Source organism: Lactuca sativa, chromosome 4 (genome assembly GCF_002870075.4).
Source record: "Lactuca sativa cultivar Salinas chromosome 4, Lsat_Salinas_v11, whole genome shotgun sequence".
Classification (NCBI taxonomy): domain Eukaryota; kingdom Viridiplantae; phylum Streptophyta; class Magnoliopsida; order Asterales; family Asteraceae; genus Lactuca; species Lactuca sativa.
In genome coordinates, this window is record NC_056626.2 from 147,470,419 (window position 1) to 147,542,507 (window position 72,089).

A 72,089-nucleotide genomic window follows, 5' to 3' on the forward strand; every position below is an offset into this window, starting at 1 on the left:
ATTAAGTTCTTTAATTATATATTTCACATCAAATAATTTACTCGATTAACCATTCCCATTATTCTCTCATATTAATCCTAAAATACTGATCTCAAGGGACTTATCCTAAGAATCATCATCATCAATAGGCAGACAATACTTCTTGGGGGATTCCTTTAGCCATATATGTCAATAAGGCAACCATAGGGGATATAATACATCAAAAGAATAGATATTTCATTGACACCTACAGGTTGCGAACTTACCAACGTTCCACTAGACTGTCTAGAATAGTCTGTTGTCACCATCTATACTCTACTAGATGACTGGTTCATCAAATGTCAAGGCCTCTCAACATCATCTCATCATTTCATCTTTCATCACCCATCACTACCCAATATATTATATATATGAAAAATACATATATGATTAAAGCAATTAATCATATTATCTATCACATATATCAAGTAATTCATATAATAGACACACATAGCATTTAATCTTCTAGATACTTTATATTTATGTGTAAGCTGAAAGTAACTATGCACTCATTTGTTAAAGTAGATGATTGGAAAGTCGGGCAACGCTTCACTTCAACACTTAGTTTTTCCTTTGACGTAACCTAGGTTCAATTATCAAAAACATGTAAAGCAGAAGATCTTAACACTTTAATTCACATGCAACCTATAAAGGATCTATGTTTTCTTTAATTGATAACAACATACTATGAACTTCAAGAACCCTAAAGGAACTCTATGAAAATCGAAATTCATGAATTAGGGTTTACATACCTTTAGATTTATTATAGCAAATAAATTTTTGATCCTTTACTTTGTATCTTTAGAAAGCAAGCATCAAAAATATGATGCCTATAATGACTCACACCTAAAACCCTAGAAACCCTAGAATGAAGAGGAACGAGAAGATATGGATAGAAATTTCGTTCCTAAGCTTAGAGGTAAAGGTATGAACGAAATTTGTTGGTGTTAGGGTCCTATTTATAGTTTAAGTAACTTGTAGGTAAATCCATATTTGAATTAATTAATTAATAGATTTAGTTCCAATTCAAATCATTTCCTTATCTACCATGGATGATAAGGAGGCTTCCGGAAACCCTAGGAATCAAGCCAAAACCGTCAATACCATGGATGGTTCTAGAATTTCTTCTTTTGTTCAATTATTGAAAAATTACAATTCACCTCTTGCACATTTAATTAATTCCAATAAACCCCAAATTAATTTCAGATTCATTCTGATTAACAATTGATTAATTCTTATTGATTTCTCATTAATTTATCAATTAATAAATCAATTATTTAATTATTGATCTCATTTTATTTATTAATCACATAACAAATTAACAGATCAGATATCTATTTCCAATGATATATTAATCACATAATATATCAACAAATCATTTCTCTCTCTCCTAATATCATTTCTAGCTATTTTTGGTTATGAGGGCAACCCCAAAAGGACTTTGCTTCAATTTGTAGGTTTATATCAATTTAGTTATAAACTTAGACACCTTAATCCAAGAGCTAATTGGGTTAGAGCTGACTGAGTTAGAAGTTCTAATTGAGTCCATATCTGACGGAAACCATGATGTTTGATTGTATTTCTAACCGAGTCCATATCTGACGGTCCATATTTATGTGGTACACTACACTTTTCACATTCCAAAAATATAATAATCGCGTCGTTTTGGCAAACCTACGAAAATGATGGCTATTTTAGACATCCTTTAGATTTTGACAATTTTTTGAAAAAACAATAGGAAAAATTAGCTATTATAATCATTTTATTTTCGTGTAATTATTGTTTGATAATTACATTCTCCATTTTCAGTATTACAACCAAATGGTAATTATTCCGATCATTTCATTTCGTTATTACCAACTTTAATACCTTTTGACCGTCTTGTCACAGATTGACTCTTTTGACTAGTCAATATCATGAGTCACTTGGTTTATTTTCGGCTAAGTCATATCAACATTCTCTAGACGGTCTTGGAGACATACATAAGCTACAACTATTTTTCTAAAAAAAGACTCGACAAAATTTTATCATAAGCTAAATTTACAATGTAGAAGCTAAAAGGAACTAGTACACATGATACCGATTAAAAGATGTTCCAATATATTACCATTATTTACTAATTTCATATTATCTATATATTAAAAACCAAATTCTAAAAACCAAATTCTAAAAACCAAATTCGATCCCACTGGCTGTGGTTTGGAATTTTAAGGTTCTATTGATATCACTTTTATTTTGTGAAATAATATTTTTCTGTCCTTTACTTTTTAAAATATCATTTTAACCCAATCGATTTTAAACTTTGTAAAAATTCATTTTCGTCCCTCAAATTTTTAAACTTTGTTTATTCCCATAGTGTATATAATCTAATTTTTCTATAGTTACTACCTCTCAACTTTTATAATGTCACTTTTACCCCCTTGGATTTGAACTTTGTAAAATATCATTTTGACCCCCTTGACTTTCTAAACTGTCATGTTTACTTCCTGTAATATATATAATCTTATTTTCCTTAATAACTTTTGTTTGTTAACTTAAAATAACTAATTTCTTATGTGATTATTTCTATGTATGTTTCGTTATAAATTCGAGGTGGTCAACTTCAACATAAGTTTAGAGCTTTCATTCGGCAATTAAAAAAAATGTCTTTTAATGTACGTGTTGGTATAAATTCGAGTTTTTTTACGTTTCGATGTAATTTTCATTACGTTTTTGTTTTTATTTTTATACATGCTTTCTAAATATGAGTCGGGTCACATATAATACGTTTTTGATTATTTGAACTTCCATTTATTAACATAACCAAATGAGTAAATTATACAAATCATCCATCGTGTAAGTGCCGCACGTTCGGTCCCTATTTTCAATAATTAACTCGTAATATCCGTCATCTGGGTAAAGTTGCACGCCTCATCCCTTGTTTGTTTAAATTTGCACGTTCTATTTCTTGCGAGACAAAAAATGACTATTCTACCATTTTCTTCTTCTTTTTTGATTTATTTAATTTTCATGAAATTATTTATAAAATAAAAAACCCGCACCCTGCCTTACCCACCCACTCTCCCTAAAATTTTAACATAACATACCTATATGCCTATTTTTCTCTAAGATCTACTCCCGAAACTATCATTATTGCCACGACTGCCAGACCACCATCATTGGACCTCCATTATTGGACCACCACTACCGAAACAACCCTTCTCTTGTATTTTGTTACAGATTCAGGAAAGAAGCCTACCACACCCTACCTTCTTCCCTTATTTTGAGATTGACCATGGTTGTTTCCAGATCTGCAACTCTCTCGTCAGAAAAACTAGAGACTAAAAGGGTTGCTATTGGATTATAGATCTATGAAAGAAAAAGAGCGAAGTTGACGAACAAAAATGAGATAGGAGATGATGAGAGGTATTTCCCTGTTACCCTCTCGTTGGAGTGTATATCTGCAACCCGCTTTGCAGCTCCGATATCGAAATCTTTGTGTCTATCTCGGCCTCTCTTTCGGTATCCCACCTACATACACATAAGGTAGGTGTGTTTGTGTGTGTATGTTTTGGGTTTCTCTACTCTGATGAGGTTACTGAGTCTGGTGACCAATAGGAGGTTTGAAAGAGGTGCTCCATGCTTTACTGGAAACAATTGGAGAACATTTGTAAACAACATTCTTGCATTTGTATCTCTAGGAGTCAAGATCTGCACATAATTTCTTACATCGAACTCTAGATTCAAGAAACAGACCAAAGTTGTAGGTTTCAACATCAAGGAGTCCTTTTATGCTGATTTTATTTGGTAAGAGTTTTGGTGGCTTTGAAGATGTTTCCAACGACAAAACTTAAAGAGAGATGGAGATGTGGAGCAATGGTGGTCGACGGTTTCCAACAGAGAGAAGAGAGAAGGGTTTTGTTGAAATATTGTATAAATTTAATTAAAAAAAAAAGATAAATATTTAAGAGAAAATTATAAAAATAGCTTAATCTCTTAATTACTTTGTGGAAACTAGCAAAAACAAACCCAAATTACAAAAATAGCCATCAAAATCGCAGATTGACTCAATCCATCTGCGATTTTACTTGTCCATCTGCGATTTTACTTGTCCATCTGCGAACGTACAAGTCGCTAAAGCACATATGTGCTTTAGCGACTTGTACGTTCGTAGATGGACTCTGTCCATCTGTGATTTCCCCTTTTTCAGGGGTATAAAAATGTATTTTTTTTCTTTTTTCATTTTTCAAACTTTGTTTTAGAGAACTCTCTATGGAGGCATTATAGATGATTTCATTTTTCAAAGTTTTTGTTGGAGAATTCATTTTATTAGAGATGTTTTAAACAATTATTCCAAAGAAATAAGAACTAAATTGATAATTTTTTGCAAAACTTTATATATAATAAGATAGTTTGTAGTTAAAGCATATCAATTTTATAGTCCAAATTAAAAAATAAAATAAAATAACGCAAAATCACAGGTGGGATGAGAAGAAATCGCAAATAGTTCATCTGCGATTTTAGTCAGACATGAGTGTATTTATATGGAAAAAAAAACACCTGCGAACATACAAGTCGCTAAGCACGACTTTGCTTTAGCGACTTGTACGTTCGCAGATGAAATAGTAAAATCGCAGATGGGCTTAATTCATCTGCAATTTTCATGGCTATATTTGTTTTTTTTTTTGTTGCTATTTTCCACTAAGTAATTAAAGAATTTGTCTATATTTGCAATTTTCTCAATATTTAATAAACAATTTCTTTTAATGGATTAATAATTAACGATTAATAAATAAATAAAAAGATAAATGTATAAGGGCAAAACCTTCTTTATGTCCTTAAAGGTGAAGTGTACAAGTTTTAATTAAACGAAGGATGGTCCGACGTGATTTTTGAAAATAGAAACTAAACATTTTTTTGATACATGCATGATAGACGATTTGTGTAACTACTTAAGAAAAAAAAAACATCTTACTTGTTTACTTATATGCACATGTAAGTATAAATTCAAGTTTCTTTACGTTTCGACGTAAATTTGTGTATGTTTTCATATTTATTTTTATATCATTCATTCAACGGTATAAATTGGAGTTACTCGCTAATACCGACAAGGTATATATCAAAAGAAAAGAACAATCAAATACCTTACCATGCAAATCATTTGAAAAGAACAATCAAATACCTTTATGTTGAATATCAAATGCTTTATATCAAAATTAAAACAAAGTATTATATGGGCCAAATGACCTTACCAAAGCCCACTAATTTCTTCTCTCTTATTGGACCTTCTCTTTTAGTGTATCAAACTGCCTGACTAGTCCTTGACTTAGCCAAACCAAAATATTCTTAACTGGACTTAAAAGAGTGTGATCCTAAAACCTAATAACTAAGAGCTTCCAAAAGAGCTTATTATAAGCCTTGCATAGACTTTCAAGGTGACTCGGCATCTTTAATCTCAATATCACATGTAATAGTTATAATCATAGACGGATCTAGGTGGTTTTTAGGGTAGCCTTTGTTGCCCCTCAAAAAATTTTGGTAGTATAATATTTTTCGATTTCTTTTTTCTGTAGTGTAATTTTTTCCGTAAAAATTTTGAGGATACCCATTTACTTAGATCATGGCTCCACCATTGATTATAATTATTTTTTTGGAATTGATGTGTATATCAAAAACTAACTAAAAGTTAGCCAAAGGGAACAAAAACAATTAGTTTATGAGTGAGTTTTGCATATAATTAAACGTTTTTCTAACTTTACGATTCCTACTACAAAACCAATTAACGAGAGGAAACAATAGACTAAAAAATCATCTCGTAATTTGCTTTTCTAAAACAAACAAGTTTCTGATATGTCCAAAGAACTCAAATTTGCAATAGTTTCAGATTTGCAATAGGTACAAATTTGGTTGCAAGACACTTAGTCTTGCACTCGTGTGAGAAATATCTGCAAAAATTAATGTGACATAATTGAAAAAGAAATGTATCATTACTATTTAGATTGTCTAATAGCCCACGTGACAGATTAATCTTTTAGAGCTAATTCTGTAAAAGACAATCTTTTGGAATTTTTCCATTTAAAATTAAATTAATTTTTATTTTGTCTTTTTTTTTTTCTTATGGCAATAGAGAATTTATTTTCGAAGAACCCTCACTCTTTTTTTCATTTTAAAAAAACCCTACTTGCAAACTTTTTCATTTGAATCAATTTATTTGTTTTTATTCATAATTTCTATGTTGTACTTTGTTGCTATTTGTAGTGTTCTGGAGAAAGATAGTTGTTTCATTTTAAAAAAAACCCTATTTGCAAACTTTTTCATTTGAATCAATTTATTTGTTTTTATTCATAATTTCTATGTTGTACTTTGTTGCTATTTGTAGTGTTCTGGAGAAAGATAGTTGTTTGATTATATACATGCATGTTATTTTAAAGGTGCTAAAGGTTTTGTGTCTTCTTTAAATTTTAATGTTAAAAAATATCAATAAAACACTCATAAGTAACAACATCAACAAGAATCTAATAAGCAATATCAACAAAAACATAGATTACGGCCTCGTTTGTTTTCTACAAAAATATTTTTTGAGCACTTTTTCCTTCTGGCGGGTAGACGTTTTGCAAGTGCACGTCTTCTTCCGCAAACTTGGAAAAAGACAAAAGACATTTAACCACTTCCAAAACAAACAACACCTACGTATCAAATCGAGAAAGTTTTTTAAATATGAGAGATTGTTGAAGAGCAAACGCCTTTTAGGATAAAATTACCTATTGTCAGAAGATTATCGGTAAACATGCTTAAACTTAAATCTTAAAGTAAAAACAAACATTTAGAAAAATATAAGGGCTTTTTAAGGGATAAACCGAAAAAAATCTATAACTAACATTTTTTTATAAGACATTTAACAAAAATAAAAATGGGAAAATGACAAAAATGCGCTACAAAGTTTTTAGGGTTTCGTTTCAATCCCTAAAGTTTTTGTCGGGCTTTATGGGTCCCTAAATTAGGATATGACCTGCTCTTTTAGTCCCTGTCAACCTGTAATAACGGTAGCGGTTCAATGACCATTTAGAAAAAAAAAAACTCACTTTATACCCCTACAAAGCCAAAAAAATAAGTTCGGGTATTATCTTACCAAAAAAAACTCACATTCAACTCCTTAATCCTAATTTTGTTGAGTTTAAACAACCCATCGACTTATCCACTTATTGGTCTTCGTTTTTCTCTCATGGGTGATAGCAACAATGTCAATTTCCCACCTGGTTTTGGATTCTGTCCCACACACGAAGAACTCGTCGTCCACTTCCTTCTACGCAATACCTTACCACCCTGGCATAATCCCTGATCTTGATCTCTACCCTTATGACCCTTGGGACTTGGATGGCACTTACTTTCAATTTCTCAGTTTCTTTAATATTTCCATCGAAATAAACAATGTTTTTCTAACATGCACTATTTTTGGAAATAATAATAGAGAAAGTATATGCATGGTTATGGTTGGCTTGTAGGTAAAGCCATGGTGGAAGGGAAAAAGTGGTATTATTACATCATGCAAGAGGACACAAAATCGAATAACCACCAACGGGTATTGCAAAGCATGGGACTGTGATGAACAAATTATCAGTTCAAGTAGTAGCAAACGAGTTGGTGTGAAGAAATATTATGTGTTTCATATTGGTGAAGCTCCTGATGGTGTCAAAACTAATTGGATAATGCAGGAATTTAGGCTTTCTGATGGTTCTAATTCATCTATAGCAATAGTAGCAGTAGCAGTGGTAAATCAAAAAGAAAAGGCCACTCCAAAGTAGTATGCAATCAATATTGTTTTTTTATTTGTTTTGGATAATCAGCGAACACTCAAAACATTGAGTTTTTTTAAAACTCTTTACATGTTTATATGAACATTTAAATTAACAATTTTAGGGTTTTTGATTAGTAGCTAATCAATGAATATATTCAAAAAACACATAATTTCGAATAGTGTTTGAAGATAGTTGTTCTTTTTAATTTTTGTAAGTTTTTAGGCTTTTTAATTATCATTTTTAAGGACTACTAAGTGGCTAACGAAATAAATTTGATAAAAGCATATTTTGAAAATCTATTTAACTGTGGATACTTAAAGATACTTGTATACATGTTTGCCTTTTCATTTATTTATAATGCTTTAATTTCCTACAAAACATCTTACTTTAATAAATGAAGGTTTTTTTTGCCACTTGTCATACTCTCATTCAATTTGCCATTGCCACATGTAATTTTATGATAATTTTAAATTAATTTTTATTCCACTTGTCATTTTATGGTTTTTCTATTTTATTAAATGTCAAATATTATTTAATCTAATAATAAATGCATATCAATTTCATTAATGGATTTTCCTTTTAATTTCAAAATTACTAAATTAAAGTTTCATTAATTTTCTTTATTTATTTATTTAAATTATTTGTTTAAATTTAAAAAAGAAAAAATAAACACTTTAGTTTTTATAATTTAATTCTCACTTTTCTTATAAATTCAAACTTCTCAAATATTTTGAATTTTATATTATTTTTTTTAAAATAAACCCATGTGATACATGAGTCTCACACCTAGCTATAAATAAACTGCAATTGGCGAGAGCTGATATTGCCACTATAAATTTTGATATTTCCACTGAAAAAAATATAAAATGCCAACTATGCCCCTATTTACTAAAGAGAGAGAAATATCAATCTTTGTTTAGAAAACCCATGATCTTCGCTTGGTAGTTTCCATAACACATAAATATGATGTGGGTGATCCATCATCTGTATATGAAGAAATTCGCTGACCTCAATAAATACAGAAATTCCATATGGGTATTACTCTTTAGTGTCTACCTTTTTTAAGCCTCTTGAAGGCACACAAGATAGCGCAAAAAACATAGATGAATCAGAACCTCAAAAAAGGTTGAAACTTTCTACGATGAATTGGTTATCCATCATAATCAAAGTTTAAGCTCATGAAAACAACGACGTTGCCAGCATCATTGAGAATGTTGATGGTGCTAAATAATCACACATGGCAACAAAATGAACAATGAATGCTACATGGGTGTTGGGGTTTGAAGTTCTATATCAACATGAATCATGATGTTAATTAGTTTATTTTAAAATATTAAATCTTATGGTAAATACTAAAATCAGTCAAATGTGAGCATGCTTCTGTCGCCATGGTTGTGAGCCTATGAGTGATGTACACTTACTTGTTCTTCTTTGTTTAGAGTGATATAAGATAGCCTTCAAGATGGGATGTGTATTTGAAAATGGAAGTTGAAAAGGTTCATTTAATTTGTTTCCAATTCTTAATTCGTATGATACGCGTGGAAACTCGAAACGACTATGCTTCTTCCTCTTTACCTCTTTCAGCCGATTCTTCTGCAGCTAACACCATAGGTACATATAGTAGTCGGCAGTTGACAGTGGGCATGGCTTGTAGCTGATTCATTTAAATATTTAAACAACTCCATTACCCTTATTAGAAGCTTTAGTTAACGGAGCCAATAGTGGGTGATGGTTCTTTTTTTTAGCGCAACCTGCAGCTTTGAAGACAACAACACCAGAAGGACGATGATAGTTGTGAATACAAAGATGCTTTCAAAGTAACTATAATTTATTTCATTAAAAAAATCTTTATAATAACAATTATTTCCTGATGTGCGTTTCGTTAAACAAAAATAGGATTGCTTTCTTTTAATTGAGGGCATAGTTGTCAATTCACCTTTTATTTCAGTGGAAGCATTAAAAGTTGCAGTGGCAATATCACCTCCCATTATAGTTATTAATTAAGAAAAACTGCACTGGCTTCAATATGGTATTTGTTGATGTAATTGGCAAGATGATTTCCAAACTTATTTTTTTTGTTTTATAGGAGCATATTGTGAGTTTTTTTTGGTCTAAATAGTCATTGGACTGGGTATTGCAGGTTGACGGAGACTAAAAGAGCAGATCGTATCTTAGTTTAGGGACTCATAAAGCCCAACAAAAACTTTAAAAACTAAATCAACCAACCCTAGAAATATTGTAGGACATTTTTTGTCATTTTCCCAAATAAAAATTGTTAACAGAAACCAAGCTTTTCTAAGAGGACTTGTAACTAGAGATGAGTTAAATAACAACACAGTCGAACCGGAACAAAAAGCATTTAGGAACCGAATATATAAATCGGTTTGGTTCTTGGTTCCTTAAATTTTTATTTTTTGGTTTTGGTTTTCCGGTTCCCAATTAGTTCAGTCAGGTTCAGAACTGATCTCATTTAAATACAAAATAAATTCAACATAGAAGTGAACCGAAACTATACACTGATTATGTAAATCGGGTCAATTTTTTGGTTTCTTGAATTTTCATTTTTCTATTGTGAATTTTAAACATAGAATTTTCATTTTTCTATTCAAGTTTCCGAAACGAACTCATCCCTATCTGTAACCGGCCATGGTTTAAAAAAAAGTCATGCTTTCTTTCAACCTGAAGTGGGCTTAACCATATGAATATACTATGATAATACAATCGTACACATAAAAAAAAAAAAAAAAAAAAAAAAAAAAAAAAAAAAAAAAAACAAGTACCGAAACCTTTATTTGTTAGATTCACAACATTCAATGATTCAAGCACTCTTTTTTTCACAAAATAGATTAAATAAGCCTTTCATCATCTCGTGTCCACCATTGATACCCGTTTGCATCATTACAAGAATTCAAAAACAGAATTCCTTTTCATTTTCATGCCCTACATTTCGATCTCCATAAACAAAACCCTTCACAATAAACTTATCATATCATAGAGTTGCTTTTATGTGCCTTTAAAACATATAACACCATTCTTACATCGACATACAAGTAATATAAACCGATAAGCTGACAAAAAAACATTTTCAGCCTCCATTCACATACATCAATGTATATGGGAAAGGTTTAATAAACTTAAAAAAAAAAAAAAACATATAATAACCATAGCCATAACTCAGCCATTTTATATATCATAAAGAAACTTACTAAAAACCTTCATGTGTTCAGCTTGTAATGAAATCGCAATCGACAAGCTCCCATCGTTAATCGGACTCGGTAACACAAAACTCAGACCCTCATATGCAATTCCGCCGGGACCCATGAAAATCGGCCTCCCCCACCCAAAATCAGCGTCGTGAATCGGAAGTCTAGCCCAACTCGTTATCCCCAAATTAGGGCATCTAAACGAATGAGCACCACGAACAAGAGCCTTCAAATCAGGCTGTAATTCCAAGTAATCAAGCGCTGATTTCAGATAATCATTGTCCATCTTCACTAATCCGTCGTGAATTTTCCCGGCGGCGTACCATGTAGGCTGCGACATTAACTCACCTGCAACCGCTACTGGAGTAGTCGTGAATATGACGTTTCCGAAGTACCCAGGCGGAAGCGACGGCCGGAGACGCGCGCGGCCGTCGGTGGCGATGTATAGCTTTGTGAGTTGGTCGTCGGGGAGGTTACGAGCTTTACAGACGCACCTCCAGACATGGCCGGAGAGCATTTCGTAAGAGCTGTAGTTGATTGTATTGCCGTTTTCTTTTGATTTGGCTTTTAGGGCGTTGAGTTGGTCTCGTGTTAGTTTGAAAATGGCGACGGCGGTTTCCGGAGGTGGTTGTTCGAGTTCGCCGGTGGCTGTGGCGGTGGTGGTGGTGGTGGTTTTCATTTGGGGAGCTGGTTGGTATTCGACGTGGGTGAAGGTTGGGTTGGGTGGGTCCCGGGCTCGTAGGAGGGTTCGGTCAATGAAAGGTGGGATGGTGAGGTCGAGCCCACGAGCCATGTCGGACCAGGTGTTGATGAAGTGTAGCCCAGACGCGCCATCTGCCGCGTGGTGTTGCATCCCAACTCCGAGTGAAACTCCACCACATTTGAAGTAGGTCACCTACAGTGGAACATACCCATTAATCCCACTACAATATTTTACGATTATTATTACATGAAAGAGTTAATGGTCTATATCTTATTATTTAAATAAGTATGTTGTACATGAAAAAACGTAAATTAAAATATAAAAAAATATATAATAAAATTTGTAAAACATTTGAAAAAATGTACAAACAATTAATTTCGCATCGATTTTGAAAAGAATTTATGAAATTGTAATTTTTAATACGTTGTACATGATAATGGGAAAGACAATTAGGAGAATACTTTGTCCAAAATAGTGTAATTTGTATGGATTTAAGTATTGAAACGTCATTCCTTGATTGGTGTACAATTATACCAACGACTGACGAACACCTGATACAGAATTTAAGTTTGCTGTCGTATAATTTGAGAATATATTATCCGATTATTTAATTCCATCCTGGGAAAGTTGCAGGTCTTTCTATATGATCTTTGCACGTCTTCGATAAAAAGTGTTGTAAATAATACCTGTAAAACCAGCAGAGGATACGATTCAATTCCTTGAGAATAATCAACCGCCGGAATTAGTTTCCGGAGCTCCAACGTCGGTGCAAAATCTCCGAAATCATCCACCATTCCGTCGGACTCCGCCTCCACGAACAACACACCTTGTCCTTGACAATCGATCTCTATCCTTCCATCTTCGTCTCTCTTCAATCGTCCTCCCATCGGATAAAACGGAACCAAAGCTTTACTCAACGCATCCTTCATCACCTTCGGATCAAAGAAATTGGAAGCGCCGTTTGGCCGGTAGAAATACACACTCGGTGTGTGGAAATTCGGGACAACGAGATCGACATTTGAGTTCCATAGATTGATCCTCGGCGTCTCCTCCGCCGGCCTCACCATCGTCGATTCTCTCACCTCGATCTTCATCTCCTTTTTGTTTTGCTGAACGAACTGCGTACAAGGAAATATAAACCAAATTTCAGTAACATCAACAAAACGACTTAATGCAGATGAAAATCGTTCCAAAAATAGAAAATCGGTGATATTATGTTCATTAAATCAATCAAAGAACGAGAAAAGCGACATCAATAAGATCAGTTAGTGTTCATTAAACTCGATTTCTTCGTCAAATTGTTGCTGAAATGATTAAATCAGTCTATAAGTCTATTGTACCTTTTGAAGAAATGAAAACGATCTATGTAAGGTAGGTGTTCGATGAAATATGAGAGAAATTTAGAGAATGTGGTATGTTGTTTGGTGTTGATTTGGTAGGAAGCTAATGTGTGTTGCAGGCTTGAAAATTGAAAGCTTGTAATGATCGCTTTATATAATACTACTCGTTCTCGACTCATCTCACCTACCGCCCGCCTAATGGGGATGAAAGCTTGCAATGATCACTTTATTCCAACTCAAAGTTAAAATTTTGACTTTGGACAATTGGTCAATAATATTAGAATATGAAATTAAAATTTGCAAATAGATATTATAATAATGAATAAAAAAAATCAATTATTAGGTCAAATATTGCGATTACTAACTCTATTTCTTTAAATATTGTATTTAAAAACAATTTTTTTAGTAGTTAAGGTTTGGGAAATCTAATAAAGTTTTAATATTTGACACAGTTTACGGTTTAATTCGAATTTTTATTTTGTGAAAGAAAAAGTTTCGAGTATTTTATATTTTGCTCAAATTGTAAGGTCCTAAAACGAATCTTTACCAATGATCAAACAATCAAACAATCAATAGAAACAAGAATATGAATTGAAGAAGAGAAATCAAGCTTGCACACGTTTATGACTATAAAATGTCTGGTACAACTTGATATATTAGGCCGTGAACTCTGTGGCATCAACAACCAATAATGACCTAAACAACCTCTATTTATAGTGGATTGGGGCCGGAAACTGGGTTTACGGCCGTAAACTCACTACTGAGTCGTAAACATACTAACAACCTACCAAAACACAATAAAGACTCAAAAGAACTTGTTACAATGAAATCCTAAACCAAACCACTAACGAGACCCTTTAATCCCCCCTTTGGTTTGGTGTTAGCTTGAGCTCAGTCTTTGTCGACCAACATCACATCTGACCTCCCCATTGCTCCATTCCACATCCGCTTGTTAATGATATCAAAAACCATAGCCGTATATTCTTTGGCAGCTGGCTCAAAGATGTCTTCTGCAACTTTGATATGATGATGACTCAGCTGATGTATATCCCATTTCCCAAACTGAAAGATGTCTTCTGCAACTTTGATTTGATGATGACTCAGCTGATGTATATCCCATTTCCCAAGCTGAAGCAGGTCTCTTTTGTCATATAAGCGAATGCATCTTTTTTTAAGCTTTATGACAACAGAAGCTGTAGTTTCATTAAACACCCAGTACACCATGGACCGTAGAGATCCATCTGGATGATTTTGAAGAAAAGGAATCTGCTTCACTTGATTGGTAGCAGACCACATCACAGATCGAAGAGGTTGATTGGTTTTGGGATCAATTACACTTGGGTATACTTTAATAATCGACTCTGCAGTCTTCATTGAAGGAAAACCCTTAAGCACTTGATCTTCCAAGAAATGCTTGAACTGTGTAGCCTTGGAATTTTGAGAGGGATTTGCAAAAGGAGCCTTTGACAACTCTGAAAGATCAACCATGGTCCAGGAGTTGAAGTCATGAGCATCTTTATATAGTTTAGTGTTGCCACTCTTCCGTCTCACGATCCACATGTTCAAAGTGTCGTGAAATCCCCATGAGATGGTCCCTGACCTATCACCATATACATTTTAAAGTGATTCTCTCCAAGATCTGTAAAGTGGTGGTGGGTTGATTCACAGGAGCATTCTGATCTGAGCTCCTTTTGAACAAAAATTGACCCTTCTCAGCAGATTCGACCAGTTTGGCACGTCTTAAGGCCACAACACTCAGAGCTTGAGCTGGCTCCTCTTCAAATCGATCTACAACACGAGATGTTTGAGCAGATGTCATAATGGGGTGAGCTTGGATGTGCAGATTGATCCTTGACTCATCAGCGGATGTCTTGAACTTGTCACCAAGTTCCTCTTCTAGTTTTTTCTTCAAATCAAAGTAGCTTGAAGTGAGGAGATTAAAGTGATCTTGGAGGTCAGAAATCTGCTTAGTCTTCAAAGTTTTGTCCTTTTCAAGATCAGAAACTTGAATCTTCAGCTTGGCATTTTCGCTCAAAAGATCAGTAACTTAGATATTAAGCTCAATGTTCTTTTGGTCAAGTACATTCATTTTCTTCTAAAGCTCATCAATGGATGGATTATCTTCTTCTGAATGACCTTCTCTAAAAGAAATTCCTTTAGCTCTGGGAGAAGGCATTGAGCTTTGTTCCTGAGCTAGATGCATGGCGAGCCGTATAGAGGCAACATCATGATCTGGCCTAGGAGGAGAAAATCCTGCTTGAGCAGAAGATCCACCAGCCTCAAAGGTGGTGCTAGGACCTTCACTGAAAGGTTCTGATGAGACAATGACAAGAGTGGTTGTTGGTGGAATTGGGAGGCCTTGAAATAGATCAGAATCCATAAATCCTTGTCTAGGATCACGTCTTCTTCTTTTTGGAGGAGTTTGTGAGATTTGGGTTGTTGTATCATCACTCTAAAGTGGTTCTGTGGTAGGTGAAACAATATCAAGGGGAGGAATCCCTGACACCATCATCATAGGTGTTGTCGTATCAACCACTTGTTCGGTAGTAAGAGACGTTGACTCGAGAACGTCATCGGAGTCCCGTATCTCCGTTACTAGATGAGCAACATCATTGATATTGTCAAGTAGCGAGTTGAGATTAACATTTGACAAAAAAATCTTCATTACTTCCAAAGTTTGACGGAATTTCATCCTTATCGAAGCCAGAAAGATCAAGGTCTTCATATAGATCAGTCTCAGTTCCACTCTTTGAAGACCCTTCATTATAATCATTTTGAACTTATACTGATGTGAGATCATGTTCCTCTGCCACAAAAACATTTGCAACAACTGTCTCTTCTCTTTCTTCTTGGTCTGACACAGTGATCACATCCTCTTCTGAAATCACTCTTTCTGAAGAAGTAGGCTCGGAGGATACTTTATCATAGGATCCATGAGACTCGGATGCCTCATTTAGCTCAACAAATCTTCCAAACTTCACAAGCGGATACAGTCCTTGGAAAACGACATTTCCCTTGTGATTATGCTTGATAAGCCCAACATTGTGAGGACCTAATGAATTCATTTCTAGGGTTTCTCCCTCCTTGACCATCTCGGGAAATTGAATGTTGATGAACAATTGAATGAAGCTGGGATACATCAAGAAAGTATCCCGGGTTATAGCGTTGATGTTCACCACGAACTCGTCCAAGATAAACCTTGAGAAGTTGAATTTTATTCTTGCAGCAAGTGAAGCGATGGCTCTAGTGCTCCTTATAGAAATCTCGTCAGCCCCAAACCTTCTCCCAGAAATGCAGCTCACAAACACATGAGCTAAGAATCTCCAATACGGTGGTAGAAGCTTCTTCACAGTGAGAGGGGAGTTGCCTTCGTAACCCATCTTCTAGATAATCTTCTGGGTATCCTCAATCCCGATCTCAGTAGGAAAACCAGGTTGATCATCAATCAGTAACGCTTCTCTGATGAATTGCTCAGTAATTACAACCTTGCATCCTTTCACAATTGCATCAACAGTAACTGCTCCATCGTCGTCTTTCTTCATCTTGGCAGTCTACCAGAATTCCCTTATAATGTTTTGATAGAGCACGATATTCATAGTGATAGCAGAAGCTAGGCAGCATTCTCTCAGCCCGTAGATCATCGACCTGAATTCTCCATGTGCAACTGGAGGATCTGCTAGTACGGTGGCCAAGTTGTGCATGTCTGCGAATCTTAAGTTAGCCATTTGATTTGCACTAAAACGAGCCAAGTGAGAAAAAAAAATATATTAGAGCAGTTAAAGTTTTATGGTTTTCTTATTTAATCAATTTAGTTTGGCCCCAAAAATAATTCTGACCAAAAAGGAGTTTACGGTCAATTTTGGGTTTACGGCCATAAACTCATGGCCGCAAACTCCTTGGCCGTAAGCTTCGACCGTAAACGCCGACAAATCATTTTTGTTCGATTTTAGCCCTAAAATCCGTCGATTTGATGAATAAAACACATTCCCACGATCGATTTTGTTGAACCTTTGAGATGAACTGAACGATTTCAGAAAACGAGATAATTTTTTTTCGAGAGGAGAGAGGATGGGAGAGAGTTTGCCGTCGGAAAGAGGAAAAGTGAGGAGTGGAGGGGTTTCCGGCTGTAAACTCACCTTTTATACCCTGTGTGATTTTACCTGTCTTCCACACAGTATAAGGCACAGTCTAAATCCCAAATATTTTTCAAAAAAACTTTTTGAGGATTAAAATAAAAATAAAATTAACATAAACAAGAAAAATAAAAAAATAAAACAAAATAAAATAATTTCTAAAATTTAAAAATTTAAATTTTGAAAACTATAAAATAAAATTGAAATAAAATAAATAAAATTAAAATTAAAATAATAACATAATATACAAGAAAACTAAACTTATCTCAACAAACACTGAATATAATTTTGTGGCACAGGGATCAAAGTTGTTAGACAGCCTTAGTCCACTTTTCGGTACCTTTACCTTCATGTCAATGTCTGGTCGATCGCCGATATTGTGATCCAGTTAAACATGAAAAATTATGATAAAATTTGGACAAGCTAATAAAGACAGGACATTTTTGATTCTATATTCTTAGATAAATTTCCTAGGGACCATTTAGCTGACGACGACCAAGGATATTGTTGTCCACCTAAATTGAGCAGCGAGATCTACAGACAATCTGTAAGTGTTCAATTTTAATTGTACTAGAACATGTTTCCCGCTTCTTGATATGCTCCAGTAATCAAGGACTTCCAGAATGCTCCTTACATCGGGTGAGCAAACAATTATTGAGAGAGAAGATAGATTTAGAATGCATATGCTATACACCTAGGTCAGATCTCTTTCAATCACGTAGAGGATGTAACATATGAATAACTGAAGTTTTAGAGGGATTGAGAAGAAGAATGTTGCATATACTGTGTTCCAGGTCGGATTGTAAGTCACACAAAGGAGACAGTATATGGCTAACAAATAGAAAGAATTGCATAGAGAGAAGATGCAGAGAGATAGAGTTGCATATGTAACAGTCCAGGTCGGATCTCTCGATCACACAGAGGAGGCAACATATGACTAACAGACAAAAAGAAAGAAAATAACCTTCTACAGACCTAATTTATCGGAATTCCCCAGTCACCCCATCAATACCGGACTTAAGGACAAAATCTGCACATCGAGGAAAAGTTAATCCACAGTTATAGATACGGGTTCTTTTAATGTGACCAGTAGATTCCCAAGTATATCTCCCTGCTCAACCTATCCGAGCATCGTATTGTCAGGCTAAACGGATCTAACTAGTTCAAGATTCGTCAAGTCCTTGAATTCCTTAAGTTCAATTCTTCCTAGTCAAGTCCATTTAGAATCTTTCGTGCCTACTAGCGCATCGAACACAAAGCGTAGACAATTTAATTTTGGTATGTTATGCAGATTCAGATTGCCTGTTATCACTTGATAATATTACTTCCCAACACATCACTTACAAGCAAAACTATTAGCAACATATTTTTGATTTTCTGATTTTTTTTAATGTTTTTGGATTTTTGAAAATTTTAATTTTTTGTTTGGTTTTTGTTTATTTCTCCCTTAAATTTGCGCATGGGTGAGAATGAAGTCACTAAAATGCGCAAATTTAAACTAATTTAACCTAAAATAAAAAATAAAAATAAAATAAAAAATAAAAAATTAAAGATTAATCCTCAAAACGAATCATTTTCAAAAATCCCACAGGCACATCGAATCGAGCTTTGTTAAAGGGCTTGGTGATGTAACGCTCCATTTATGGTATGTAAATTTAATTAAAGTATCTCCATTTCTTAAGGGGTACTCGACGAGTCTGTAGCCCGACTCGTCAAGTAGTAGCAGGATGAGCTCGTGATTTAAGTTGGCTACTCGGCGAGTCCGTATGTTGGGACTCGGCGAGTCTGCCTGTCTGGATGAAGCCCTAATTTCAAGGGTTTGTACCCTATTTAAACGTCATTATAGCCTCCCACCCCAGCCTCCAGCACCTTTACAACATTTCCCCTGTAAACCCTAGCCCCCATTGTTGAGTTTGAGTGTGTTTGTGCTAGTTTGGAAGCTTTGGAAGAGAAGGAAGGAAAAAAGGTCCATAGAAGAGAAAGGAGATCTAGGAGTTATCTTCCATCTGTCTCTCATTCAGGTAATGAAGTTATTACCTTGTGGATTCCTCCATTAAACCCTCTTTTATGCTTGTTATGTCTTTTTTGGAGCCTTTTATGATTCAAAACTTAAGATATGGACTCTCCTTTGGATGGAAACCTTAGATATGGACGTTATTGAACTCCAGAGCTCATTATGGCCACCTTTATGCAATCTTGGGCTTGTCCCAAACCCTAAGTGCTTAGTATTTGTTGATTATGGGTATTTTAGCCTCATACTCTTGTGCATGCACGTAAAGTTGGAAACTTTACATGTAAAACCAGTCCTAGAAGCTCAGATCTATGATTTGGAAGCACTGAAATCGATTAGAATCGACTGTATAGTAGTAGCACGCTTGGGACTCGACGAGTTGTTCTTCAACTCGGCGAGTTTGTCTTCAGACTCGACGAGTTGTTCATATAACTCGTCGAGTCACAGACGGGACGTGTTCATATGTTGAAGGAGAACTCGACGAGTTGTTCATACAACTCGGCAAGTCGGATGAAGTTAGACTCGATGTTAGCATTGAAGAAGAACTCGTCGAGTCTTTGCCAAACTCGACGAGTAGAAGCGGGTAGAGGACTAGAATGGATGATAGGGACTCGGTGAGTTGACGGCCCAACTCAGCGAGTCCGGTCAACTGGAAGTTGACTTTGACCAGGAAGTTGACATTGACCAGGAAGTTGACTTGACCAGGGGTAAATAGTCATTTTACCCTGAGATTAGTATTCAGTATTTGATTTAGTGTTTATGGGATTTGTAGCCAGGGAGTTCCGGAGCAGCAGTCAGGCAATTTCAGATTTAGCATCTCGGCAGCCAGCGTTGTGAGGTGAGTTTTCCTTCTAGTAGGAAAGGGTCTACGGCCACAATGTCGGCCTGTCTAGTTAGCAATAGTTCCGGACTTTGGTCCAATGCAGTAGTTCAGTGTGCTTGATGTCTTTGTGATTCAAGGATGTCTTTGTGTTTTGTGTTTCAGACTTCGGTCCGATGCAGTATGCAGTATATGTGCTTATGCTGGTTGATATGTGTATGTTATGCTATGTTATGCTCAGTTAGTTTCCGGACTTCGGTCTGATGCAGGGGACATGGTCCCGGTCAGTTCCGGATTATGGTCCGATGTAGTTAGTTCCGGACTTCGGTCCGATGCAGGGGACACGGTCCCAGTCAGTTTCGGACTTCGGTCTGATGCAGAGGGCAAGGCCCTGGTTAGTTCCGGATTTCGGTCCTATGCAATTTCCGAACTTCGTTGTTTATGTGTTATTGTATGGTATGTGGTAGTTTGGTGGAGCTCACTAAGCTTCGTGCTTACAGTTTCAGTTTTGGTTTCAGGTACTTCCGCTAGCAAAGGGAAGAGCTCGGGTTGATGGCATCGCACCCACCACAGCTTCAGTTTTATCCTGGGAGTTTTATTCAGACATTTTGTTATGATTGATACAGTTTTTTTTGACACAATTACTATGTCTTTTGAGTACCCAGTCCATGGTTCTTGTTATATATGAAATGGGATGATGTGATTTCTAGTAATATTAAAACAAAAATTTTTGGGTTGTTACAAGTTGGTATCAGAGCCTTGGTTTGAGGGATTCAGGCATACTTTCGAGTGCGTCTGAACTCAAACTAAGGAAATGGTGAAAGATTTTTAAAAGTGAAACGTTTTCGAATAGAAATTTTGAAAAGAACTTAGAAAGAAAAAAAAAGAGTTTTCTTAAAAAGAGGTGTGGTGCATGCGATTAGCCGAGCTCAAGTAAGTGCTCCCACATTACCTATACAAGCTTATGTTATGATTATCAGTTTCTGTTTCATTAGAACAGCATGCTAGAATAGGACTAAGGATCTAGGAGGATGCCTTATGTGCCTACTATATTTTTTTCGGCTTTATGAGAATTGCATGCTAGTATTGAGTAGACAATAGTAGGATAGCCTGGTTTGGTTATTGCTGATAGTATGAGCTTAGCATTGTATGCTAGTGCAGATTGGTCAAAATGATAGCCAGAGTGGTATATGCTTGATTATGTACTCAATGCTCGAATGCTGCTTGCTTTGTGCTTTTAGGAGTTCTAGTTGTCTTTCACTAACTAGTAAACGAATATGTTAAGTTACATATTGCAAGGACTAAATAATTTCAGAAGGTTAGGTCTAGCTCTATTTCGCAGCTCTCGTTTGAGTCCAACCGTTATAGGGTAGGATTCCTCATTCGAAGAATTATGTAGTCTGAGTGATATGTAATAGTACTCGCGAGCTAGTTAGGGGGAGAAAGTGGGGACTTCTTATGCTGCTGATGGCGGAGAGTGGGTTGGTGATCACCCTAGGGCTAGCCTAGGATGAGATTAGCATGAGATCAACAGTAGTAGTAGAAGGGACTTGGTGGAGTCAAGGCAGTTCTTGGGGAAGGTACAGATAGATGTGAAAAGTAGTAGGGGCCCATACTACTGAAAGCAGATGATCTATACTTGAATCAAGGAAGGCCAAGGCGAAACCAGGAAACTTGTAGCAATAGTGATCCCTCGAGATATATATCAGTATTTATGACGTTGTCGTTACGTGTTTCAGAATGGTGGTTTTACGCCCTAGACCAGCAGTCGACAGTTTAGGTATCAGTGACGGATTAGGACCAGGCTCGGGAGCCGAGCATTTGGATGATCAGACCAGGGAGTTTCTCTCTTTAGAGATTACTCGCATCATACTCGAGCAAACTCCTGTGATCTTTGGTTCGATCAAGGAGGGTATTTTGGAGCTGATGGATGAGAGGTTGAGCACTTTTCGTGCTGAGATGGAGACCATGATGGGGTCACGCACGCTTACTTTCAGGGAGTTCAGAGCCTGTGGAGCTCCTGACTATCATGGGGCGCGGGACCCCATAGCGAGTACCAGGTGGTTGGCGGATGTCGCCAATGCTTTCCGCACCAGCAGATGTCCCGAGGGGGACAAGGTCAGCCTAGCATCCTGTCTTCTGAAGGACAGGGCACGAGATTGGTGGGAGGAGATTGGACATGTCATTGGGGATGACGTAGCTCTTGATGCGATGACTTGGGCTGATTTTTCTACCAGGTTCAGAGCCAAGTTTGCACCGGTTATTGAGGTGCAACAGTTAGCTAGGGAGTTTCAGGATCTTACTCAGACTACAGAGACAGTGGCGGAGATTACTGCCAAGTTCAGGGAGAGAGCTCTTCTTGTTCCTCAGTATGCAGCTGACGAGGAAATGAAGAAAGCTCGTTACCATGAGATGTTGCGGAGTGATATCCGCCAGTTTGTGAGTCGGTCCAGCTGTAAAACCCTGGATGACATGATTGCTAGGGCTCGTGAGAGGGAGATTGATCTAGAGATGGAGAAGAAGAGGAAGCTAGAGGCAGTATCTGGCACAGGGTGTTCGGACAAAAAGCCCAAGGTATCAGATCACAGATCTAGAGGACAGCAGAGCCACAGTCGGTGTGGCAAGTGTAGGAGATTGCACGATGGGGCGTGCAAGGCAGGGAGTACCGCTTGCTACAAGTGCGGCCGAACCGGACATATGTGCAGAGATTGTACAACTACTCCCACTTTTACCGCGATATCTGATCTGATTTGCTTCCATTGCAATTAGAGGGGACATAAAAAGTCCTAGTGTCCAAGTTTTCCAGCAGCAGCAGGGAAGGTGGCAGCACCTGCCCCTGCAACATTGAGGATTACAGACGGCCGTCAGGGCCGAAGTGAGGCGCCAGTGGTGAAGAGTAGAGCTTTTCAAATGACAGCAGAGGAGGTGCGAGCGACTCCTGATGTGGTGACGGGTATGTATCTTCCCTTCATCTCTTTATTAATGTTGATTGTTTCTTATGGTTATATGTTTTTATATAGGGTCGTTCTTAGTGAATGGCATATAAGCTACAAGGTTGTTTGATTCGGGGGCTACCCGATCATTTGTTTCACTTGCACTTAGCAAGAGGTTTAGCAGAGCTCTGAGGGAGCTGGATTGTCCACTTGAGGTTGAGATAACTGATGACAGGATCGTCAGGGTCGCGAGAGTACATAGGGCTTGTTCGTTGCAGTTATTTGATGAGCAGTTTTTAGTGGATTTGTTTCCTATTCCCCTGCGAGGGAATAAGGTTATAGCGGGTATGGATTGGCTGTGCCCTAATGGGGGCAGTGATTGATTGTGAGCTACAGTTAGTGAGGGTCCGCACCCCTGGTTGGGGAGAGTTAGTGATTCAGGGTGAGAGGCCACAACACGGACCGATTCTTTGCTCGGCAGCGAGAGCTCGATGCTACTTCCAGCAGGGTTGCGCGGGGTACGTCGCCTATGTTTTGGATGCCCGGAAGAAGGGAAAAGCGACTGTTGACAATGTACCAGTGGTACATGAGTACCCGGATGTATTTCCAGAGGATCTGTCTGGGATACCTCCGGAGAGACAGGTTGAGTTTCGGATTGACATGGTTCCGGGTGCGGCTCCGATAGCCAAGGCGCCGTATCGGTTGGCTCCTCCAGAGATGTAGGAGTTGTCTACGCAGCTGCAGGAGCTGCTAGACAAGCTTTTCATCAGACTGAGCAGTTCACCATGGGGAGCCCCGATCCTGTTTGTGAAGAAGAAGGATGGGTCGCACCGTATGTGTATAGATTACCGGGAGTTGAACAAGGTAACGGTAAAGAGCCGTTACCCACTCCCGAGGATAAATGATTTGTTCGATCATCTTCAGGGAGCATCTTGGTTTTCCAAGATTGATTTGCGCTCCGGTTATCATCAGATGCAGGTCAGAGGTGAGGATGTTCAGAAGACAGCTTTTAGGACCCGTTATGGTCATTATGAGTTTGTGGTGATGCCGTATGGGCTCACCAACGCTCCAGCCGCGTACATGGACCTCATGAACCACATATGCAGGCCGATGTTGGATCGGTCTGTGATAGTGTTCATTGACGATATCTTGGTTTATTCCAAGACTCAGGAGCAGCATGAGGAGCACCTGAGAGAGGTGCTAGAGACGCTGAGGAGGGAGAGACTTTTTGCGAAGTTCTCCAAGTGCGAGTTCTGGTTATGCGAGGTGCAGTTCCTTGGTCACCTCGTCAACCAGAAGCGAATTCTAGTAGATCCGGCCAAAATCGAGGCCGTGATGCAGTGGGAGGTCCCGAGGTCTCCATCAGAGATTCAGAGCTTCCTAGGATTGGCAGGGTACTACAGGAGATTCATCCAGGATTTCTCCAAGATAGCAGTTCCACTCACTCGATTGACTAGGTAGTCGGTGGTGTTTCGCTGGGGGCCTGAGCAGCAGATAGCATTTGAGACCCTCAGACAGCGATTGTGCGAGGCACCGATTCTCGCCCTGCCAGAGGGAGTGGATGATTTTATAGTCTATTGTGATGCTTCTATCACATGGATGGGAGCAGTGTTGATGCAGCGAGGGCATGTGATAGCTTGTGCCTCTAGACAGTTGAAGCCTCACGAGGCTAACTATCCGATGCATGATTGAGAGTCGGGGGGCAGTGGTGTTTGCCCTCATGATTTGGAGACATTACCTCTATGGGGTCCACTGTACCATTTACACGGATCACAAGAGTGTGAGGTACCTCATGGACCAGCCGAATTTGAACATGAGGCAGCGTCGATGGTTAGATGTGGTAAAGGACTATGATTGTGAGATCCCTTATCATCTGGGCAAGGCCAACGTTGTGGCCGACGCCCTGAGCCGCAAGGCGATGGCAGCACTGATCAGAGATATATGTCTAAGGATGACGTTGATTACTCTGTTATTGGAGCAAATTAGAGAGGCTCAGGTCGAGGGCCTGAAGGAGGAGAGACAGAAGTGTGAGAGGATTGTGGGTCGAGTAGCTTCTTTCGATTATGACATTCGATGATTGTTGACCCTTCATGGGAGAGTCTAGGTTCCATATTGCGGAGGAGTACGGCAGGTGTTGATGGATGAGGCCCACAAGTCCCGGTTCTCCATCCATCCAGGGGCGACGAAGATGTATAGAGATCTTCGACACGATTATTGGTAGCCCTGCATGAAACGGGACGTAGCCTGGTACATAGAGAGATGCCTGGCTTGCAGGAAGGTCAAGGCAGAACACCAGAGACCCCATGGCAAGATGCAGCTGTTAGACATTTCAGTGTGGAAATGGGAGGATATCAGTATGGATTTCATCACTAAGCTTCCTAGGACCGCACAGGGAGTTGATTCGATTTGGGTCATAGTGGATTGGCTGACCAAGAGCACGCATTTCATACCGATTCAGGAGAGTATATCGGCCGAAAAGCTAGCTGATATTTATGTGCGCGAGGTAGTGGCACGACATGGAGTGGCTGTATCGGTAGTATCAGACCGAGACATCCGTTTTACTTCCAGGTTTTGGAAGCGGTTTCATGACGAGATGGGCACTCGTCTCCATTTGAGTACCGCTTTTCACCCTTATACGGACAGGTAGAGCGAGAGGACGATTCAGACTCTCGAGGACATGCTTCGGGCATGTGTCCTAGATTTCGGTGGCAGTTGGGATACGTATCTTCCATTAAAGGAATTTTTGTATAACAATAGTTACCACGCTAGTATTGAACGCCCTCTGTAACAGCCCGGAATCTCAGGTATTGTTAAAATTATGTTTTTGGGGTGTTTTAAGAGGGAACTCGGCGAGTTGGAGCCTAGACTCGCCGAGTAGGATCGCAGACCTGGTCGCGGGTTCGCGACTGGACTCGACGAGTCCAGATATGGACTCGGCGAGTCTGCGCTGTTTAGCGAAAACCCTAACCGTTCAGGTTTGGGACGTATAAAAGGGACTTATTGGCCGTCATTGTTCATTTTAGCCTTCTGAGAGGAACCCTAAATCGATTGTGTGCATCTGGAGCAAGGTTAAAGGCCATTGGTGATTTTGAAGGAGTTGTTGTGCAAGGAAGAGAAGGGCTCGGCTAAAGGAACAGCAAGGGAGTCACGTTCTGAGGATTGGGGACACAGAGAGTACATCATCCAGGTAAGAATTCGAGTATACTCTGCTATGGTGATGTGTTTAGAGAATTAGGGTTTATGGAACCCTTTTGTGGCTAGATTGAATGTCACCCTAGTCCCCCAAACGATTGTAACCCTGTATTGGGACCTTTGGAGGTCCAGAATGTCCCATGCCTGTGCATTTCGGGAATTGATGAAGGTTTTGGATTGGAATCCTTATGCCTTAGGTCAATATGTAAATTATAAGTCTTGGGGTGTATCATGAGCACCGAAATGAGGACCTTACATGATGGACCAGTCTAGGAAGGCCAGACCTATGAATGGTCGGAGCAGTTCTGACCTTAGGAAACAGTTTGAGCGGTTGCATGGCATGGACTCGCCGAGTCCGATGAACAGACTCGGCGAGTAGCTTGAAGAATAACTGGGACTCGTCGAGTTGTTCTTCAGACTCGGCGAGTTGAGTCGGGGTGGCCCCGCGATTCTTCCAGGAGAAACTCGTCGAGTCAAGGAGGATACTCGACGAGTAGAAAGGGGATCTTAGAGAATTGGTGAGGACGTCTAGACTCGCCGAGTCGCCCTAGCACTCGCCGAGTCAGGTCAAGCTGACCGTTGACCGTTGAACAGAGTTGACCTATGTTTGACCTCTTAGGGATAATCAAGCTTAGAAGATAAAAGTGTTAATAAGAGATGTATGATGTTATAGGGAGATTGTAGCTCGGCGGATCGAGTACGAGTGACTTTGGGATTTGTTAGCTTTCGACATTCACGAGGTGAGTCTTCTCACTATACTGTACCCGGAAGGGTTGACTGTGTGACCGGAAGGTCGGATATGATATGTGATATACGTGCTATATGTGGTAAGTTAATTGTTATGTGTGCTATGTATGTTTATGTGGGCCGGAAGGCAATATGTTATGGGCCGGAATGCGATTATGTTATGGGCCGGAAGGCGTTGTGTTATGGACCGGAAGGTCGGCGTGGGTAGGATCGGAAGGTTTACCCAGCAGGGACGGAAGTCCCCTGAGACACATGGACCGGAAGGTCAGGGCCTGGAAAGGCGTATGTGCGTAAGTTGTATATTGGGGAACTCACTAAGCATTTATGCTTACAGTTGTTATGTATGTGTTTCAGGTACTAGCGAGGACCGTGGGAAGGCGCCGGCGTGATGTGTACACACTGATTGATGCTTTGAGATCTTGGGAATTCTATGAATTGTATTTTGACATAACACTTGGAATAATTATGCTTTGTTTGAATGAAAATACTTTATTTTTGAAATGAAAAATTTGTTTGAAAATTTGCGTTGTTACAATTGGTATCAGAGCCTTGGTTTGAGGGATTCGGGTGCACCTTCGGGCGTAACTGAACTCAAACCGAGGATTTTAGGAAAACTTTTAAAAATAAAGGCAAAAACTTTTATAAATGATTTTGTGGTAAACAAGAATGAAGCAGTGTGTACGATCAGTCAGCGCCCGAACGGTAAAGATCCCCAAAATACCTTACAATTTTATGTTATGAGATGAGTTATGATATAAATTGTTATGCATGCTAGAAGACTAGGTATTCATGATAGGACTAGAGTGGCCTGATTTGTGATGCCTTAGTCTAGGGAGTTTGCCGATATGAGATGCTTGATAGCGTGCAGGTAGATAGTGCATATCAAAAGTAGAGTACTCACTATCCGGGGTTTGGGGAGGAAGATTTGGGACGAATGCTGATGCGGTGTGGTCGGTAGTATTGGGCCCGTACTACCGAAGACACCGGGTCAGTGGGAGACCCAAGTAAGAATCCCTGGATATCGGAGACTGAGTAGGGTTGCGTTATCGAGTGCGATTATACTCGATGTAGTCTCTGATAGTTTTATATTGTATTTCAGAGACATCATGGTTAGACCACGCCATGGAGCGAGTTCGAGCGGTGTGAGTGACGAGGAGATTCGTCAGATGATTCATGAGGAGGTAGCTGCAGCGATCCGGGCTGAGATCCCGGAGATGTTTGGGTCTATTAAGACCACCCTGATGGAGACGTTTGAGGAGCGGTACGCCGCACTGACTGAAGCTGCAGCCGCTGCAGCTACCGCAGCTGTGGCCGCTGCCAGGCCACAGGGGGGTGACTCGTTGCTGTTCTGGGAGTTCAGCAACACGAAGCCACCTGAGTTCGATGGGACGCAGGATCCGATTGCTGCGATGAGGTGGATCGCGGATATAGAGGGGTGCTTCTACACTTGTTCATGCCCGGAGCACCTGAAGGTACGGTTCGCTTTGAACCAGCTCCGTCTGGGAGCGAAGGATTGGTGGAAGTTCGTGACGGCGAACTTCACTTTGGCAGAGATTACAGCAGTGACATGGGAGGGGTTTACTGCTATGTTCAGGGACGAGTACGTTCCCCCGGTGGAGAGGGAACGATTGGTTCAGGAGTTCTTAACCCTCAAGCAGGGTACTGATTCTGTTGCGGTGATCACGCGGAAGTTTCATGAGAGGGCGATGTTCTGCCCCGAGCTGGTGTCCACTGATCAGGCTCGGATGAGCCGGTACTTGGGTGTGTTGAGGAGGGATATCCGGGAGTTTGTGTCAAACTCCACCTACCATATTTTTGCTGAGCTTCAGGCGAATGCCAGGAAGCGCGAGATTGAGTTAGAGACCTAGGCCAGGGAGGAGGCCGAGTCTCAGCGGGTGGACCGGCGGCCGGCTCAGTCTCAGCCGGCAGCCAAGCGGACTAAGTCCGCCGATTCGAGGACGGGAGGTCCGAAGGGCCGTACTTGCGGAAAGTGCGGCAAGGGTCATGATGGGGCGTGTCGATCTGGTGCTTGCTACAAGTGCGGCAAGGAGGGGCACATTGCTAGGGAGTGCCCCAAAGGGTTTACAGTTTGCTTTCATTGCAACCAGACAGGCCATCGGAAGGCCGAGTGCCCTCAGCTTCTTCAGGGATCTGCACCTACTGCCAGAGCCACTGCGACTCGACCGGTGAAGGCCGAGGCCCCGAGGGCTCGTGGGAGAGCCTTTCAGCTGACTGCGGAGGAGGTCCGCGCTGCGCCCGATGTTGTGGCAGGTACGCTGTATTTTATGTATTTATTTTGATGTCGCGATGTTATGCTTATGTTATGATATACGTAGGTACCTTCCTTGTGAACTCTGTGCCTGCTTTAGTATTATTTGACTCGGGTGCGAGTAGGTCCTTTGTATCTTTGGCTTTTAGTCAGCATATCAGCGTTAGTCGTGAGTCGTTGAGTCGGCCTCTGAGAGTTTCTATAGCTGACGAGAGAGTGATTTGTGCCACGGAGGCTCTCCGGGGATGTGTGTTAGAGATTTTCGGGGTCGAGTTTCTGATTGATCTGATTCCTATTGCGATGGGTGATGTCTGTGTCATTGTGGGCATGGACTGGTTGAGCCGATTCGGCGCCGTCATCGACTGTGAGCGTCAGCTGGTGACTATACGAGACCCTAGTGGGGGAGTCCTTTCGGTGTACGGCGAGGGTACTCGTTCGGGATCAGCTTTTTGTTCGGCCGCTAGGGCGAGGCAGTGTCTACAGCAGGGCTGTAAGGGTTTTGTGGCGTATGCGATGGATACGCGGGAGACTTCCGAGAGACCGAGATCAGTTGAGGAGGTCCCAGTGGTGCGTGAGTTTCCAGATGTTTTCCCCGAGGAGTTGCCGGGAGTACCTCCTGTGAGGCAAGTAGAGTTTAGTATCGATCTGGTTCCGGGGGCCGCGCCTATCGCTAAGGTGCCTTATCGTCTTGCACCTCCAGAGATGCAAGAGTTGTCCTCGCAGCTTCAGGAGTTGCTGGGGAAGGGATTCATTCGGCCGAGCAGCTCGCCGTGGGGAGCACCTATTCTGTTCGTCAAGAAGAAGGATGGTTCACACCGGATGTGCATTGATTACCGGGAGTTGAACAAGTTGACGGTCAAGAACCGTTACCCGTTACCGAGGATCGATGATTTATTCGATCAGTTGCAAGGAGCATCTTGGTTTTCCAAGATCGATCTGAGGTCAGGGTACCATCAGGTGAGAGTGCAGGATGAGGACGTCCAGAAGACAGCGTTTAGGACGCGATATGGGCATTATGAGTTTGTGGTGATGCCTTTCGGGCTCACCAATGCCCCGGCTGTGTTCATGGATCTCATGAACAGGGTATGCAGGCCGATGTTGGATCGGTCAGTGATTGTATTTATCGACGATATTCTAGTGTATTCGAGATCTAGAGAGCAGCATGAAGAACATTTGAGGGAGGTCCTTGGGGTTTTGAGATCGGAGAAGCTGTATGCAAAGTTCTCCAAGTGTGACTTCTGGTTGCGGGAGGTCCAATTTCTAGGACATGTTGTTAATCAGGAAGGGATATTGGTCGATCCGGCCAAGGTTGAGGCTGTGATGAGTTGGGAGGTGCCGAAGTCACCCTCTGAGATCAGGAGTTTCCTTGGGTTGGCAGGGTACTATCGGAGATTTATTAAGGATTTCTCCAAGATCGCAGTGCCGCTCACCAGATTGACCCGGAAGGGTGTTGCATTCTCATGGGGACCCGAGCAGCAGACTTCCTTTGAGACACTTCGCCAGAGGTTGTGCGAAGCCCCGGTATTAGCTCTCCCGGAAGGGATGGAAGATTTTGTAATATATTGCGACGCATCGATTTCGGGACTGGGTGCAGTGTTGATGCAGAGGGGTCATGTGATAGCTTATGCGTCGAGGCAGCTGAAGCCTCATGAGGCGAGATATCCCACACATGATTTAGAGTTGGGGGCAGTAGTGTTCGCTCTCAAGATTTGGCGTCACTACCTGTATGGGGTTCGATGTACGATATACACGGACCATAAGAGCTTGAAGTATTTGATGGATCAGCCCAACCTAAATATGCGTCAGAGGAGGTGGTTGGATGTGGTCAAGGATTATGATTGTGAGATCCTGTACCACCTAGGCAAGGCTAATGTGGTAGCTGATGCATTGAGCCGCAGGGCGGAGAGCACTCCATTGCGAGATGTATGTTTGAGACTGACTGTGATGACTCCAGTATTGGATGCTATTTGTGGGGCACAGGCCGAGGCTGTGAGATCAGAGATGCAGAAGAAAGAGCGGGTCGTTGGGTTAATTTCAGAGTTCGTTAAGGATGGACGAGGGCTTCTGACGTTTCAGGGTCAGATTTGGGTACCGTTCGTGGGCGGTACGCGTATTACTTTGATGGAAGAGGCTCATAGATCGAAATTCTCGATCCATCCCGGTGCTACGAAGATGTATTTGGATTTGAGGAAAGAGTATTGGTGGCCCTGTATGAAGAGGGACGTCGCATGGTTCGTTGAGAGGTGCTTGACCTGCCGTAGGGTTAAGGCCGAGCATCAGAGACCGCATGGCAAGTTACAGCCATTGGAGATTCCTGAGTGGAAGTGGGAACAGATCACTATGGATTTCATCACCAAATTGCCGAGAACTGCCAGGGGAGTTGATGCAATTTGGGTGATTGTGGATAGGTTGACGAAGAGTGCACACTTCCTTGCCATTAGCGAGAGTTCTTCAGCGGAGAAGTTGGCGGAGATATATGTGAGAGAAGTAGTATCTCGGCATGGAGTGCCGATCTCGATTGTTTCAGACCGTGATGTGCGCTTCACTTCCAGGTTCTGGAAGAAATTCCATGAGGAGTTGGGTACTAAATTGCATTTTAGTACCGCATACCATCCCCAGACAGACGGTCAGAGCGAGCGGACGATTCAGACGCTGGAGGACATGCTTTGAGCGTGTGTGTTAGACTTCGGGGGTAGCTGGGATGCGTATTTACCCTTGGCAGGGTTTTCCTACAACAATAGCCATCATTCGAGCATTGGTATGCCACCTTTTGAGCTGTTGTATGGTAGGAGGTGTCGGACCCCCATTTGCTGGGGAGAGGTGGGACAGAGAGTGATGGGCAGCACAGAGATCGTGCTTCAGACGACATAGCAGATTCAGCAAGTTAGACAGAGGTTATTGACCGCCCAGAGCCGACAGAAGAGCTATGCAGATAGGCGCCGATCCGAGCTTGAGTTTCAAGTCGGCGACTTCGTTCTCCTGAAGGTCTCTGCTTGGAAAGGAGTGATTCGATTCAGGAAGAGGGGCAAGTTGGGGCCCCGATATATTGGGCCATTTCGTGTGATTGCAAGGATAGGCCGGGTAGCCTATCGTTTGGAGTTGCCAGCGGAGTTGGGGCAGATCCACGACACTTTTCATGTGTCGCAATTGAGGAAGTGCATAGCCGATGAGTCGGCAGTGGTCCCATTAGAGGATATTCAGGTGGATGCGAGCCTGAATTGTGCTGAGAGACCAGTGGCCATCAGGGATCGGAAGATCAAGGTTCTGAGGAACAAGGAGGTACCTCTGGTGTTGATTCAGTGGCAACACCGGAAGGGATCGGAAATGACTTGGGAGCCGGAACGTGAGATGCGGAAGCAGCATCCGGAACTATTTTCAGAGTGAGACTTCGAGGGCGAAGTCTAATCCTAGTGGGGGAGAATTGTAACAGCGCGGAATCTCAGGTATTGTTAAAATTATGTTTTTGGGGTGTTTTAAGAGGGAACTCGGCGAGTTGGAGCCTAGACTCGCCGAGTAGGATCGCAGACCTGGTCGCGGGTTCGCGACTGGACTCGACGAGTCCAGATATGGACTCGGCGAGTCTGCGCTGTTTAGCGAAAACCCTAACCGTTCAGGTTTGGGACGTATAAAAGGGACTTATTGGCCGTCATTGTTCATTTTAGCCTTCTGAGAGGAACCCTAAATCGATTGTGTGCATCTGGAGCAAGGTTAAAGGCCATTGGTGATTTTGAAGGAGTTGTTGTGCAAGGAAGAGAAGGGCTCGGCTAAAGGAACAGCAAGGGAGTCACGTTCTGAGGATTGGGGACACAGAGAGTACATCATCCAGGTAAGAATTCGAGTATACTCTGCTATGGTGATGTGTTTAGAGAATTAGGGTTTATGGAACCCTTTTGTGGCTAGATTGAATGTTACCCTAGTCCCCCAAACGATTGTAACCCTGTATTGGGACCTTTGGAGGTCCAGAATGTCCCATGCCTGTGCATTTCGGGAATTGATGAAGGTTTTGGATTGGAATCCTTATGCCTTAGGTCAATATGTAAATTATAAGTCTTGGGGTGTATCATGAGCACCGAAATGAGGACCTTATGTGATGGACCAGTCTAGGAAGGCCAGACCTATGAATGGTCGGAGCAGTTCTGACCTTAGGAAACAGTTTGAGCGGTTGCATGGCATGCACTCGCCGAGTCCGATGAAGAGACTCGGCGAGTAGCTTGAAGAATAACTGGGACTCGTCGAGTTGTTCTTCAGACTCGGCGAGTTGAGTCGGGGTGGCCCCGCGATTCTTCCAGGAGAAACTCGTCGAGTCAAGGAGGATACTCGACGAGTAGAAAGGGGATCTTAGAGAATTGGTGAGGACGTCTAGACTCGCCGAGTCGCCCTAGCACTCGCCGAGTCAGGTCAAGCTGACCGTTGACCGTTGACCAAAGTTGACCTATGTTTGACCTCTTAGGGATAATCAAGCTTAGAAGATAAAAGTGTTAATAAGAGATGTATGATGTTATAGGGAGATTGTAGCTCGGCGGATCGAGTACGAGTGACTTCGGGATTTGTTAGCTTTCGACATTCACGAGGTGAGTCTTCTCACTATACTGTACCCGGAAGGGTTGACTGTGTGACCGGAAGGTCGGATATGATATGTGATATACGTGCTATATGTGGTAAGTTAATTGTTATGTGTGCTATGTATGTTTATGTGGGCCGGAAGGCAATATGTTATGGGCCGGAAGGCGATTATGTTATGGGCCGGAAGGCGTTGTGTTATGGACCGGAAGGTCGGCGTGGGTAGGATCGGAAGGTTTACCCAGCAGGGACGGAAGTCCCCTGAGACACATGGACCGGAAGGTCAGGGCCTGGAAAGGCGTATGTGCGTAAGTTGTATATTGGGGAACTCACTAAGCATTTATGCTTACAGTTGTTATGTATGTGTTTCAGGTACTAGCGAGGACCGTGGGAAGGCGCCGGCGTGATGTGTACACACTGATTGATGCTTTGAGATCTTGGGAATTCTATGAATTGTATTTTGACATAACACTTGGAATAATTATGCTTTGTTTGAATGAAAATACTTTATTTTTGAAATGAAAAATTTGTTTGAAAATTTGCGTTGTTACACCCTCCTTTTGAGATTCTCTACGGGAGGAAGTGTAGGACCCCAATTTGTTGGGGCGAGGTCGGTCAGCGAGTCATCGGGAGCACCGAGGTGGTGCTCAAGACCACAGAGTCGATCCAGCAGGTCCGTAGCAGATTGCACAGAGTCGGCAAAAGAGTTATGCCAACAGGAGGTGTTCGAACTTGGAGTTTCAGGTGGGCGACATGGTCCCTTGAAGGTATCACCTTGGAAGGGTGTTATCAGGTTTCGGAAGAGGGGCAAGCTGGGCCCCAGGTTCATTGGTCCTCTTAGGGTTTTGGCCCGAGTGGGTCGGGTAGCTTATCGGTTGGATCTTCCGGCAGAGCTGAGCCAGATCCACAACACTTTCCATGTTTCTCAGTTGAGGAAGTGTTTCGTGGACGAGTCAGCAGTTGTACCCTTGGAGAATATTCAGGTTGATAGCAGCCTAAATTATATCGAGAGACCAGTTGCGATCTTAGATCGGAAGACGAAGACCTTGAGGAACAAGGTGGTTCAGTTAGTGAAGGTGTAGTTGCAGCACCGAAAGGGTTGAGAGTAGACGTGGGAGACTGAGGGGGAGATGAGGGAGCATTATCCATAGTTATTTTCAGATTCAACAGTAGCATACTTCGAGGACGAAGTCTAAGATAAGTGGGGGAGAGTTGTAACGCTCCATTTCTGGTATGTAAATTTAATTAAAGTATCTCCATTTATTAAGGGGTACTCGACGAGTCTGTAGCCCTACTCGTCAAGTAGTAGCGGGATGAGCTTGTGATTTAAGTTGGCTACTCGGCGAGTCCGTATGTTGGGACTCGGCGAGTCTGCCTGTCTGGATGAAGCCCTAATTTCAAGGGTTTGTACCCTATTTAAACGTCATTATAGCCTCCCACCCCAGCCTCCAGCACCTTTAGAGCATTTCCCCTATAAACCCTAGCCCCCATTGTTGAGTTTGAGTGTGTTTGTGCTAGTTTGGAAGCTTTGGAAGAGAAGGAAGGAAAGAAGGTCCATAGAAGAGAAAGGAGATCTAGGAGTTAGCTTCCATCTGTTTCTCATTCAGGTAATGAAGTTATTACCTTGTGTATTCCTCCATTAAACCCTCTTTTATGCTTGTTATGTCTTTTTTGGAGCCTTTTATGATTCAAAACTTGCGATATGGACTCTCCTTTGGATGGAAACCTTAGATCTGGATGTTATTGAACTCTAGGAGCTCATTATAGCCACCTTTATGCAATCTTGGCCTTGTTCCAAACCCGAAGTGCTTAGTATTTGTTGATTTTGGGTATTTTAGCCCCATACTCTTGTGCACGCACGTAAAGTTGGAAACTTTATGTGTAAAACCAGTCATAGAAGCTTAGATCTATGTTTTGGAAGCACTGAAATCGATTAGAATCGACTGTATAGTAGTACCATGCTTGGGACTCGACGAGTTGTTCTTCAGACTCGACGAGTTGTTCATACGAATCGGCGAGTCAAAGACTAGACGTGTTCATATGTTGAAGGAGAACTCGACGAGTTGTTCATACAACTCGGGGAGTCGGATGAAGTTAGACTCGATGTTAGCATCAAAGAAGAACTCGTCGAGTCTTTGCCAAACTCGATGAGTAGAAGCGGGTAGAGGACTAGAATGGATGATAGGGACTCGGCGAGTTGACGGCCCAACTCGGTGAGTCCGGTCAACTGGAAGTTGACTTTGACCAGGAAGTTGACTTGACCAGGGGTAAATAGTCATTTTACCCTAAGATTAGTATTCAATATTTGATTTAGTGTTTATGGGATTTGTAGCCGGAGAGTTTCCTAGCAACAGTCTGGTAGTTTCAGATTTAGCATCTCGGCAGCCAACGTTGCGAGGTGAGTTTTCCTTTCGGTAGGAAAGGGTCTACGGCCACAATGCCGACCCATCTAGTTAGCAATAGTTCCGGACTTTGGTCCGATGCAGTAGTTCAGTGTGCTTGATGTTTTTGTGATTCAAGCATGTCTTTTGGTTATGTGTTCTGGACTTCAGTCCGATGCAGTATGTAGTATATGTGTTTATGCTAGTTGATATGTCTATGTTATGCTCAGTTAGTTTCCGGACTTCGGTCTGATGCAGGGGACATGATCCCGGTCAGTTCCGGATTATGGTCCGATGCAGTTAGTTCCGGACTTCGGTCTGATGCAGGGGACACGGTCCTAGTTAGTTTCGGACTTCGGTCTGATGCAGAGGGCAAGGCCCTGGTTAGTTCCGGATTTCGGTCCGATGCAGTTTCTGGACTTCGGTACGATGCAGTGGTCAAGGCCCAATAGCTGTTTATGTGTTATTGTATGGTATGTGGTACTTTGGGGGAGCTCACTAAGCTTCGTGCTTACAGTTTTAGTTTTGGTTTCAGGTACTTCCGCTAGCAAAGGGAAGAGCTCGGGTTGATGACATCGCACCCACCACAACTTTAGTTTTATCCTGAGAGTTTTATTCTGACAGTTTGTTATGATTGATACAATTTTGTTTTGACACAGTTACTATGTCTTTTGAGTACTCATTCCATGGTTCTTGTTATATGTGACATGGGATGATGTGATTTTTAGTAATATTAAAACAAAAAATTTTGGGTCGTATTTTGGGTTGTTACAGGTGAACAGATCCGCCATATTATTAGTAGTGGGAACCTGTTTTAGCCGGATGAGTGAACGTTCATAACAATCTCTGATAAAATGGATTTTGATATCAATGTGCTTGGTTTTGGAATGTTGGACATGATTTTTAGCAATTTGAATCGCAGCCTCATTATCACAGTAAATGGGAGTTTCTAGATAATTCAAACTGTAATCCAACAGCTGATGTTGGATCCAAATAACTTGAGAGCAACAAGCAGATGCAGCAACATATTCCACTTCTGCCGTTGAGGTTGAGACGGTTTGCTGTTTCTTGCACTGCCATGACACCAGCCTATCTCCAAGGAATTGACACCCTCCTGATGTAGATTTCCTTTCAAGCTCACAACCTCCATAATTACTGTCAGTAAAAGCATATAGATCAAAATCGGAATTTTTCGGATACCAAAGACCTAATTTTGGGCTGCCTTTGATATACCAGAAAAATCTTTTGACCGCAATAAGATGTGAAAATTTAGGATTAGCCTGATAACGTGCGCATTGACAAACTGCAAACATGATATCTAGATGGCTTGCAGTATGATACATCAACGATCCGATCATCGATCTGCAGTGTGTCTGATCTATGGATTCGCCATCAGTATCTGGAGTCAGCAGGGGTCTTTCAGCCATCGACTTCGATGTAGGTTTTGCGTCTTGAAACCCGAACTTCTCAATAATATCCTCCACATACCTAGCTTGATGGAGCAGGATTCCCGTTGAATTTTGTTTGACCTGAAGCCCCAGAAACATGGTCATTTCACCCAATGAACTCATCTCAAATCTCTTTTTCATAACGCCTTCAAAATCTTTGCATAGTTGTGGACTAGTAGACCTGAAGATAATGTCGTCAATGTATATCTAGACTAGAATCTTATCATTACCAACATACTTGATGAATAAAGTTTGATCGATAGTGCCACGAGAGTATCCATGCTCGAGTAAGTGTTTTGTAAGAGTCGTATACCACGCGTGATGAGCTTGATGTAACCCATACAACGCTTTATCCAACTTGTAGACATGATTAGGAAACTTCGAGTTAACGAACCCAGGGGGCTGATCAACGTAGATTTCTTCCTTCACCTTGCCATACAAGAATGCTGTCTTGACATCCATTTGGTAAACCGTGAAGTTCATGTAGGAAGCATATGCAAGGAAGATACGAATAGCCTCCAAGCGAGCCACTGGTGCATAAACCTCAGTATAATCAAGACCCTCGACTTGTCAAAACCCACAAACCACCAATCTTGCTTTATTTCACACTATGACACCTGAATCATCCTGCTTGTTTCGATATAACCAACGTGTGTCAAGAGACCTTTTGCCCTTTGGTAACTCAACTGATTTCCAAACCCTAAGCTTTTCGAATTGATTTAGATCTTCATGCATAGCATCTACCCAGCTGGGCTCATTCAAATCCATTTGAATATTCTTGGGCTCTATTTGAGATATAAAGAAAGAATAGAGACATGTATTAACATCTCCACTCTGACTTCTAGTTCTAACTCCATCACACATCTGACCAATGATGTTTTTGATCGGATGATCGCGTTGAATTCTTGAAGGTATCTATTGGTAGATATCATTGAGTGAAACGGGAAGACTGTGAATGTTGAAACCTCCATCACTTGCTGATTGTTCCACATTAGATGAATCTGCTACAAACTCATTAGCAATTTCTTCAGGAAAGAGTAGTTCCATAAAAGTTGAAGTGACAGCAGAAGCATCTCTAGACATGAACTCTCTTTCAACAGGAGTAAGAGGTGTCACATCAGCATCAGGAGTTTCATTTTGAACTGGAGATTTTGGACTACCAAGTGGAACAGATGACTCCCCCTCAGGTGAAGTAGAGGACTCCCCCTCAGATGGAGTAGATGACTCCCCCTTAGATGGAGCAGATGACTCCCCCTCAGATGGAGCAGATGATACCGTTGGAAGTCTGTAAACAACTTCTTCGTCTTCATCTTCAGAAACAATCTTTGAACCAGAGGAAGACCCAGATGAACCATCTTAAGACACATTAATGGATTTGAAAAGCGATGTGTACTCAAATAACCAATCAGGGCCCACTCGAGCATCCGTTTCATTCTCCTCCAACCAACGCACGTCGAAGGATTCTATAATCTGCTTCGTCTTCTTATTGTAAACCCTATACGCGGTACGTGTAGCATATCCTACGAAATAACAATCATCGGCTTTGGCATTGAACTTCGGGTTGGACTCCAGGTGAAGAAGGGTGCAAGGCCAGCCAAAGACACGGAAATGACTGACTGAAGGCTTATGACTATATAGAATCTCGTACGGTGTCTTCATCTGAGCTTTGTTGATTAAGACGTGATTCTGAACGTAGCAAGCAGTATTAATCGCCTCAGACTAAAAGAAAACGGGTAACTTGGAGTCACATAGCATCGTCCTTTCAGCATCTTTTAACGTTCTATTTCTCCTCTCAGCAACACCATTTTGTTGAGGCGTGTGACTAGAGCTTTATTGACGCACAATTCCCTTTTCTGCGCAGAAATGATCAAGAACGACATTCTTGAATTCTGTTCCATTATCAGTACGAAGCTCCTTCACCCGGTTGTTGGTTTGGTTCTCAATCATCACGATGAACTTCTTTATCAGATCAGCAACCCCAACTTTGTTGGATAGGAAGAAGACCCACGTAAAATGAGAGAAATCATCAATCAGAACCAGACAATATGAGCTTGTATTGATGCTTAGGACATTGACTGGACCAAATAAGTCCATATGCAATAACTGGAGCACCTGACTGATTGAGTTGACCTGTTTTGGCAGATGTGGTTTTCTATGATGTTTTCCCTGGGCGCACGACACAGACTTTTCAAAAGTTTTAAAGTCTTTGACAGGTAAGCCTCGGACCATCTCATTCTTTACAAGGCAATTTAGATTCTTAGCGTTTGCATGACCGAGTCTTCGGTGCCACAACATTTCGTTATGTTCTGAAACCTTCGAAAAGAGGCAAGTTACTTGTTCAGGAATGTTGTTGTTGATATCAATAATATACGCATTGCCATCCCGCTTTGATTTGACAAGAATCCACTCTTCTGGTATGACAATGCCTGGATTGAGAATCATGCACTCTTTGTCAGTGAAATGTGTAGAATATCCTTTGTCACAAATTTGGGAAACACTCAACAAGCTGTGCTTTAACCTGGGAGCAAAATTGACATTCTCAAAGCTTAGCACTCCATTTGTAACGGTTCCTCTCTAAGTAATCTTTCCATCTTTTCCGCCCGCAAAGGAAACATATACCCCGTTAAAAGATTGAATGTTGCTCAATTGGGAGATGTCTCCTGTCATATGCCGGGAGCAGCCGCTGTCGACATACCAAGGTCTGACGACATTCCTCCGCAACTGTCCTTGCAAAATGTGCGGGATCATTTAGATTTGGGAATCCAGGTCATCACTATCCTGGGTTGGCCCTTTACTTTCTCTGATTGTTCCTCAAAACCTTCAAATCATCATTTCTAATGTTTTTAGAGGATGCTGATGATTGATTAGAAGTTCAATTGGGCATCGAATGATATTTAGGTTTTCTAACAGTCACAAATGGTTTTGAAATATGTTTCTTATCAGTTTGCATTGAGCATCTGGATGTTCTACCAGAATAGGTTGAAGATCCAGAATTGCTATTTGATGAAACCGATCTTGGGGAAACATTGTTCGGTTTTGGCAAGCTGTTTGGGGCTTTGTTATGAAAAACCCTCTTATTCTTTTGAAAAACTGCCCTTTTTCTACTTCGATCATCCTTCCAATCATCATCCTGAGAACGAGTTCTTGAGGACTTTCTAGTTAACGACCTTCCTCTAAATTCGTTCTCACCTCTTGGTGACGTATAATGTACAAAAATTGTATTTACACAATTCCTAGCTATATGACCACCAATAACACAATTAAAACAAATCTGTTTGTTATTATTAAAACCTGTACTGCCTTTTTCAGATTTATTTTCCATACCGACACCCTTACTTTTCCCACATGAACATGAACAAGAAGAAGGTTGTGAGATAAGTGAGGGTGTATCAGATGAAGTGACTTGTGGAAGTGGTGTGTTTTCATTAGGATCATTACAAACATCAGAATTATCAAACAACTCATCAAACACTTCAAAAAAAACTTAAACCAGTATCAACAGGTGCAGAAGTATCACAAAAAACATTGTCATTTTTAACATAAAAAATAATAAAATGTTTATTTGGAACAAAAGCATTAGGTTCAGACTCAGTTTTGTTATCATAAACAAATCCTTCAACTTCGTGCTTTGACTAATCTAAGGATTGATCTGCAGGGGAAGTAAAAACGTTAGAACTTTCAACATTAATCACTCCTCCTGAAACAAAACCAGTTGGCTTGCTATAAACCATGAAAGATTCATTGGCAATCTCCTCATTAGTGACAGGTTGATACTGATAATTATGATTGAAAGGAGGAGGCACTTTATCGTACCCTAAACCCTTTTTCTGGTTTTGTTTGAACTGCAAGCAATGGTCAATTATGTTGACAACTCTCTCTCTTGATACACCATATTTTTTAAAATCAAAGTTTGCAATATAAATTTTTTTAATGTATCAATCTCAGTAATTAACTCAACATTCTGTCTCTTGATATAATCATAGTTTTCACATTTATTACTGTAGTCTTCAAGAAGTCTCCTAAAGTCCTTTATCTTTGTCTCTAACTGGGCCTTTAGGGGTTTTTGTCCTTTTCTAAGTTGGTAGCCCTCATATCTAAGGTCCTCTACTTCTCAACGTAAAGATTCTATTTTGTCATGAAGAATTTTAACATAGTCAATACATGCTTGAGAACAAGAAGGTAAACTTACCTTATTTTTCTTTGGTTTAGAAGTAGAAGATACCATCAGCGCAAACTGCAGCTTCATCATCTTTTCTTCTGGATCAGCTGCAACATCCTTCATGGGAGCTTTATCATTGACTTGGGTCAGGTGAGCATTCTCAGGTCTTGAAATGTTCAAAGCCTGAATCTGGTCCTCCCAGTCAAATGACTGAGCAACCATAGCCTTCTCGCCGTTGACCTGAGCATCTCCCCGATTGTTTTCCACCGCAACCATTGTCTTGTCGTTTTTTAATCTTCTATTCGGCTTCGAGCACTCACGAGCAAAATGACCCGGCTTGTGACAGTTGAAACAACGCAGCTTCCCTTTGCTAAACCCTACCTTTTTATTAGCATTCATGCCCCAGTTGTTCTTCCCAGTCTTCTTGGCAAACTGCTTAGCCCTGAATACTGCCATGGCTATATACCATGTGATGTCCATCTCTTACACATCTTCCAGATGAATCTGATCCAGATCAGCAAATGACAACCGAGGTGGAATCTCTCCAGCAAAAAGAGCATTATAGCAGTTCACAAGTCCCGTGGAAAAGGCAAGATTGTCATCACATTCCTTTGTGTTTGAGGAAGATGCCACAACCGGTACATTGGAGGAGGGAGTAGCTTGAGGAGTGACATGCAGCTGGATTTGCGAGTGAGACATGGATGACGCCGTAGTAATTGTTTGGATCTGAGGCTGTTGAACAACAAATGTTTGACATGAGGAAGGAAGGACTAATGAAAGAGCATTGTTAGAGGAAATCCCGAGGTTTGCAGTTGAATACAAATTCACATGATTAATCTCCCACTGTTTATCATCAATGTCACAGGCTTTGATGATTGCCATTGTTTCAGCAACAGTGAGACTATTCAAATCATTGGTCTTCTTATTAACAGCTACATTCATATCCCATGACTTTGGAAGGGCATTCAGTAGCTTTTTGTTTATCTCTGACTTGGTCAAGAAGATCCCAGAAATGTTCATCTCAATAGTGAGAGTGGTGAATCGCTGTAGTTGTGCCTCCAGGGTTTCTCCGGGAATGTAGTTGAACATGTTAAACCTTTGATGCAGCATATCCTGGTGGCTTTCCTTCATGTCTTCATTACCTTCATATACCTCAATCAAGGCTTCCCACAAAGCTTTTGCTGAAGTATACTCTCTGAAACCTTGAGCTATTTCAGGAGATAAAGCCATGGTCAGCGGACAAAGCCCTTTCTTGTTCTTCCACTTTCTCAAAATATTCATCTGTATAGTTTTCAACTGCTTTGTCAACTATCTGTCCTGCAACAATGGTGGTAATTCTGACAGGATTCTTGATGATGCTTCTCCAAATCTTGAAGTCTTTCATTTTAATGTACTTTTTAATCCGGTATTTCCATTTAGGAAAACGATCTGCAGACAACAGTCTTGGAATGCGTGTAGTTGTGCCCATGACAGAATCCAGCTCATGATGATGTGTTTGACTTTGAGAATCCATTTATTATGATTTTAAAACTTAAAGTTAAGATTAAAAAATTGTCAAAATTGAGTTTACGGTCAAGCTGTTTATAGCCGTAAACTGAGTTTATCAATGATCAAACAATCAAACAATCAATAGAAACAAGAATATGAATAGAAGAAGATAAATCAAGCTTGCACACATTTATTACTATAAAACGTTTGGTACAACTCGATATATTAGGCCGTGAACTCTGTGGCATCTGTAACAGCCCGGAATCTCAGGTATTGTTAAATTATGTTTTTGGGGTGAGTTAAGAGGGGACTCGGCGAGTTGGAGCCTAGACTCGCCGAGTAGGATCGCAGACTTGGTCGCGGGTTCGCGACTGGACTCGACGAGTCCGATATGGACTCGGCGAGTCTACGCTGTCTAGCGAAAACCCTAGCCGCTCAGGGTTGGGTCGTATATAATGCACTTATAGGCCGTCATTTTCTGTCTTTAGTCGACTGAGAAGAACCCTAAACGGCTGTGAGCATCTAGAGCAAGATTGGAGGATATTAGGGCTTGAAGAAATTGTTGGCAGGGTACAAATTCGGTGGCGGCGATCACACGGAAGTTTCATGAGAGGGCGATGTTTTGCCCCGAGCTGGTGTCCACCGAGCAGGCTCGGATGAGCAGGTACTAGGGTGTCTTGAGGAGGGATATCCGGGAGTTTGTGGCGAACTCCACCTATCATACTTTTACGGAGCTTCAGGCGAATGCCAGGAAGCGTGAGATCGAGTTGGAGACTCAGGCCAGGGAGGAGGCCGAGTCTCAGCAGGCAGACCGGCGACCGGCTCAGTCTCAGCCGGCAGCCAAGCGGATCAAGTCCGCCGATTCGAGGACGGGAGGTCCGAAGAGCCGTACTTGCGGAAAGTGCGGCAAGGGTCACGATGGGGCGTGTCGAGCCGGTGCTTGCTACAAGTGCGGCAAGGAGGGGCACATTGCTAGGGAGTGCCCCAAGGGGTTTATGGTTTGCTTTCATTGCAACCAAACCGGCCATCGGAAGGCCGAATGTCCGCAGCTTCGTCAGGGATCTGCACCTATTGCCAGGACTACTGAGGCTCGACCGGTGAAGGTCGAGGCCCCAAGGGCTCGTGGGAGAGCCTTTCAGCTGACTGCAGAGGAGGTCCGCGCTGCGGCCGATGTCGTGGCAGGTATGTTGTAATTCATGTATTTATTTTAATGTCGAGATGTTATGCTTATGTTATTATATGCGTAGGTACTTTCCTTGTGAACTCTGTGCCTGCCTTAGTGTTATTTGACTTGGGTGCGAGTAGGTCCTTTGTGTCCTTAGCCTTTAGCCAGCATATCAGCGTTAGTCGCGAGTCGTTGAGTCGACCTTTGAGAGTTTCTATAGCTGACGAGAAAGTGATTTGTGCCACGGAGGTTCTTCGGGGATGCGTGCTAGAGATTTTCGGGGTTGAGTTCCCGATAGACCTGATTCCTATTGCGATGGGTGATGTCTGTGTCATCGTAGGCATGGACTGGTTGAGTCGATTCGGCGCTGTCATCGACTGTGAGCGTCAGTTGGTGACCGTACGAGACCATAGTGGGGGAGTTCTCTCGGTGTACGGCGAGGGTACCCGTTCGGGATCAGCTTTTTGTTCGGCCGCTAGGGCGAGGCAGTGCCTACAGCAGGGCTGTATGGGTTTTGTGGCGTATGTGATGGATACGCGGGAGGTTTCCGAGAGACCGAAGTCAGTTGAGGAGGTCCCTGTGGTGCGCGAGTTTCCAGATGTTTTTCCCGAGGAGCTGCCGGGAGTACCTCCTGTGAGGCAAGTAGAGTTTGGTATCGATCTGGTTCCGGGAGCCGCGCCTATTGCTAAGGTACCTTATCGTCTTGCACCTCCAGAGATGCAAGAGTTATCCTCACAGCTCCAAGAGTTGCTGGGGAAGGGATTTATTCGGCCGAGCAGCTCGCCGTGGGGAGCACCTATTCTGTTCGTCAAGAAGAAGGATGGTTCACACCGGATGTGCATTGATTACCGGGAGTTGAACAAGTTGACGGTCAAGAACCGTTACCCGTTACCGAGGATCGATGATTTATTCGATCAATTGCAGGGAGCGTCTTGGTTTTCCAAGATCGATCTGAGGTCAGGGTACCATCAGGTGAGAGTACGGGATGGGGACGTCCAGAAGACAACGTTTAGGACGCGATATGGGCATTATGAGTTTGTGGTGATGCCTTTCGGGCTCACCAATGCCCCGGCTGTGTTCATGGATCTCATGAACAGGGTATGCAGGCCGATGTTGGATCGGTCAGTGATTGTATTTATTGACGACATACTGGTGTATTCGAGATCTAGAGAGCAACATGAGGAGCATTTGAGGGAGGTCCTTGGGGTATTGAGGTCGGAGAAGCTTTATGCAAAGTTCTCCAAATGTGACTTCTGGTTGCGGGAGGTCCAATTTCTAGGACATGTTGTTAATCAGAAAGGGATATTGGTCGATCCGGCCAAGGTTGAGGCAGTGATGAGTTGGGAAGTGCCGAAGTCACCCTTTGAGATCAGGAGCTTCCTTGGGTTGGCAGGATATTATCGGAGATTCATTAAGGATTTCTCCAAGATCGCAGTGCCGCTCACCAGATTGACCCGGAAGGGTGTTGCATTCTCATGGGGGCCCGAGCAGCAGACCTCCTTTGAGACACTTCGCCAAAGGTTGTGCGAAGCCCCGGTATTAGCTCTCCCGGAAGGGATGGAAGATTTTGTAGTATATTGTGACGCATCGATTTCGGGACTGGGTGCAGTGTTGATGCAGAGGGGTCAGGTAATAGCGTATGCGTCGAGGCAGCTGAAGCCTCATGAGGCGAGATACCCCACGCATGATTTAGAGTTGGGAGCAGTAGTGTTCGCTCTCAAGATTTGGCGCCACTACCTGTATGGGGTTCGATGTACGATCTATACGGACATAAGAGCTTGAAGTATTTGATGGATCAGCCCAACCTAAATATGCGTCAGAGGAGGTGGCTGGATGTGGTCAAGGATTATGATTGTGAGATCCTGTACCACCCAGGTAAGGCTAATGTGGTAGCCGACGCGTTGAGCCGCAAGGCGGAGAGCACTCCATTGCGAGATGTATGCTTGAGACTGACTGTGATGACTCCTGTATTGGATGCTATTCGTGGGGCTCAGGCCGAAGCGGTGCGGCCAGAAATGCAGAAGAAAGAGCGGGTTGTGGGGTTAATTTCAGAGTTCGTTCAGGATGGTCGAGGGCTTATGACGTTTCAGGGACGGATTTGGGTACCGTTCGTGGGCGGTACACGTATTACTTTGATGGAAGAGGCTCATAGATCGAAATTCTCGATCCATCCCGGTGCTACGAAGATGTATTTGGACTTGAGGAAAGAGTATTGGTGGCCCTGTATGAAGAGGGACGTCGCATGGTTCGTCGAGAGGTGCTTGACCTGTCGTAGGGTTAAGGCCGAGCACCAGAGACCGCATGGCAAGCTACAACCATTGGAGTTCCCCGAGTGGAAGTGGGAACAGATCACTATGGATTTCATCACCAAATTGCCGAGGACTGCCAGGGGAGTTGATGCAATTTGGGTGATTGTGGATAGGTTGACGAAGAGTGCACACTTCCTTACCATCAGTGAGAGTTCTTCAGCGGAGAAGTTGGCAGAGATATATGTGAGAGAGGTGGTATCTCGGCATGGGGTACCGATCACGATTGTTTCAGACCGTGATGTGCATTTCACTTCCAGGTTCTGGAAGAAATTTCATGAGGAGCTGGGTACTAAATTGCATTTTAGTACCGCATACCATCCCCAGACAGACGGTCAGAGCGAGCGGACGATTCAGACGCTGGAGGACATGCTTCGAGCGTGTGTGTTAGACTTCGGGGGTAGCTGGGATGCATATTTACCCTTAGCAGAGTTTTCCTACAACAACAGCCATCATTCGAGCATTGGTATGCCACCTTTTGAGCTGTTGCATGGTAGGAGGTGTCGGACCCCCATTTGTTGGGGAGAGGTGGGACAGAGAGTGATGGGTAGCACAGAGATCGTGCTAGAGACGACGGAGCAGATTCAGCAAGTTAGACAGAGGTTATTGACCGCCAGAGCCGACAGAAGAGTTATGCAGACAGGCGCCAATCTGAGCTTGAGTTTCAAGTCGGCGACTTCGTTCTTCTGAAGGTCTCTCCTTGGAAAGGAGTGATTCGATTCAGGAAGAGGGGCAAGTTGGGGCCCCGGTATATTGGGCCATTTCGTGTGATTGCAAGGATAGGTCGGGTAGCCTATTGGTTGGAGTTGCCAGCGGAGTTGGGACAGATCCACGACACGTTTCATGTGTCGCAATTGAGGAAGTGCATAGCCGATGAGTCGGCAGTGGTTCCATTGGAGGATACTCAAGTGGATGCGAGCCTGAATTATGCCGAGAGACCAGTGGCCATCAGGGATCGGAAGATCAAGGTTCTGAGGAACAAGGAAGTACCTCTGGTGTTGGTTCAGTGGCAACACCGTAAGGGGTCGGAAATGACTTGGGAGCCGGAACGTGAGATGCGGGAGCAGCATCCGGAACTATTTGCAGAATGAGACTTCGAGGGCGAAGTCTAATCCAAGTGGGGGAGAGTTGTAACAGCCCGAAATCTCAGGTATTGTTAAATTATGTTTTTGGGGTGAGTTAAGAGGGGACTCGGCGAGTTGGAGCCTAGACTCGCCGAGTAGGATCGCAGACTTGGTCGCGGGTTCGCGACTGGACTCGACGAGTCCGATATGGACTCGGCGAGTCTACGCTGTCTAGCGAAAACCCTAGCCGCTCAGGGTTGGGTCGTATATAATGCACTTATAGGCCGTCATTTTCTGTCTTTAGTCGACTGAGAAGAACCCTAAACGGCTGTGAGCATCTAGAGCAAGATTGGAGGATATTAGGGCTTGAAGAAATTGTTGTGCAAGGAGGAGAAGGGTTTTGGCTAAAGGAACAGCAAGGGAATTCGAGTTCTGCGGTTTGGAGACACAGAGAGGGCATATTCCAGGTAATATTTCGGATTCCTTTCTGTTATGTTGATGTGTGCATGGATTTAGGGTTTATGGAACCCATTGGGTGATTAGATGAATTAGTGCCTTGTTACCCAACGTCTATAATTCTGTATTAGGACCTTCAGAGGTCCAGAAGGTCCCATGCTTGGGTATTTCGGGACGAGACTTATCTCAGGGAGCAGTTGATCGACTGCATGGCGTGGACTCGTCGAGTCCGATGAACAGACTCGGCGAGTAGCTTGGAGATTTACAGGAACTCGTCGAGCTGTTTTTCAGACTCGGCGAGTGGAGTCGGGGTGGCCCCGCGATTCTTCCAGGAGTAATTCGTCGGGTCAGGGAGGATACTCGACGAGTAGGTAGGGACTCTCAGAGAGTTGGAGGACGTCTAGACTCGCCGAGTCGCCATGGTACTCGCCGAGTCCGGTCGAGTTGACCGTTGACCGTTGACCAGAGTTGACCTAAGTCTGACTTCTTAGGGATAGTCACACTTAGAAGATATATGTGTTAATGAGATATGTGATGTTATAGGGAGGTTGTGGTTCGTCGGATTGTGCACGAGTGATTTCAGGATTTGCTAGCTTTCAGCATTCACGAGGTGAGTCTTCTCACTATACTGTACCCGGAAGGGGTTTGACTGTGTGACCGGAAGGTCAGATATGATATGTGATATGTATGCTATATGTGGTAAGATATTTGTTATATGTGCTGTGTATGTTATGTGGGCCGGAAGGCAATATGTTATGGGCTGGAAGGCGAATATGTTATGGGCCGGAAGGCGTGGTGTTGATGACCGGAAGGTCAGGGCCTGGAAAGGCGTAGGTGCGTAAGTTGTATATTGGGGAACTCACTAAGCATTTATGCTTACAGTTGTTATGTATGTGTTTCAGGTACTAGTGAGGACCGTGGAAAGGCGCCGGCGTGATCGATACACACTGAAGAATGCTTTTATGATCTTGGGATTTTGAATATTTGTATTTGACAGAATACTTAAACTATTTATGCCTTGTTTTGAATGGAAATAATTATATTTTAAAAATGAAAAAAATTTGTTTGAAAATTTGCGTTGTTACAGCATCAACAACCAATAATGAACTAAACAACCTCTATTTATAGTGGACTGGGGCCGGAAACCAGGTTTCCGGTCAGGCAGTTTACGGTCGGTGTGGTTATGGTCGGGCAGTTTACGGTCAATAAAGATGCACTGATTACGGTCCAAGAACACAGTTTACGGCTCTTGAATGTTCTTGAGTTTACGGCCGTAAACAGGGCTTACGATCGTAATTTCTTGGCAGTAAACTCCCAGAAATCTCAGTAAACGCTAATCTAGAGTAGATTTGATCCCTTTAGCAACGAATACACCAAACCCTAATCTCGAACAATGAAGAATATGAGTTTAAACGACTGAAAACTCGATTGATTGATGTTTTGACACCGGTCTTGCTCTGATACCAATTGTAAGGTCCTAAAACGGATCTTTACCAATGATCAAACATTCAAAAAATCAATAGAAACAAGAATATGAATAGAAGAAGAGAAATCAAGCTTGCACACTTTTATTACTGTAAAACATCTGGTACAACTCGATATATTAGGTCGTGAACTCTGTGGCATCAAAAACCAATAATGACCTAAACAACCTCTATTTATAGTAGACTGGGGCCGGAAACTGGGTTTACGGCCGTAAACTTACTACTGAGCCATAAACATACTAACAACCTACCAGAACACAATAAAGACTCAAAAGAACTTATTACAATGAAAGCCTAGACCAAACCACTAACTGGACCCTTCATAAATTAATGAAACAGTTCTTATGTTTTTCAATAGAAGATGACATATTATCGTATAAAATTAGATAATAGAGACTTTTTCTTTTCAAAAAATAAATGTTGAGATTTAACTGTAAACTGACCTAAAATATTGGGACTTTATTGAAGATTTCATTTACGGTTTTAGTTTTAATGAAGTTTAACTTAATACGAGAAGATCTTAAAGCAACCAATAGTAGGTAAGAAACATAGACTAAATTTTCAAACAAATGAATTGATTTGCTTACTTGCAAAGGAGTGAACACCATATTGTTGCAATACCCTTGCCAATTGTTCATTACAAAAGTGAGTACCCCTATCACTTATTAAAACCCTAGGCACACCAAAACGAGAAAATAACAATTTAAGAAATTTAATGACGATATGTGTGTCGTTTGTGGGTAAATCTTATGCTTCCGCCCACTTCGACATATAATCGATCGCTACCAAGATATATTTGTTACCTCTAGAAGTCGGAATGGTCACATGAAGTCAATGCGCCATATGTAAAAGACCTCACAAACTTGGATGTTATTTTGTGTCATTTCATTGCGAGAAGAGATGTTGTCCGACCGTTGGAATGAATCGCACTCATTGACAAATGAGGTTGCGTCTTTGAAAATTGTAGGGAAATAAAACCCCACGTCAAACACTTTCTTTGTCGTATATGGAGCTCGATGATGCCCCCCGACTGGTCCGCTATGACAATGTCTCAAAATATCTCTCACTTCTTTTCCAAACACACACCTTCTAATTATGTTGTCGGCGTAACTCCATAATAAATATGGATCGTCCCAAAAGTGATACTTGAGGTCGACAAAAAATTTCTTCTTTTATTCATAAGTCAAGCCTTTAGGAAGGTAGTAACTCTCTAGATAGTTCATTATGTTAGCAAACCAAGGTTCCTCTCCGGCTATTTGTAACACCCAAGAATTTAGTTATATCTCTTTGATCCTTTTCTTTCCTCAAGTTGTCAAAATTAGTCCTTGGAATAAATGTTTGGCTTTTGAGTACGCTGGGCGTAAAGGAGAGTACGTTGTGCGTACTCATGAGTGTATTCTTGACGCAGAGACTACCTAGTACGTTGGGCGTACAATAGTGTACGATGGGCGTACTAGGTTCAAATTGAAACCCTAATTTTAAGGGTGAGCCCTATATAAGGAACATTATGGCCTCACTTTTAGCCACCATTTCTAGAGAGCAAAATGCTAAATGTGCCCTAACCCTCGTTCTAGAGTTTTTGTGAGTGTGGTTGAGCTTGAAAGTGTTCTTGTGTGCTTTTGAAGAGTAGGAGGTGCCATTGAAGGAGATAGAGTTAGAGGGCAAGCTTTGGATCTGAACTTTCTGAGGTTGGAGCATCATTTGGAGGTAAAAAGCTTAGATCTTTCTCAATCTTTTTGATGTGTGCATTATGGACAATTTCTAGGGTTTTTGTCCCAAAGGTGGAGAATTTATGAGTAAAGGAGCTTCATAGACCTTGATCTGTCCATATTTAGTGTATAAAGTGTTATAGATCCATAAAAATCCAATCTTGGACGTTAGGAGTGAGCCATGCATGAGATATGAGCTCTTTAGTAAAGGAAGTGGTGTGTTTTGGATGATGATGACCTTTACAGCCATGAAAAGGCGTAAAGTCTTCGACTTTATGGATTAGGAGGCTGTAGGGCGTCTAGATCTATTTTTTGAGCCAAGGTCTTAACTGCTTAAGACCATAAGTGAGATAATAGTGAAACTGGGACATACGATGAGTGTAAATCCCAGTACGCGGGGCATAGGGTTGAAACAGCCCAATATCAACGTAGTGGTCGAGTACGCTTAGCATAGGGATCTGGTACGCGTCGCGTACACCTTGGGGTTGACTTTTGTTGACTTTTAGGGATTAGTCAACAAATGGACTTTTGGACCATTGAAGGGGTAGAATGGTCTTTTACCATTCTGAGAGAGCATAGGAAGGGATTAGTATAGCCTTTGAGAGCCTTTATTAAGTAGATATATTTTCCGTATGTGATTAGGCGGAGGCTAGATCAGTGTTTTGAGTTCGAGATCATTCGAGTTACCCGAGGTGAGTCTTCTCACCATACATTACCTAGGGTGGTAGTTATGTGTGACCGGAAGGTCTTATGTGCTATGATGAATATTTGATTCTTATTGATATGTATGTGTTATGTCATGAGTCGCTTGGTCGGGCCGGAAAGTCGACAGGTTCGGATCGGAAGGTCAACAGAGTTGGATCGGAAGGTCAACAAAGTAGGGTCGGAAGGTCAACAGAGCAGGATCGGAAGGTCATCGGGGTAGGGCCGGAGGGTCTACCAGAGTTGTGGAGCCAAAAGTTCAACTAAGACACATTGATAGGAAGGTCTCGTAGAACTATAGCCTCGAGTGGCTAATTTATATGCATGTGGTATTTTGGTTGAACTCACTAAGCATTCGTGCTTACCGTGTTATGTGTTATGTGTTTCAGGTACTTCCGAGGATCGCGGGAAGGCACCGGCGTGATTGTACACACACTCTTGATATCGAGCTATGATTGTGGATCCTGGATTTAAATAATTGTATTGAAAACTTGTTGGTTGTTTTTGAGAATTAATGATGAGACATTTGTTTTATGAGTTTTAAAATTGAAAATTTTGTTTGAAAAATCATGTCTTTACACTATCACCATCAAATACTCATCCGGTAAGTTTTCATCAATCTCCCATTCCTTCAACTCTTTTAGTTCCACATTTTCCAATCTTAAGAGATGATCGACCGCCACATTCTTCATTCCCTTTTTGTCCCTGATCTCAATGTGGAATTTTTAAAGTAAAAGCACCCATCGAATCAATCTTGGTTTCGCATCTATTTTGCTAAAAAATATTTTAAAGCACAATAGTCAGTAAAAACAATGGTTTTGGAAAAAATAAGATAGACATAATTTATCGAAAGCATACACGGCAGCTAATAACTCCTTTTTTATAGTTGTGTAATTCTCTTGGGCTGGATTTGTAAGGTCCAAAAATATTAGTAAAATTGTCATTTTTTAAAACACCCAAAAGCGATACAATCAACTGTTTTCAAAACCAAACAATGTAAAAAGTGAGGAACAATCTTTAGGAGATGATGTGCGATCATGTTAGGCCCTTCCCTTTAGAACCAGAAGTTCTTGAAACATTTAAACCATAAATCGTAATCACAAATCTTGGTGAGTTCCCTAAAATACCACATACCATACAAACATAACGGGTCTATCTCAATCCTAAGTGAATGCTATGGGCAAAATCATAGTCTTACCATTACTTTCTGATATGGGTTAAATGATGGTATTTACTTCTACAAGTCTCAGGGGCCAAATCTTGGTCTTCCATACAACTGTTAGGAGCCAATCTCTTGTGTTTCATACAAGTGCCAGGGGCCAAATCCTAGTCTTCAATACAACTGGCATAGGCTAAACCCTGGTCTTTCATAAAGTTTCAGGGGCCAAACCCTAGTCTTTCATACAGATGTCAGGGCTAAACCATGTTCTTTCATGCAAGAGTCACAAAGACAACTAGCATCCTACATACTATAGAGAGAAGACTCACCTCATAATCGTAGATGACAACTAACAAGCTTACACAGCTGAAAAGCGGATGCTACACACCTCCTACGGAATCACTAAAGGTAAACCCTTAGTCTACCTTATAAAACTATTAATTTGACTAAAAGTCAAACTCGGTCAAAAGTCAACATCAATTGACATCCATATCATGGCAATCCCTTGGCCACGTCGTGGTACCTTCTTCACAAAACAATTGTGGTCAGTGAAATCTCCATGTCGTGGCAATTGCATAAAGAGAAAATTAATGAATGAAGCACTCAGTTCGTTAAGCTCTAAGCTCATACTTTCAAGGAGGCTTCTGGGGAACCTAACGCTCCATAAAAATCCTTTCTTTGATGAAATCCATGTACAATGCATATCATTTCCTCAACCAGGTCAAAAATGGCATAAATGGGGTCAAGATCCATGCTTGAGCTAAACTTACGTAACTCTTCAGATCTAGAACATATAAACCTCTTGGGACAACAAGGATCAATAAAGTTACAAACTTTATTAAATCCAACCACTCAAAACACCAAGAACATGAAGAAAATCCAATAAAACATAGATCTAAAGAGAGCTATCTAACAAGATCCTAAAAAGAGGACTTACAAAGGTCCAGAAGGTGAACTTAAAGATAAAGAGGAGCTTCTTGCTTGATTCTTGCACTAAGGTCTTCTTCTTCCTTCCAAATACACCAAAACACGAAAATAAGCTCAAGAATGGAGGACAGGGGTTTAGGGTTTGCTTTTAGGCTTTTGGAGGTGACGGAGGTTAAGGGTTGAGGAAACTCTAGCCATCACTTTCTTTAAGTAAGGCCTTAAGCCTTAAAATTTAAGGTTTACCCATAATTAGTCCCCACGTTGTGGCGACTAAAAGAGATGCACATCTCATGCAGCCTTACCATGTCTTGGTGATTCCTCCACCATGTCGTGGCCATCCAAAAACTCATAATTTACTTTAAGATTCATATCTTAAACTTTGGATGTTAAAAATCTCCTTACTTTAATCAGACTTCCTCCTCAAAGTCCGCTATTATGAATAACTCAGGGTAATTAATGATCCTTCATTTCCTCCTCAAGCTCCTAAGTCTACTTGAAATCCTTACGATATTGCCATTGCACCTTCACCAATCTCATTACCTTATTGTGCAAGGTCTTTGTCTTCCTATCTAGAATTGAAACCGATTTCTCCATATAATCTTGGTGCTCATCAACCTGAATGTCATCCAAGGGAACCAATGCAGAAAGATCAGTCAAACACCTCCGCAGTTAAGAGACATGAAATGCGTCGTGAATCTGGCTAACCTCGGTGGGTAAATCTAATCGATATGCAAACTTGCCTACCCGAGTAATAAATCTAAATGGACCAATAAATCTAGGGCCTAACTTGACCCAGTTCCGAGACCAGATGACACCTTTCCAAGGTGACACCTCAGAAGAACATGATCTACGTCCAGAAACTCAAGGTCAGAGTAGCATCGATCAACATAACTCTTCTGCCTGCTCTATGCGGTGCGCAATGTATCGCGTACCCGTTGAATCAACTTAATGGTTTTTAAGTGCCACTTCAGTGCTCCCCATCACTCACTAAGTGACCTCACCCCAACAAATCAAGGCTCAACATCTCCTCATATAAATCAACTCAAAGGGAGACATACCAATGTTGGCGTGGTAGCTATTTGTTGTAGTAGAACTCAACCAAAAGAAGGTTGGTATCCCAGCTCCCAACATGTACGCACACAACATATCCTCAAGGTTCTGAACTCTCGTGAATGTCCATCAATTTGTGGGTGGTAAGCCGTATTAAAGAGAAATCGGGTACCCAACTCCTCGTGAAACTTCCTCCAGAATGGGGAAGTGAAACGGACATCGCGATGTTAAACCACCAAGACTGGAACCCCATGACATGTAACCACTTCCTATATGCAAATCTAGGCTAACTACTCCACGGATGAACTCTTGTGAATCGGAATGAAATGCGCACTCTTGGTCAACCTGTCAACAGTAACCTATACTGAATCAACCATGCGCGCCATTCGTGGAAACTTCATGATGAAATCCATAGTGATCTCCTCTCATTTCCACATGGGAATGGATAACGAATGCATCTTGCCGTGGGGTGTCTGATGTTCGGCCTTGACTTTATGGAAAGTCAAGCACCACTCTACGTACCACACTATACTCCTCTTCATAAAACCCACCAATAAATTACTCTCAAGTCTCTATACGTCTTCATGGCCCCTATATGGATTATAAACTACGACTTGTGTGCTTCCTCCTACAATATATTCCTAACCCCTCCAGAAGCCAAAATCCATACCATGCCACAGTGAGTCAACAATCCACGACTATCTCTGACAAATAAATGAATTTATCCCCTAAATCTCTCTTCCTTCTAGTTCTCCCTCTTCAACACCTAAACATGAGCCTCTTTGATCAAATCTAACAGCGGTGAAATGATGACCAACTCTAGGTCATGAGTAGGATAATTCACATTGTGAGGATTCAGCTGCCTCGAAGCATATGCAATCATACGGCCTCTCTGCATAAGCGTGGCACCCAAACCTATAATCGATGCATCACAATAGAGCATGAAAGCATCCATACCCTCAGGAAGTGTCAGAATCGGAGCCTCGCATAGCTTCTGTCTTAGAGTTTCAAATGTCGCCTGCTACTCAAGTTCCCACCGAAACATAACATTCTTCTTCGTCATCCGGTTCAAAGGAACCGTAATCTAGGAGAAGTCCTGAATAAATACTCTGATAATACCCTACTAAACCAAGGAAACTCAAAATCTCAGATGGAGACCTCGGAACCTCCCACTGCATCACAACCTCAATCTTATCCAGATCGACCAAGATACCAAGATACCATTCTTCACAAAAAAATCGGTGCTCCCCATGCTGAACTACTCAGCATGATAAACCCCTTGTCCAATAGCTCATGCAGTTGTGTGGATAAATCCTGTGTCTCTGGTGGTTCTAAGCGGCATGGTGCCTTGGCTATAATGCCCTATCCCGAATCTTTCCTTTTTGGGTGTGGGTGATGTAATTTAAGTGCTCTGGGTGTTCGGTGGGGTTTTAGAGCCCAAGGGCATAATCGTATTCTGTTAACTCGGTCCTTTATGAACTTTGGGATTGGTTCGGGGAGTTTTAAGGCTATGTTGGTTTCCTATAAGTGTAGGGCTTCTCGTCACTTTTCCGTGGGTATAAAGTTCGTTGTAAAAGGACTTAGAATGAAGAAGTTATGGCCTTCGGAAGAAATTAGGGTTTTTAGGAAAAACCTTAGTACTCGGGGCGTACATGGGGAGTATGCAGGGCATACCTTGGCATACGCTAAGCGTAGTCAGTGGGTTTGGTAGCGAAGCTTCGACCTCGTATGTTGGGCGTACGAGGAGTGTCTAAATCCTAAATTTTGATCATGTGTACCCTATTTAAACATCCTTATTCCTTACGGTTGGCCTCCTTCTCAGCCTCTAAAGCCCCCAAAACCCTAAAAACGAGTCTTAGCCTCCATTGTTGGGTCTTTAAGTTTTTGGTGAGAATTTGGTGTACATTTTATGGATCTAGAAGAAAGAGGAGAAGCTTGAAGACTTATTGTATGAAGGAAAGCTTTGAGATCCTGCATTTGCATCTCCTTTTGGTAGCTTGGGAGGTATAAAGTCCAAATATTTCATTTTCATTTCATGAATCTTCTTCTTGGTTCATTTTTGGTCATTTTGACCCTTTTGCTTGATGATTGGGAGTTAAAGTCGTTTTTGAAGCTTGAAATTGTAGATTTGGATATATCATGGGTTCCTTGGGCATAAAGGTGCAAACTTTATGGTGGTTTTGGTTCCATGCATGTATTAAGTCAAGTATGAAGCTCTTTTGAGCTCTAGAGTCCCATTTAGCCATGCATGCACATAAAGTTGGCAACTTTATGTGATTAACCACCTTGGGGAAGTTAGATGGCTATGGTAGGGGAGTACGCTGGGCGTACAAGTATGTATGTTGCACATACAGTCCTTTCATGTTGTACATTGAGTGTACAGGCTAAGTACGCCCCGCATACTGGGCAGACTTGGGCTGTCGTGTCTTGTTGGACTTTCTTGGGTAAAGGCCCGCAGAAGGAATTGGGACCAAATTGGAAAATTGGGCCATATTTGGGCCTTAGATGTTTATTTTGGATTTTGGGCCTTTGGTCATCTAGTTTGGGCCTCGACTTTAGGCCAAGCATGAGGAAGAGTAAAAAGGTCTTTTACCCTAATTTGGACTCATAGTGTGAGTCGGGGGCTAGATGTTGATGGGTTTCATAGTGGTATCTGATAGTACATGGATTTTAGCGGATATGTAGTCAGAAATTATTCGTGGGATCAGCTGTTGATAGGGTTTTGTCATGATATTGGTGGTTCTTGGATCTGTCAGCTAGCAGCCAGGGATCTTCTATATGATTCGGCAGTGCAATGTGAGTTTTGGCTCACTATTTTTACGGGTCGAAAGCACCAAGGCCGGCCCACTGGTTTGATATCCTGTTATTCACTGATATGCTAAGTGTGGAATAGATCTGCATGATTATGCTAGTTGCCGATATGTTAGTATGGTAGATCTGTAGGACTACCTATGATTCTATCCGCCTGATTATTTGTATATGTTTGTTATCTGTCGGCATATTGTGTTGGGTTGAGGTTGTACCACTTTGTGCTGTAGCCAACAAACCCTGGAGCATTCCAGATGTTAGGACATAATTAATGGTTTCTACTTTACTTTTGTTGGCTTTTTGTGTTCTCGGTCCAGGACCGAATTCTCCATATTCTCAAAGAGAGGCAAAAATATTGATATTAAATAAAAATCAATAAAATAAGTAAATAAAAATGTGTTTGGACCGAAATCACCTTGTGATTTCGGTGATTGATTTTAGTGGGCTTATAGGATTTTGGTTGGGCTTGGGATTGTTAAGGCTTTGTATTAGGTTTAGTATATAATGTATTATCAGGCGCAAATGATAGAGTTAGTCAGTTGGTCATCTTAAGGAATTATGATCGGGATTTAGAGAGAAAGAGAGAACCAAGAGCAAATTAAGAATCTTATGTATTAGAATCTTCTTGAATATAGTGTGCATTGAAGATTCGCGAATTGTGGTCTTAATTGATAATATTTGTTTAACATTAATCACTTGATTGAGGTTTGGCACCGACTCTTGTGATTTTGATTGATACATCTAGAACGGGTTTCACAATTAGTATCAGAGCTTGGATCGGTATCAATCGACTTGGAAAAGTATTAAATTTTCTTGGAGTTTTCTGGTGTTTTTGATTTATTTTGACGAAAAGTATTGTTGTTTGTTCTTCGTGTTCTTCATTTATTGAAGACTTTGATGGAAATTAGTTTTAAGATATTACAGATTTCGAGTTTCCGGTATTTTTGGAAGTTTTTCGAACTGGTCTAGACGTTTTTGGCGGCTGATTAAAGTTCTCGGTAAAAGATTCAAGTTCTCGGCTAGGTTTCATACGTTCTCGATGGCTACCTGTGTTCTTGGTCAGTAACTAGGTCAATTGCCTAGTTCTCGGTTAAACTTAGTATTCAGTCAAAATTCTCGGTGAAAACAGGGCTTCAGTCACATTCTCGGTCAACGTTTTCGGTTGAAGGATTTTCAATCAAGAATTTTTGGACTTCTGATTTTTTGGTCAAATTTAGTAGTTTTTGGTTAAATCTCATACATTTTGGTTGATAATAGACCTTTACAACTCTTCTCTTTCTACAATGCAAAGTGATATTGATTCAGTTATGGGGACTATAACTCGAATTCCCCGGTTGCTGACTGCTGATGGATTTCCTGAGTGGAAATTTAGATTTGAAAAGTATATTAAAATGAAGGATATCAAAGTATGGAGAAGCTTCCTTAAAGTTCCAATCAAGATCATAACCACTCTGGATGATGAATCTAAAACTGTAGTTGACAATCCAATCGATGATTATACTAATAAGGACTTCTATAAAGTTGAGGATGATGAAAAGGCACTGGCTATTCTTACCATGGCTCTGTCCCCTGACATTGCTCAAGGTTTCCGGGAGTATACATCTGCTAAGGCTTTCAGGGGAGCATTGATTGAGGTGTATGAAGGGAATGAGGATATGAAGCAAAGCAGACATGATTTGCTTCATCAAAAGATTCAACATGTTTAATCATGTTCTTAGGGAGACTCTAGAAGCCCAGTTGCAACATTTTATTACTCTTAACACATAAATGAGCACTGTTGGAATTGTGTTGCCTCGCTCTAAAGATAAATAAGAAGCTGCTTAATTCACCTCCCAGGAATTGGGATATGAATGTTTCTATGATCAAAAAGACTAAGGACCTGAGCAAACTCTCTCTTGCTGAAGAGATGGCTATACACAAAGCTTGTGGCATGGATGAAAAGCAGAGAGAAATTAATCATGTCAATTCCTACTCAACTGCTAGCTTAGGAGCATCTACTAACAATGCATTTTCAGCTATACCATCGCATCATGCTCCTCCATCTTTTGGTCTACCAATGGTATCTCATAACTCCTCTTCGTCCAGTTCCACCACCAAATCCACCTTACAGGCTCCATCAGCTGCCAAAGGAGCTGAAGAAAACATGGCTCTGATGGCTAGATTCATGAATTGCTATAATGCGTTCTATGCTGGTGAATTAGTTCCTCCAATTATGATTGGAGAACTCGATTAAATTCACTCTGATGATGTTGAGGAAATGGACATATCATGGAAAATTTCTATGGCAGTGTTCAGGGCAAAGAAGTTCAATCAGCGAACTGGAAAGAGCAAATGGGGAGTAAATATGGATAAGAAAGTGGGCTTCAACAAGAGCAAGTTGCAGTGTTACAACTGCCACAAGGAAAATCATTTTGCTCATGAGTACACCAAGCCTAAAGTAGAGAATAATACTGAGAGGGTTTTGGTTCCAACTGGAAACAATAGAGAAGAGCCTCAGAATAATGAGCAAGCTATGGTTGCACATCAGTTCTCGTGGGAAGATTAGATACAGGCTCTCAATATTACTGAAGATGGAAGAGCTAATCTTGCCCAAATTGAAGATGGTGAGGATGTTGATCTGGCTGAGGAGAAGATGATAGAGTTGCAGTTTGCTTTCATGGTCTCCACCACTCCTACCACCAAAGAGGTTAGTGAAGTTTCATGCTCTAAATCTTGCGTAGATAAGGTTAATAAATATTGTGTGTAACAGCCCGGATTTCCAGGTATCTTTTATGTTTCCAATTTTGATGTTTCGTGAGTGGACTCGACGAGTTGGAGCTCAGACTCGCCGAGTAGGGTCGCGATTCTGGACGTGGGATCGCGCCTGGACTCGGCGAGTCCAAGGTATGGACTCGGCGAGTCCGTGCTGTTTAATGAAACCCTAATTTCTCGGGTTTGGGACCTATTTAAAGGGCCTTATGGCCGTCATTTGTGCTCACCAGTCCTTTGAGTGAAACCCTAACGAGTGTGAGCGTTTGGAGCACAGTAGGAAGACATTATTGATCTTGGAGGTGTCATCTTGCAAGGGAAAGGGAGGATCAGCTAAGGGAAAGCAAGAGGAGCCACTTTCTGAGAGTTTGGACTCCAGAACATCACATTTGAGGTACTATCTTCGAGCTATCCTCTGCTATGTTGATGTTTATATTGATTTAGGGTTTATTGAACTCTTTTGTGGCTAGATCTAGTGCCTCCTTGGTCCCTTAAGCGATTTAGATTATAGATCTGGACCCTTGGAGGCCCAGAGTGTCCCTTTGCCCAAGCTTTTTGTGAATCAATGGGGGTTTTGGATTGGAATCCTTATGCCTTAGGTCAAAATACCATTTATGAGCCATGGGGTGTGTTATGAACACCAAGATAAGGACTTTACGTGATGAATCAGTCTAGGAAGGCCAGATCTATGAATTGTTGGAGCAGATCTGACCTTAGAAGCAAGTTTGAGTGGTTGCATGGCATGGACTCGCCGAGTCCGACGAACAGACTCGGCGAGTAGCTTGAAGATTGCCCTTAGAATGGTCCTGCCGAGTTATGGGTTGACTCAGTGAGTCAGGGCGAGTTAGAGAAGGTTGACAGGTGGACTGAGTCGAACTGGGACTCGCCGAGTTGTTCTTGAGACTCGGCGAGTTGAGTCGGGGTGGCCCCGCGATTCTTCCAGGTGGAACTCGTCGAGTCAGGGGGAGTACTTGACGTGTCAAAAGGGAATCCTAGAGAGTTGGTGAAAACGTCTAGACTCGCCGAGTCGCCCTAGTGCACTCGCCGAGTCCGGTCAAAGTTGACCGTTGACCGTTGACCAAGAGTTGACTAGTGTTGACTTAAAAAGGGTAGTCAACTTTAGTGGTAAAAGTGTTAATAAGAGTCGTATGATGTTATAGGGAGATTGTAGCTCGGAGGATCGAGCACAAGTGATTGCGGGATTTGCTAGCTATCGATATTCACGAGGTGAGTCTTCTCACTATACTGTACCCGGAAGGGTTTTGAGTGTGTGACCGGAAGGTCGGATATGGTATGAGACATATGTGCTATATGTGATAAGTTAATTGTTATATGTGCTATGTATGATATGCTTGTTATGGGCCGGAAGGCGAATATGTTATGGGCTGGAAGGCGTTGTAATGTGGACCGTAAGGTTGGCGTGGGTAGGACCGGAAGGTTTTAACCAGAAGGGACGGAAGTCCCCTGAGACACATGGATCGGAAGGTCAGGGCCTCGAAAGGCGTATGTGCGTAAGTTGTATTTTGGGGAACTCACTAAGCATTTATGCTTACAGTTGTTGTGTATGTGTTTCAGGTACTAGCGAGGACCGTAGGAAGGCGCCGGCGTGATCCGTACACACTGATGGAGGACTTATGATCTTGGGATTTATATGATTTGTATTATGACATGATATGTTGGATATTTATGCCTTGTTTTGAATGAAAATACATTTTTAAAAATGAAAAATTTGTTTTAAAATTTCCGTTGTTACAATTTGGTATCAGAGCCTTGGTTTGAGGGATTCGGGTACACCTTCGGGCGTACCTAAACTCAAACCAAGGATTTGAGGAAAAATTTTAAAAACAAAGGCATAAAATTTTTATAAAGGATTTTGTGGTAAGCAAGAATGAAGCAGTGTGTACGATCAGCCAGCGCCCGAATGGTAAAGATCCCCAAAATACCCTTACAATGTTATGTTAAGAGATATGATATGATATGATATGATATGAAATGTTATCCATGCTAGAAGACTAGGTATTCATGATAGGACTAGAGTGGCCTGATTTGTGATGCCTTAGTCTAGGGAAGTCTGTTGCTATGAGATGCTTTGAGAGCGAGCGGGTAGTTAGTGCATGACAAGAGTAGAGTACTCAGGATCCGGGGTTTGGGGAGGAGGACATGGGATGAATGCTGATGCGGTGTGGTCGGTAGTATTGGGCCCGTACTACCGAAGACACCGGGTCAGTGGGTGACCCAAGTAAGAATCCCTGGGTATCGGAGACTGAGTAGGCTTGCGTTATCGAGTGCGATTATGCTCGATAGAGTCTCTGATAGTTCTATGTTGTATTTCATAGGCATCATGGTTGGACCACGCCACAGACCTAGTACGATCAGTGTGAGTGACAAGGAGATTCATCAGATGATTCATGAGGAGGTGGCTGCAGCGATCCGGGCTGAGATTCCGGAGATGTTTGGGTCTATTAAGACCACTTTGATGGAGACCTTTGATGAGCGGTACGCCGCGTTGACTGAGGCTGCTGCCGCTGCAGCTACCGCAGCTGTGGCCGCTGCCAGACCACAGGGAGGTGACTCGTTGCTGTTTCGGGAGTTCAGCAACACGAAGCCACCTGAGTTTGACGGGACGCAGGATCCGATCACTGCGATGAGATGGATTGCTGATATCGAGGGATGCTTCTACACTTGTTCATGTCCGGAGCATCTGAGAGTACGATTCGCCTTGAACCAGCTCCGTCTGGGAGCGAAAGATTGGTGGAAGTTCGTGACGGCGAACTTCACTTTGGCATAGATTTCAGCTGTGATGTGGGAGAGGTTTACCTCTATGTTCAGAGACGAGTACGTTCCCCCGGTGGAGAGGGAACGGTTGGTTCAGTAGTTCTTGACCCTCAAGCAGGGTAATGATTCAGTTACGGTGATCACACGGAAGTTTCATGAGAGGGCGATGTTCTGCCCCGAGCAGGTGTCCACAGAGCAGGCTCGGATGAGCCGGTATTTGGGTGTGTTGAGGAGGGATATCCGGGAGTTCGTGTCGAACTCAACGTATCATACCTTTGCTGAGCTTCAGGCGAATGCCAGGAAGCGTGAGATCGAGTTGGAGACCCAGACCAGGGAGGAGGCCGAGTCTCAACGGGTGGATCGGCGGCCGGCTCAGTCTCAGCCGGCAGCCAAGCAGACTAAGTCCGCCGATTCGAGGACGGGAGGTCTGAAGGGCTGCACTTGCGGAAAGTGCGGCAAGGGTCACGATGGGACATGTCGAGCAAGAGCTTGCTATAAGTGTGGTAGGGAGGGGCACATTGCGAGGGATTGCCCCAAGGGGTTTATGGTTTGCTTTCATTACAACCAGACCGGCCATCGGAAGGCCGAGTGCCCTCAGCTTCATCAGGGATCTGCACTTGCTGCCAGGGCTACTGAGACTCGACCAGTGAAGGCCGAGGCCCCGAGGGCTCGTGGGTGAGCCTTTCAACTGACTGCGGAGGAGGTCTGCGCTGCGCCCGATGTTGTGGCGGGTATGTTTTCTCTTATGTATTTATTTTGATGTTGAGATACTGTGCTTATATTATGTTATGCGTAGGTACTTTCCTTGTGAACTCTGTACCTGCTTTAGTGTTATTTGACTCGGGTGCGAGTCGGTCTTTTGTATCTTTGGCCTTTAGTCAGCATATCAGTGTTAGTCGTGAGGCGTTGAGTCGGCTTCTGAGAGTTTCTATAGCTGACGAGAGAGTGATTTGTGCCACGGAGGTTCTCCGTGGATGTGTGTTAGAGATTTTCGGGGTTGAGTTTCCGATTGATCTGGTTCCTATTGCGATGGGTGATGTCTGTGTCATTGTGGGAATGGACTGGTTGAGCAGATTCGGCGCAGTTATCGACTGTGAGCGTCAGCTGGTGACCATACGAGACCCTAGTGGGGGACTTCTTTCGGTGTACGGCGAGGGTACACGTTCGGGATCAGCTTTTTGTTCGGCCGCTAGGGCGAGGCAGTGTCTACAGCAGGGCTGTAAGGGTTTTGTGGCGTATGTGATGGATACGCGAGTGGCTTCCGAGAGACCGAGTTCAGTTGAGGAGGTTCCGGTGGTGCGTGAGTTTCCAGATGTTTTTCCCGAGGAGTTTCCGGGTGTGCCTCCTGTGAGGCAAGTGGAGTTCAGTATCGACTTGGTTCTGGGGGCCGCGCCTATCGCTATGGTGCCTTATCATCTTGCACCTCCAGAGATGCAAGAGTTATCCTCGCAGCTTCAGGAGCTGCTTGGGAAGGGGTTTATTCGGCCGAGCAGCTCACCGTGAGGAGCGCCTATCCTGTTCGTCAAGAAGAAGGATGGTTCACACCGGATGTGCATTGATTACCGGGAGTTGAACAAGCTGACGGTCAAGAACCGTTACCCATTACCGAGGATCGACGATTTGTTTGATCAGTTGTAGGGAGCATCTTGGTTCTCCAAGATCGATTTGAGGTGTGGATACCATCAGGTGAGAGTGCGGGATGAGGACGTCCAGAAGACAGCGTTCAGGATGCGTTATGGGCATTATGAGTTTGTGGTGATGCCTTTTGGGCTCACCAATGCCCCGGCTGTGTTCATGGATCTCATGAACCGTGTATGTAGGCCGATGTTGGATCGGTCAGTGATTGTATTTATCGACGACATTCTGATATATTCGAGATCTAGAGAGCAGCATGAGGAGCACTTGAGGGAGGTCCTTGAGGTCCTGAGATCGGAGAAGCTTTATGCAAAGTTCTCCAAGTGTGATTTCTGGTTGCGGGAGGTCTAGTTCTTAGGACATCTTGTTAGCCAGGAAGGGATACTGGTCGATTTGGCCAAGGTTGAGGCGGTGATGAGTTGGGAGGTGCCGAAGTCGCCCTCTGAGATCAGGAGTTTCCTTGGGTTGGCAGGGTATTATCGGAGATTTATCAAGGATTTCTCCAAGATCACAGTGCCACTCACCAGATTGACCCGGAAGGGTGTTGCTTTTTCATGGGGTCCCGAGCAGCAGGCCTCCTTTGAGACACTTCGCCAAAGGTTGTGCGAAGCCCCGGTATTGGCTCTCCTGGAAGGGATGGAGGAGTTTGTGGTATACTATGATGCATCGATTTTGGGGCTGGGAGCAGTACTGATGCAGAGAGGACATGTGATAGCTTATGCATCGAGGCAGCTGAAGCCTCATGAGACGAGATATCCCACCCATGATCTTGAGTTAGGAGCAGTAGTGTTCACCCACAAGATTGGGCGTCACTATTTGTATGGGGTTCGGTGTATGATTTACACAAACCATAAGAGTTTGAGGTATTCGATGGATCAGCCCAACCTAAACATGCGGCAGAGAAGATGGTTGGATGTGGTCAAGGATTATGATTGTGAGATCCCGTACCACCCAGGCAAGGCTAATGTGGTAGCCGATGCGTTGAGCCGTAGGGCGGAGAGCACTCCACTGCGGGATGTATGTTTGAGATTGACCATGATGACTCCGGTATTGGATGCCATTCGTGGGGCACAGGCCGAGGCTGTGCAACCAGAGATGCGGAAGAAGGAACGAGTCGTTGGTTTGGTATCAGGATTCGTTACGGATGGTAGAGGGCTGATGACTTTTCAGGGTAGGATTTGGGTACCATTTTTGGGCGGTACACATAATATTTTGATGGAGGAAGCGCATCGATCGAAGTTCTCGATTCATCCCGGGGCTACAAAGATGTATTTGGATTTGAGAAAGGAGTATTGGTGGCCCTGTATGAAGAGAGACGTCGCATGGTTTGTCGAGAGATGCTTGACCTACCGTAGGGTTAAGGCCGAGCACCAGAGGCCGCATGGAAAGTTGTAGCCATTGGAGGTTCCCGAGTGGAAGTGGGAACAGATCACTATGGATTTCATCACTAAATTGCCGAGGACTGCCAGAGGAGTTGATGCAATTTGGGTGATTGTGGACAGGTTGACGAAGAGCGCTCACTTCCTTGCCATCAGTGAGAGTTCTTCAGCGGAGAAATTGGCGGAGGTGTATGTGAGAGAAGTGGTATCTCGGCATGGGGTGCCGATCTCGATTGTTTTCGGACCGTGATGTGCGTTTCACTTCCAGATTCAGGAAGAAATTTCATGAGGAGTTGGGTACTAAATTGCATTTTAGTACCGCATATCATCCCCAGACAGACGGTCAGAGTGAGCAGACGATTCAGACGCTTGAGGACATGCTCCGTGCATGTGTGTTGGACTTCGGGGGTAGTTGGGATGCGTATTTACCCTTGGCAGAGTTTTCCTACAACAACAGCCATCATTCGAGCATTGGTATGCCACCCTTTGAGCTGTTGTATGGGAGGAGGTGTCGGACCCCCATTTGCTGGGGAGAGGTTGGGCAGAAAGTGATGGGCAGTACAGAGATCGTGCTTCAGACGACAGAGCAGATTCAGCAGGTCAGATAGAGGTTGTTGACCGCCCAGAGCCGACAGAAGAGTTATGCGGACAGACGCCAGTCCGAGCTTGAGTTTCAGGTCGGCGATCTCGTTCTCCTGAAGGTCTCTCCTTGGAAAGGAGTGATTCGGTTCAGGAAGAGGGGCAAGCTAGGGCCCCGCTATATGGGTCCATTCCGTGTGATTGCGAGGGTAGGCCGGGTAGCCTATCGGTTGGATTTGCCGGCAGAGTTGGGGCAGATTCACGACACTTTTCATGTGTCGCAGCTGAGGAAGTGTATAGCCGATGAGTCGGCCGTGGTTCCATTAGAGGATATTCAGGTAGATGCGAGCCTGAATTATGCCGAAAGGCCGGTGGCCATCATAGATTGGAAGATCAAGGTTCTGAGGAACAAAGAGGTACCCTTGGTGTTGGTTCAGTGGCAACATCGGAAGGGATCAAAGATGACTTGGGAGCCGGAGCGTGAGATGTGTGAGCAGCATCCGGAGCTATTTTCAGAGCGAGACTTCGAGGGCGAAGTCTAGTTCTAGTGGGGGAGAATTGTAACAGCCCGGATTTCCAGGTATCTTTTATGTTTCCAATTTTGATGTTTTGTGAGTGGACTCGGCGAGTTGGAGCTCAGACTCGCCGAGTAGGGTCGCGATTCTGGACGCGGGTTCGCGCCTGGACTCGGCGAGTCCAAGGTATGGACTCGGCGAGTCCGCGCTGTTTAATGAAACCCTAATTTCTCGGGTTTCGGACCTATTTATAGGGCCTTATGGCCGTCATTTGTGCTCACCAGTCCTTTGAGTGAAACCCTAACGAGTGTGAGCGTTTGGAGCAAAGTAGGAAGCCATTATTGATCTTGGAGGTGTCATCTTGCAAGGGAAAGGGAGGATCAGCTAAGGGAAAGCAAGAGGAGCCACTTTCTGAGAGTTTGGAGTCCAGAACATCACATTTGAGGTACTATCTTCGAGCTATCCTCTGCTATGTTGATGTTTATATTGATTTAGGGTTTATTGAACCCTTTTGTGGCTAGATCTAGTGCCTCCTTGGTCCCTTAAGCGATTTAGATTATAGATTTGGACCCTTGGAGGTCCAGAGTGTCCCTTTGCCCAAGCTTTTTGTGAATCAATGGGGGGTTTTGGATTGGAATCCTTATGCCCTAGGTCAAAATACCATTTATGAGCCATGGGGTGTGTTATGAACACCAAGATAAGGACTTTACGTGATGAATCAGTCTAGGAAGGCCAGATCTATGAATTGTTGGAGCAGATCTGACCTTAGAAGCAAGTTTGAGTGGTTGCATGGCATGGACTCGCCGAGTCCGACGAACAGACTCGGCGAGTAGCTTGAAGATTGCCCTTAGAATGGTCCTGCCGAGTTATGGGTTGACTCAGTGAGTCAGGGCGAGTTAGAGAGGGTTGACAGGTGGACTGAGTCGAACTGGGACTCGCCGAGTTGTTCTAGAGACTCGGCGAGTTGAGTCGGGGTGGCCCCGTGATTCTTCCAGGTGGAACTCGTCGAGTCAGGGGGAGTACTCGACGTGTCAAAAAGGAATCCTAGAGAGTTGGTGAAAACGTCTACACTTGCCGAGTCGCCCTAGTGCACTAGCCGAGTCCGGTCAAAGTTGACCGTTGACCAAGAGTTGACTAGTGTTGACTTAAAAAGGGTAGTCAACTTTAGTGGTAAAAGTGTTAATAAGAGACGTATGATGTTATAGGGAGATTGTAGCTCGGAGGATCGAGCACGAGTGATTGCGGGATTTGCTAGCTATCGATATTCACGAGGTGAGTCTTCTCACTATACTATACCCGGAAGGGTTTTGACTGTGTGACCGGAAGGTCGGATATGGTATGAGACATATGTGCTATATGTGATAAGTTAATTGTTATATGTGCTATGTATGATATGCTTGTTATGGGCCGGAAGGCGAATATGTTATGGGCTGGAAGGCGTTGTAATGTGGACCGTAAGGTTGGCGTGGGTAGGACCGGAAGGTTTACCCAGCAGGGACGGAAGCCCCCTGAGACACATGGATCGAAAGGTCAGGGCCTGGAAAGGCGTATGTGCGTAAGTTGTATTTTGGGGAACTCACTAAGCATTTATGCTTACAGTTGTTGTGTATGTGTTTCAGGTACTAGCGAGGACCGTGGGAAGGCGTCGGCGTGATCCGTACACACTGTTGGAGGACTTATGATCTTGGGATTTATATGATTTGTATTATGACATGATACGTTGGATATTTATGCCTTGTTTTGAATGAAAATACATTTTTAAAAATGAAAAATTTGTTTTAAAATTTCCGTTGTTATTATGTGAGCATAATGATTTATTATAGTTAGAGAGGTTTTTGGTCTTAAAAATGAAATCTATGAAATTAAAACGGTAGACAAGCATCTTAAAGAAAACTAGATGCTCAAAATAAAGATTTAATTAGGATGAAGGAAGAATATAGCACCAAATGTGTCCATCATCGTTATCCTAACGAATAAATTGCTAAATTAACTGCCGAACTTGATGCGTTAAAAAGCTAAATTTCAAGATGTTGAATTTAACTTTAAAAAATTTGATGTGTCAAGTGAAATAGTTGAATCTATGATAGAGAAACAATTGAAATGGAAAGATAACCAAAAAAATGGCTTAGGGTATCATAGTGTTCCACCTCCTTTTAATGATAATTATGTTTCTACCTCTGAGACCATAGAAATAGAAAGACCTGCTCAATATGGCCAACCCCCTGTATCAAATTTAGTTAAGACTGAACAACCTGGATCTACTGAAAGTGTTGAGGTGAACGATACTGACGTTTCTACCTCATGTGCAGATCAAGTGTTAGTGGAAGATAAGGGCAAGGAGGACTTTAATAATGATAGCTCTATTGAAAAATTTTTAAAAACTAACGTTTATGTTGCTTCTGTTTCAAAATAACTGTGTGAACAAGGATATTAAAACTGTTGTTTTGGATTCTTTTAAAAATTGTGGTGATGTTGCTTTTGATTCAAATTCAAATAGTCATATTTTTAAAAAATTGAGCTACGTAAATTTGTGAAAGAGTCTAATAAATGTAAATCTGTGTGTGGAAATTCTTTGAAACAAGACTCTTCTGGACCAGGACCTAGCTCAAGTAACACTTTCTTGAAAAGGTAGACTTGTTTTAATTATGGGACTCCAGGTCACATTGCTAGAAATTGTCCATGTGAGTCTCATGGTTCCTTCTCTGAATTCGGATGGATGAACATGCCCAAGGGGGAGATCTTCTAAAATAAATCCCTCGAGATCACATCCCCGTAATAACAATTAGAATGATGACAAGGCCAAAAATCAGGCTTTCAGAGACAAAAAAAGCTAACTCAAGAGATGGATCAACCAAACCAAATCAGGTGAATTTAAAGTCATCTCAAGGGTCGTCCTCTAGCTCACACTCACAATACAAGCCTAAATCGAAAGGCAGTCCTAACCCAAAGGCAAGTAAAAAGGGTCCCATTCGGTCTAGCAAGAAGTACATAAACCAAATTACCAATGGGTACCTAAAGTCCTTCCTTCTAAATCAACAACCGGTCCAAAAAGGTCTTCAGATTCTTTAAAATCTTTATTTGATAAACAAGATATGGTATGGGAAAGAGTATCCCAAGTTGATGGTAATGGTTAATCCAGTTTCAAGATGGACTGGGTTCCCAAAACTAATTAATCCTGCAACATGTGTAGGAACAACTATGGCGGAATATCATCAGGCCTTAGTATGTTGATAGTGGTTGTTCCAGGCACATGACAAGAGACATATCACAACTGCACAACATTCAAAACATTAATGGTGGTTATGTCTACTTTGGGGGAGGAGAAAAGGGAAAGATCACTCAAATGGGGACAGTTACAAATGGTGTGTTGAACTTTAAAAATGTCAACTTCATTCCTGAATTGAAACATAGTTTGTTGAGTGTCTCTCAACTATAAGATAGAGATTTCTCAACTCATTTCACCAAGTAGGAGTGCTTAATTCTAAAGCCTGGTATTGTCATACCAGAAGAATGGATCTTGGTGAGATCAGAACGTCAAAACAATGCCTATATCATTGACATGAATAATAACATCCCAGAGAATATTACTTGCTTGTTCTCCAAGACTTCTGAACAAAATGCTATACTTTGGCATCGTCGCCTAGGTCATGCAAATGCCAAGAATTTAAATCTTCTTACCAAAAATAATATTGTTTGATGGTTGCCTATTAAAGATTTTGTCACCTTCGAGAAGTGTGTCGCTTGTGCACAAGGCAAGCATCATTGGAAACCACACAAGCCAAAGTTGGTCAACTTAATCGGCACCTTTCTTTAATTGCTTCATATGGATCTCTTTGGCGCAGTAAATGTTCTTAGCATCAACAAAAGCTCGTACTGTCTGGTTATAATGGATGATTACTCACGTTTTACCTGGGTATTCTTTCTAAAGAATAAGAGTGAGACGACAAAGCTGATCAAGAGGTTCATCGTCCTGATTGAAAATAAGACCAACGAGAAGGTGAAAGGCATCCAGTGTGACAATGGGACAGAATTCATGAATGTTATTCTGGACCATTTTGGTGCTGAAAAAGGGATACAACATCAATATAGTGCTACTCGCACACCTCAACAAAACGGTGTTGCTTAGAGAAGGAATAGAACCCTAATTGATGCTTCTAAAACAATGTTGTGTGATTCAAAATTACCAGTGTTCTTCTGGGTTGAGGCTATCAATACATCATGTTATGTTCAGAATCGGATTCTAATCAATAAACATCAAATGAAAACTCCGTATGAAATCCTATACGGTCACAAAACAACTGCTGCTCATTTCCTCACTTTTAGATGCCTATGCACTCTTCTTCATCTCGAAGCCATTCCAAAGTTCAATTCAAAGGCTGATAACTGCTACTTCTTCGGGTATGCTGGACGCACTACTTATCGGGTATACAATAAAGCTACCTAGTAGA

General features: G+C 42.3%; 1 protein-coding gene and 1 pseudogene across 1 annotated transcript; one reads left to right on the top strand and one right to left on the bottom strand.

The window, feature by feature from the left end:
• The first annotated feature begins 7,219 nt into the window (after positions 1 to 7,219).
• LOC111892247 (NAC domain-containing protein 104-like) lies at positions 7,220 to 7,923 on the top strand (annotated as a pseudogene).
• A 2,839-nt stretch (positions 7,924 to 10,762) lies between these two features.
• On the bottom strand, positions 10,763 to 13,198 carry LOC111892226 (shikimate O-hydroxycinnamoyltransferase). The gene is made up of 3 exons (XM_023888298.3): positions 13,040 to 13,198; positions 12,386 to 12,817; positions 10,763 to 11,891 (listed from the first exon to the last, which is right to left on the bottom strand). Exons 2-3 carry the CDS (start codon positions 12,791 to 12,793, stop codon positions 10,977 to 10,979), a joined length of 1,323 nt encoding a protein of 440 aa, XP_023744066.1. The 5' UTR covers positions 12,794 to 12,817; positions 13,040 to 13,198; the 3' UTR covers positions 10,763 to 10,976.
• Positions 13,199 to 72,089: the final 58,891 nt, after the last annotated feature.

Excerpts from the sequence above, each read along its gene's own strand:
- LOC111892226 (XM_023888298.3), bottom strand. The coding sequence starts at position 12,793 with ATGAAGATCGAGGTGAGAGAATCGACGATGGTGAGGCCGGCGGAGGAG. Across the intron at positions 11,892-12,385 it reads ATCCTCTGCTGGTTTTACAG|GTGACCTACTTCAAATGTGG; the intron begins GTATTATTTACA and ends GTTCCACTGTAG.